Here is a 72,089-nt window from a genome sequence, read left to right as displayed (position 1 = left end):
GGGAGCTTTACTCTATATCTAACCCGTGCTGTACCTGCCCTGGGAGTGTTTGATGGGACAGTGGGTGCCTGGAATGAGAAAATGTTGCACCTCCCAGCAGTCACATGCTTTACATGGATGAACATAGAATTCAACCATTGTTATCCTGCCGTTTCTCCTGTTCAGTGAGCTGCTCCCCATGACCTTGGGACTTGTTCAAATTACTCCTGAGCACATAGTATAGTGAGGGAGGCCAGGGCAATGTGGATGGCCTGTTACGATCTTGGACAGGCTACTCTTCAGGTCAGATGTTACGCTCAGGTCTCTGCTTGTTCCTGGCACTCTTTGACAGAAGTTATTATAGAATCAACAACAATACCTTGTATTTATATAGCACCTTTAACATAGTGAAACATCCCAAGGTGCTTCACGGGAGTATTATGAGATACAAATTTGACAACGAGTCGCATAAGTAGAAATTAGCCCAGGTGTCCAAAATCTTAGTCAGAGGTAGGTTTTAAGGAGCGTCTTGAAGGAGGAAAGAAAGGTAGAGAGGCGGAGAGCTTTAGGCAAGGAGTTCCAGAGCTTGGGGCCTAGCCAATAGAAGGCACGGCACCAATGGTTCAGCAATTATAATCAGGAATGCTCAAGAAGGCAGAATTTGAAGAAGCGCAGACATCTTGGGGTAGGGGTTGTGGGGCTGGAATGGACAACACAGAAGGAGGCCAACTGGCCCATTGTGACTTTGCCAGAGGGAGGAATGTTGGCCAATGAACAGAGGAACATTAGGAGCAGGAGAAGGCCATTCAGCCCCTCGAGCCCAGTCATCAAAATCCACGGCGCGGCCTTGGACAACATGGGCCATTTTCCATACCTCGGGAGCCTACTGTCAGCAAGGGCAGACATCAACGACGAGGTCCAACACTGCTTCCAGTGCACCAGTGCAGCCCTCGGCCGCCTGAGGAAGAGAGTGTTCGAAGTCCACGACCTCAAATATGGCACCAAGCTTATGGTCCTGTATGACTCAGACATGGACCATATACAGCAGACACCTCAAAGCGCTGGAGAAGTACCACCAACGATGTCTCCGCAAAATCCTGCAAATCCACTGTGAAGATCGATGCATCAACGTCAGTCTTCTCGCTCAGGCCAACATCCCCAGCATCGAAGCACTGACCATACTCGACCAGCTCCGTTGGGCGGGCCACATTGTCCGCATGCCCAACACGAGACTCCTAAAGCAAGTGCTCTACTCGGAACCCCTGCATGGCGGACGAACCCTAGGTGGGCAGAGGAAATACTTCAAGGACACTCTCAAAGCCTCCTTGATAAGATGTAACATCCCCAGCCGCACCTGGGAATCCCTGGCCCAAGACTACCCAAAGTGGAGGAAGAGCATCCAGGAAGGTGCTGAGCACCTCGAGTCTCGTCACCGAGAGCATGCAGAAACCAAGCACGGACAGCGGAAGTAGATTGCGGCAAACCAGACTCCCCACCCACCCTTTCCTTCAATCACTGTCTGCCCCACCTGTGACAGAGACTGTAATTCCCGTATTGGACTGTTCAGTCACCTGTTAACTCACTTTTAGAGTGGAAGCAAGTCTTCCTCGATTTCGAGGGACTGCCCATGATGTTCCGCCATTCAATTCGTTTATGGCTGATCTGTATTTTAACTCCATCTACCCGTCATTGTTCTAAATCCCTTGATGTCCTGGGGGATGATCTAATTGAAGTGTTTAAAATGATAATGGGATTCAATACGGTTAAAAGAAAAAAGAAAATTTTGCAGTTGAAATTATTTGTCTTTATATAGAACCTTGCATGATCTCAAGACGTCTGAAAAGTCAATTACAGCCAGTGAAATACTTTTTGAAGTCAGGTTACTGTTGTCATGTAGAAAATGCAGCAGTCAATTTGAGCACAGCAAGCTTCCACAAGCAGCAATGCGATAAAGACCAGATAATGGAGAGAAATGGTGCTTGAGGGGTAACTATTGGCCAGGTACAGAGAAACATATTTCCTCTTGTAGAAGAATAGAAAACAAGGGGGCACAATCTTAAAATTAGAGCTAGTGCATTCAGGGGTGAAATTAGGAAACACATTTTCACACTAAGGTTATTGGAAATCTGGACCTTGCTCCCCACAGCAGGTGTGTTCCAATGAAATTTTTACCGATGGGTTTTTGTTGGGTAAGGGTATCAATGGATACGGAGCAAAGGTGGGTAAATGGGGTCGAGGTGCCGATCAGCCACAATCTAATTGAATGGCGGAGCAGGCTCAAGGGGCTGTTTGGCCTCCTTCTGTTCCTTATGTTCCTATGTGTCCTGGCCAACACTCCTCCATCATCCAAAACCATATTAACCAGTCACTCATCTCATTGCTGGTTGTGGGATCTTGTTACACAACAACAACAACTTGTATTTATATACCTCCCTTAACGTAGTAAAACGTCCCAAAGCGCTTCACAGGAGTGTTATAAGACAAAAATTTAACACCAAGCCACTTGAGAAGAAATTACGGCAGATGATCAAAAGCTTGGAGAAAGAAAGAAAGGAAAAGAAAAGAAAGGAAAAGGGAAGGGAAAGGGAAGGGAAGGGAAGGGAAAGGAAAAGGAAAGAAAAGGGAAAGGAGAAAGACTTGCATTTATATAGCGCCTTTCACCACCACCCGACACCTCAAAGCGCTTCGCAGCCAATGAAGTGCTTTTAGAGTGTAGTCACTGTTGTAATGTAGGTAGGTTTTAAGGAATGTCTTAAAGGAGGAAAGAGAGGGTAAGGCAGGATGTTCCATGTCATGTATCTTACATTACTGTATATAACTGTATCTTACCATGCTATACATGACTGTAACTGGATATGACCTGTAACAATAAGCATACCTTACCACCAGAGGTGCACTTGCAGGAGACACTCCATACCTGTCCCACTGAGGTATACAAAGGGAGGTCTCAGGCAAGTGCAGCACTGGAGAGCTGGAATTAAAGGTGCAGGTCCTGAGTGACCTTGAATTCAGCATGTGTCTCGTGTAAGTCAGTACATTAGATTGAGGACTTTACAGTGGCGACGAGTTATGGGGTCACAGAATCCACAGAATGGCTACCAACAGCTCAGATGAGAAATACAATGCTACAGACAATTGGGATGACTTTATAGAAAGGCTCTAGCAAAGCTTTGTGACCAAAGACTGGCTGGGAGACGATAAGGCAGACAAGAGAAGAGCCCATCTCTTGACCAGCTGTGGCTCAAAAACATATGCTTTAATGAAAGACCTGCTGGCACCCGAGAAACCAGCAAGCAAGTCATTTGAGGAGTTGAGCACACTGGTGAGAACCACCTGAAGCCAGCGAGCAGCCTACACATGGCCAGACACAGGTTCTACAACTACAGACGCTGTGTGGGCCAAAGCATACCCGACTTCGTGGCGGAACTTTGGAGGCTGGCTAGTTCATGTGAGTTCACCGATGAACTAAGGAGAGAAGTACTGAGAGACTTTTATATTGAAGGAATAGGACACGTGAGCATATTCCGAAAGCTTATAGAGACTAAGAACTTGACGCTAGAGGCAGCAGCACTGGTCGCACAGACGTTCTTGGCAGGCGAAGAAGAAACGAGGCTGAGCTATACTTCGGGTACGACAACCAATGAGGCATCGGAGCAAGGGGTTCACATTGTGAAACAAACCACTACCCTCACACACAGGCAAAAGCAGGAGAGCAGGCCTTCAACAGCAGACAGTGGCGCCAGAAGCCATCAAAATCAAGGGCCACATGAACAGCCGATCACACCTCATCAACCCACAATGCGAGCAATCAACAACAGATTGAGAGAAGCTCAAGGGAGATCAGCCAGACGCAGCTCATCCTTCGGAAACAATGGAAACAGTCTGTGTTGGAGTTGTGGGGGAAGGCACTCAACCAGGGTGTGTCGATTTCAGCATGCTGTTTGCAGAAACTGCAACTATACAGGGCATCTGGTTCGCATGTGCAGAAAAACAGCAGCTCGGCTGGTATACGAATCGGAAGGGTCGGAAAGCGGACCAGAAGACGGTTGGAACAGTGCATGGGACGCCGAGGTACAGCGGGTTAACACGATCAATGTCCACTGTTCTTACACCTAGACACCTCCAATTATGATGAGGGTTCTACTCAACGGGATACCTGTCAACATGGAACTGGAAACGGGGGCCAGTCAATCCCTCATGAGCATTCAACAATTTGAACAGCTGTGACCGCACAAAAGCAACAGACCAAAACTCACAAAGATCGACAGCAAACTAAGGACCTATACTAAAGAAATCGTTCCAATTCTTGGCAGCGCCATGCTCTCAGTCGCACACAAAGGGATGGTGCACCGACTTTCCCTGTGGATTGTCCCCGGAGATCTCCCAGCCCTGTTGGGGAGAAGCTGGCTAGCAGAACTTAATTGGAAATGGGATGATGTTCATGCCATGTCGTCAGAGGAACGGACCTCCTGCTCAACAGCTCTAAGCTGTTTTGAACATCTCTTTCAGCCAGGTGTGGGCACCTTCAAAGGGGCTAAAGTTAGAATCTACATCACACAGAATGCCAGACTGGTCCATCACAAGGCTAGAGCTGTGCTTTATGTGATGAGGGAAACGATTGAAAACGAACTGGACCGGCTTCTGCGGGAAGGTATAATTTCTCCCGTGGAATTCAGCGACTGGGCAAGCCCCATCTTCCCCGTCATGAAGCCTGATGGATCCGTGCGAATCTGTGGGGATTACAAGTCTACCATCAACAGAGTCTCCCTACAGGACCAATACCCGCAGCCCAGAGTGGAGGGCCTATTTGCCACATTGGCTGGAGGAAAACGTTTCTCGAAACTTGATCTCACATCTGCGTATATGACGCAAGAACTGACCAAAGAGTCTAAGCTACTCACCACCATCAACACACATCGAGGCCTTTTTGTGTACAATCGATGCCCATTCGGCATCAGGTCGGCAGCTGCTATATTCCAGCGCAACATGGAAAGTCTGTTCAAGTCCATCCCGGGGACGGTTGTGTTTCAAGATGACATACTCATCACGGGCAGGGACACTGACTCTCATCTTCGCAATCTTGAGGAAGTACTAAGTCGATTGGATCGGGTAGGCCTAAGAGTTAAGAAATCCAAGTGTCTGTTTCTCACGCCTGAAGTTGAATTTTTGGGCAGAAGGATTGCCGCTGATGGAATCCGCCCACCCGAATCCAAAACGAAGCGATTCGTCTGGCACCCAGGCCCCGGAATGTCTCGGAACTGCGTGCCTTTCTCGGGCTACTCAATTACTTTGGGAACTTTATGCAGAACTTGAGCACGCTGCTGGAACCTCTCCACGTGCTACTCAGAAAGGGGTGCGATTGGTTTTGGGGGGACGCCCAAGAACGCACCTTCAATAAGGCACGCAACCTTCTATGTTCCAAGAGTGTTTTAGGCTTTTTTGACCCTGGTAAAAAGTTAGTCCTTACCTGTGATGCGTCAGCGTACGGGGTCGGGTGCATTTTACAGCACGTCAATGATGCGGGTAAATTGCAGCCCGTTGCTTATGCCTCCAGGTCACTTTCACGGGCAGAGCGCGGGCACGGTATGGTTGAGAAGGAGGCGCTCGCATGCATGTACGGTGTCAAAAAGATGTACCAACTTTTCGGGGCCAGGTTTGCATTAGAAACTGACCACAAACCCCTCACGTCCCTACTATCCGAGTGCAAGGCAATCAACGCCAACGCCTCGGCACGCATTCAGCGGTGGGCACTCATGCTGGCGGCTTACGGCTACACGATGACGCACAGACCAGGCACAGACAACTGTGCCGATGTGCTTAGCAGGCTACCCCTGGCGACCACAGAAGGGTCCGACGAACAGGACTGTGAGATGGTCATGGCAATCAATGCCTTTGAATCCATAGGTTCGCCCATGAAGGCTCGCCAAATCAGAGCCTGGACGACCAGCGACCCCACGTTATCTCTAGTTAAAAGTGACAGGCTCGCGATGCCTGCCCCGAGAAGGTCAAACCCTTCCATAGGCGCATGCATGAACTCTCACTACAGGCAGACTGCCTGATGTGGGGCAACCGAGTAGTTATGCCCTTACGAGGCAGGGAGGCGTTTGTCCGGGAGCTCCATCACGAGCACCCGGGGATCATCCTTGTGAAGGCCATAGCCAGATCTCATGTCTGATGGCCTGGCATTGACGCGGACTTAGAGCTCTGTGTCCATCGGTGCACCATTTTTGCCCAACTCAATAATGCCCCAAAGGAGGCCCTCCTAAACCCCTGGCCCTGGCCCACCAAACCGTGGTCGCGGGTGCATGTAGACTATGCGGGCCCATTCATGGGCAAAATGTTCCTCGTAGTCGTTGATGCATTTTCAAAATGGATCGAGTGCAGCATTTTAAACTCGAGCACCACCTCCGCCACTGTGGAGAGCCTTAGAACCATGTTTGCAACGCACAGCATTCCTGACATATTGGTCAGTGATAATGGTCCGTGCTTCACCAGCGCAGAATTTCACGATTTTCTAGTTGACCAAGGCATAAATCATGTTAAGACAGCACCTTTCAAGCCGGCCTCCAATGGCCAGGCAGAGCGAGCAGTGCAGATCATTAAACAAGGCATGCTCAGAATCCAAGGTCCCACGCTGCAGAGCCGCCTGTCGCGACTGTTGCTGGCATACAGATCTTGTCCGCTTTCGTTGACTGGGGTTTTCCCCGCGCAACTATTGATGAAACGAACCTTAAAGACCAGGCTCTCATTAATCCTCTCAGACATGCATGAAATTGTTGAGGCTAAGCGTCAAAAGCTAACTGAGTACCATGACCGAAATTCGACGGGGAGGTGGAATGAGATAGGGGACAAAGTGTTTGTGCTAAACTATGGCCGGGGTCCCAAATGGCTTGCAGGGATAGTAACAGACAAAGAGGGAAACAGGCTACTGGTTGTACAAATGGACAAAGGCCAAACCTGCCGCAGGCATGTAGACCAAGTAAAAAGTAGATTCACTGATAACACTGAAGAACCAGAGGCAGACTACAATGTGGAACTCACACCACACCTGGTGGAACAACCTGAGGAAAGGGCAGTCTCAACAGACAGCCCAGGCGAGATACCAGCAATCACACCGAACGAAAAACAGGCACCAAGGCAAACAACTGAACCACAACTAAAACGCTCCACGCGAGAGCGCAGACCACCTGAGAGACTGAATCTATGAAGGCAATAAGACCTTGGGGGAGTGTGATGTCTTGTGTGTCTCATTACTGTACATAACTATCTTACCATGCTATACATGACTGTAACTGGATATGACCTGTAACAATAAGCATACCTTACCACCAGGGGTGCACTTGCAGGAGACACTCCATACCTGTCCCACTGTGGTATATAAAGGGAGGTCTCAGGCAAGTGCAGCACTGGAGAGCTGGAATTAAAGGTGCAGGTCCTGGGTGACCTTGACTTCAGCATGTGTCTCGTGTAAGTCAGTACATTAGAGTGAAGACTTAACATTCCAGAGCTTGGGGCCCAGGCAACAGAAGGCACGGCCACCAATGATTGAGCGATTATAATCGGATGCTCAAGAGGTAAGAATTAGAGGAGCGCAGACATCTCGGGGAGTTGTGGGGCTGGAGGAGATTACAGAGATAGGGAGGGACGAGACCGTGGAGGGATTTGTAAACAAAGATGAGAATTTTGAAATCGAGGCATTACAAAATGGCTGCCAAGTTCACCGACAGGGCAGTCATGGCACTTTGAAGTCACGCGTTGTGCGTGAAGCACTTTGAGAAATTGCGACGAGGAAGAGCAAGACATGATATAAAGACAAGTCCACCACCAGGAACAGGTCAGGAACGAGATAACAATATATATTTGTGATTAAAGCGCTCCATGAATGATGCTTATCAGTCAATTTGAAACAACCTATCATATTACAGCAAGTAAAATGGTGAATTTACTAACGGAGATAGATGATAGTGAGAGAGACATGTGACCATTTGTTATATTGGAGGCTACAGGTAATGAGGTCAGTTTAAAGACCTTTACAGGTACTGTACTGTCCCAAGGGAATAATGCCTATTTGTTTCTCAGTCACTCATCTCACCTTAACAAGAAATCAGAGAAAATAGCTTTGATGACGGGGGGGGCGGGGAAGATCTAGAAGCAGTGGCAGACGGGAAGAGACCCTTTGGTCCATCAGCCTGTCTCACACAATTGCGCTGCCTTGCGTCTCACGATATATACACTCCTCACCCCACCCAAAACCACATGATCGACCGAGAGAGGCGAAAAACCAGAAAAAAACCAGGCCCATTTGGGAGAAAAGAAAATTTGGGAAATTCCTCTCCAACCCGCTTAGACGATTGAATCTAATCCAGGAGATCACTCTGTCCCTGATAGTTCTATGCGTTTCCCACCTCCTGTACGAACTGATCTCCGCCCCAGCCAGAACGTGAGGAGGTCGTGTATTCAGCTGCCTGGGTCCTATGCTCTGGAATACCACCCCTAAACCTCTCCACCTCTCTACCTCCCCTTCATCCTTTAAGTCGCTCTAAGCTCTTGGCTATCTGTCCTAATATCTCCTTACGTGGCTCAGTGTCAAATTCTGTTTGATAATCACTCCGATGATGCACCTTGTGGCCATTTTCCACATTAAAGGCGATATATAAATGCGAGCTGTTGTTGTTGAGAGGGGGGTGAGATGGGTATACAAGGCATAATTTCAAAGTTTGCAGATGATACCAAACTGGGAAATGTAGTCAATAATGAAGAGGATAGTAACAGACTTCAGAAGGACATAGACTGACTGGTGAAATGGGCAGACACGTGGCAGATGAAGTTTAACGCAGAGATGTGTGTAGTGATACATGTTGATAGAATGAGGAGAGGCAATATAAATGAAATGGCACAATTTTAAACGGAGTGCAGGAACAGAGAGACCTGTCCACAAGTCTTTGAAGTTGGCAGAACGAGTTACGGCGGCTATTAACAAAGCATATGGGGATCATTGGCTTGCTACATAGAGGAATAGAATACAAAAGCAAGGAAGTTATGTTAAACAATTATAAATCACTGGTTAGAACCCAGTTCGAGTATTGAGTTCAATTCTGGGCACCACACTTTAGGAAGGATGTCAAGGACTTGGAGAGGGTGCAGAGCGGATTTACTAGAATGGTCCCAGGGATGAGGGGCTTCAGTTACATGGAGAGACCGGAGAAGTTGGGGTTGGTTCTCCTTAGAGCAGAGATGGTTGAAGAGGAGATTTGATAGAGGTGTTCAAAACCATGAGGGGTTTTGATGGAGTAAATAAGGAGAAACTGTTTCCAGTGGCAGGAGGGTCGGTAACCAGAGGACACAGATTGAAGGTAATTGGCAAAAGAACCAGAGGCAATATGAAGAAACATTTTTTTACGCAGCGAGTTGTTGTGATCTGGAATGCGCTGCCTGAAAGGGTGGTGGAAGCAGATTCAATAGTAACTTTTGAAAGGGAATTGGATCAATACTCGAAGGGATAAATATTGAAAAATAAACAGGGCTATGGGGAACGAGTAGCGGAGTGGAATTAATTAGATAGCTCTACCTGCGGGTTATGGGTTCAAGTCCCTCTCCTGGGACTTGAGCACATAATCTAGGCTGACAATGTAGTGCAGTACTGAGGGGGTGCTGCACTTTTGGGGGGCAGTGCTGAGGGAGTGCTGCACTTTCGGAGGGGCAGTACTGAGGGAGCGCCGCACTGTCGGAGGGGAGTGCTGAGCGAGCACTGCATTGTCAGAGAGGATGTACTGAGGTAGCACTGCACTGTCAGAGGGGCAGTACTGAGGGAGTGCTGCACTGTCGGAGGGACAGTGCTGAGGGAGTGTTGCACTGTCGGAGGGGCAGTACTGAGGGAGTGCTGCACTGTCGGAGGTGCCATCTTTCAGATGAGATATTAAACTGAGGCCGTGTCTGCTCTCTCAGGTAGACATAAAAGATTCCACTATTTTGAAGAAGAGCAGAGGAGTTATCCCCGGTGTCTTGGGGTCAATATTTATTCCTCAATCAACATAACAAAAAAGCAGACAGAAACATAGAAAATAGGTGCAGGAGTAGGCCATTCAGCACTTCTAGCCTGCACCGCCATTCAATGAGTTCATGGCTGAACATGCAACTTCAGTACCCCCTTCCTGCTTTCTCGCCATACCCCTTGATCCCCCGAGTAGTAAGGACTTCATCTAACTCCCTTTTGAATATATTTAGTGAATTGGCCTCAACTACTTTCTGTGGTAGAGAATTCCACAGGTTCACCACTCTCTGGGTGAAGAAGTTTCTCCTCATTTCAGTCCTAAATGGCTTACCCCTTATCCTTAGACTGTGACCCCTGGTTCTGGACTTCCCCAACATTGGGAACATTCTTCCTGCATCTAAGCTGTCTAAACCCGTCAGAATTTTAAACGTTTCTATGAGGTCCCCTCTCATTCTTCTGAACTCCAGTGAATACAAGCACAGTTGATCCAGCCTTTCTTGATAGGTCAGTCCCACCATCCCGGGAATCAGTCTGGTGAATCTTCGCTGCACTCCCTCAATAGCAAGAATGTCCTTCCTCAAGTTAGGAGACCAAAACTGTACACAATACTCCAGGTGTGGCCTCACCAAGGCCCTGTACAACTGTAGCAACACCTCCCTGCCCCTGTACTCAAATCCCCTCGCTATGAAGGCTAACATGCCATTTGCTTTCTTAACCGCCTGCTGTACCTGCATGCCAACCTTCAATGACTGATGTACCATGACACCCAGGTCTCGTTGCACCTCCCCTTTTCCTAATCTGTCACCATCCAGATAATAGTCTGTCTCTCTGTTTTTACCACCAAAGTGGATAACCTCACATTTATCCACATTATACTTCATCTGCCATGCATTTGCCCACTCACCTAACCTATCCAAGTCACTCTGCAACCTCATAGCATCCTCCTCACAGCTCACACTGCCACTCAACTTAATGTCATCCGCAAATTTGGAGATACTACATTTAATCCCCTCGTCTAAATCATTAATGTACAATGTAAACAGCTGGGGCCCCAGCACAGAACCTTGCGGTACCCCACTAGTCACTGCCTGCCATTCTGAAAAGTATCCATTTACTCCTACTCTTTGCTTCCTGTCTGACAACCAGTTCTCAATCCACATCAGCACACTACTCCCAATCCCATGTGCTTTAACTTTGCACATTAATCTCTTGTGTGGGACCTTGTCGAAAGCCTTCTGAAAGTCCAAATATACCACATCAACTGGTTCTCCCTTGTCCACTTTACTGGAAACATCCTCAAAAAATTCCAGAAGGTTTGTCAAGCATGATTTCCCTTTCACAAATCCATGCTGACTTGGACCTATCATGTCACCATTTTCCAAATGCACTGCTATGACATCCTTAATAATTGATTCCATTATTTTACCCACTACTGAGGTCAGGCTGACCGGTCTATAATTCCCTGTTTTCTCTCTCCCTCCTTTTTTTAAAAGTGGGGTTACATTGGCTACCCTCCACTCGATAGGAACTGATCCAGAGTCAATGGAATGTTGGAAAATGACTGTCAATGCATCCGCTATTTCCAAGGCCACCTCCTTAAGTACTCTGGGATGCAGTCCATCAGGTCCTGGGGATTTATCGGCCTTCAATCCCATCAATTTCCCCAACACAATTTCCCAACTAATAAAGATTTCCCTCAGTTCCTCCTCCTTGCTAGACCCTCTGACCGCTTTTATATCCGGAAGGTTGTTGGTGTCCTCCTTAGTGAATACCGAACCAAAATACTTGTTCAATTGGTCTGCCATTTCTTTGTTCCCCGTTATGACTTCCCCTGATTCTGACTGCAGGGGACCTACGTTTGTCTTTACTAACCTTTTTCTCTTTACATACCTATAGAAACTTTTGCAATCCGCCTTAATGTTCCCTGCAAGCTTCTTCTCGTACTCCATTTTCCCTGCCCTAATCAAACCCTTTGTCCTCCTCTGCTGAGTTCTAAATTTCTCCCAGTCCCCGGGTTCGCTGCTATTTCTGGCCAATTTGTATGCCACTTCCTTGGCTTTAATACTATCCCTGATTTCCCTTGATAGCCACGGTTGAGCCACCTTCCCTTTTTTATTTTTACGCCAGTCAGGAATGTACAATTGTTGTAGTTCATCCATGCGGTCTCTAAATGTCTGCCATTGCCCATCCACAGTCAACCCCTTAAGTATCATTCGCCAATCTATCCTAGCCAATTCACGCCTCATACCTTCAAAGTTACCCTTCTTTAAGTTCTGGACCATGGTCTCTGAATTAACTGTTTCATTCTCCATCCTAATGCAGAATTCCACCATATTATGGTCACTCTTCCCCAAGGGGCCTCGCACAACGAGATTGCTAATTAATCCTCTCTCATTACACAACACCCAGTCTAAGATGGCCTCCCCCCTAGTTGGTTCCTCGACATATTGGTCTAGAAAACCATCCCTTATGCACTCCAGGAAATCCTCCTCCACCGTATTGCTTCCAGTTTGGCTCGCCCAATCTATGTGCATATTAAAGTCACCCATTATAACTGCTGCACCTTTATTGCATGCACCCCTAATTTCCTGCTTGATACCCTCCCCAACATCACTACTACTGTTTGGAGGTCTGTACACAACTCCCACTAACGTTTTTTGCCCTTTGGTGTTCTGCAGCTCTACCCATATAGATTCCACATCATCCAAGCTAATGTCCTTCCTAACTATTGCATTTAACCAGCAATGCTACCCCACCTCCTTTTCCTTTTATTCTATCCTTCCTGAATGTTGAATACCCCTGGATGTTGAGTTCCCAGCCCTGATCATCCTGGATGATCTGGGCATTATCATTGCTGTTTGTGGGAGCTTGCTGTGCACAAATTGGCTGCCGTATTTCCCACATTACGACAGTGACTACACTCCAAAAGTACTTCATTGGCAGTAAAGCGCTTTGAAACGTCCGGTGGTCAAGAAAGGCGCTATATAAATGCAAGCCTTTCTTTCTTAAAGAGCCAGCACAGGCACAATGGGCCAAATGGCCTCCTTCTGCGCTTTACCATTCTATAAGTCTGTTTATGTACAAATCACGTTCAGCTCCACCTGCAAATGCGAAGCAAAGTAGTCGCGCAGAATGACTCACACAGAGGAAATAAAACGTTATCTTCTAGCATCAATTGTGCTTATTGTAAAACCATTACAGGCCATATTCAGGAAATATTATTTGCGCTTGCGATCTGCCGCTATTTATAACACTTGCATAGGAAACAATCGGCCTGAATGTGTTCGTACGTAGGGTTTCAGCTTGGCTGAACGACACGTTCAGACCAGATAACTGCCACTCTCTCATCTTCCGCATTACCGCACTCTAAACCACAGCGGCTTCAGACCTATCATCGGGCTTTCTGTGCATGATGGGAACAGTTAAGAGGGTTTTTTGTGGCTAATTTTGTGTGCCTTCTTACATCAAAGAGGGCAGCTCTGAGGGTGCAGGCAATGTCATTATTTTGGGGGGAGCGGGAGCGCAGTTGACATCTTAACTATTTCCTGTTGAAGGTCATTCACTTCCGGATTCTGCACTTCGAAATCACAGCCAGTCAGGGATTTGTTTGTGAAAATGCAGCTGGTTATAGAGCAAAGGGGAACTGGCTCTTGATTTTGATTCTATTACGGTCTTTGCAGTCTGACAGAGGAGGAGGTCACAGCGGGGACTGACAATGTCGGAGCTGTGGCCTCTGGCACCTTCATAATTATTTTGAATGTTAATGCGTTTAGGGTGCTACTGAAGGAAGAGAGGGCTTGCATTTATATAGCACCTTTTATGACCTCAGGACATCCCAAAAAAATTTTTGGAGTGTAGTCACTGTTGTGATGTAGGGAAACTCGACAGCCAATTTGTGTACAGCAAGCTCCCACAAATAGCAATATGATAAATGACCAGATAGTCGGTTATTGAGGGATTAATATTGGCCCAGGACATCGGGGAGAACTCCCCTGCTCTTCTTTGAAATAGTGACTGTGAGATCCTTTACATCAACCTGAGGGAGCCGATGGAGCCTCGGTTTAACGTCCTATCTGAAAGACGGCACCTCCGACAGTGCAGCACTCCCTCTGTACTGCCCGTCCGACAGTGCAGCACTCTCTCAGTACTGCCCCTCCGACAGTGCGGCGCTCCCTCAGAACTGCCCCCCCCGACAGTGCAGCGCTCTCTCAGTACTGCCCCTCCGACAGTGCAGCCCTCCCTCAGTACTGCCCCTCCGACAGTGCAGCGCTCCCTCAGTACTGCCCCTCCGACAGTGCAGCGCTCGCTCTGTACTACCCCTCCGACAGTGCAGCATTCCCTTAGCATTGCACTGGGAGTGTCAACCTAGAATTGTTGTGCTCAGGTTTAATGGTTTAATGTCTCATCCGAAAAATGACCCATCGGGCAGTGCAACATTCCTTCAGATACAGGGTTGCTACCCACGGAGCCACAGCTGACACTGTTAGTCCTCAGGATTATCTATTTCCCACATTACAACAGTGACTACATGCCAAAAGTACTTCATTGGCTGTAAAGTGCTTTGGGATGTCCTGATGTGATAAAAGGTGATATAAGTCCTTTTAAGTCTCTCTTTTATATTCTGTTAATTAGAAATTGTCATACATTTTATTAACCTTTGCTGGAACGTGGATGTAACAATGCAAGAGTCACTTGGTGTAACGCTCTCTCTCGATGCCCAGTCAGTTCTTCATTTAATACAAAAATGATAACTTCTCAAACCAGCCCAACCCAGTGAGAAAAGCACCAACATGTTTTTTAAAATGCTTCTATATTCCTCGCCTCAGTTTGGAAGAAAGAAAAGAAAAAAAATGGGACACCAAATTTATATCTGGCAGAGCAGAAATCAAAGTGATTTATCAGAATGTCCGATTTATACTTAGCCTTTCCAAATAATGTCAACAAAATGTCAAGTGGCACTGCAGAACTCACAGAAGCAAAACACCTCAACTGTGTCAGAGTCACGGCAAGGCTGTGAGAGGGCAATGTGAGGAGATGCAAGCCGGCATCAGGATGGGTTTGGACCTGTGGAAGGGGAGCTTTGCAAAAGTTCCACAAGGTAACTGGCCCTTAAACTACAACAACAACCACAACTTGTATTTATATAGCGCCTTTAACATAGTAAAACGCCCCAAGGTGCTTCATAGGAGTGTTATAAGACAAAACAAATAAATTTGACACTGAGCCACATAAGAAGAAATTACCGCAGGTGACCAAAAGCTTGGTCAAAGAGGTAGATTTTAAGGAGCGTCTTAAAGGAGGAAAGAGAGGTAAAGAGGTTTAGGCAGCAAGTTCCAGAGCTTGGGACCCAAGCAGCTGAAGGCATGGCCACTGATGGTGGAGCGATTATAATCAGGAGATGCTCAAGAAGGCAGAGTATGAGGAGCACAGATATATCAAGGGGGTTGTGGGGCTGGAGGAGATTACAGAGATAGGGAGGGGTGAGGCCGTGGAGGGATTTGTAAACAAGGATGAGAATTTTGAAATCGAGGCATTGCTTAACCAGGAGCCAATGTAGCTCAGCGAGCACAGGGGGTGAAGGCACTGAACACTTCGAGTCTCTTCACCGGGAGCACGCGGAAGACAAGTACAAACAGCGGAAGGAGAGCGCACGACAAATCAAGCACCCCACCCACCCGTTCCTTCAACCATCTGCCCCACCTGTGACAGAGATTGTAGGTCCCATGTAGGACTTATTAGTCACCTTAGAACTCATGTTAGTGTGGAAGCAAGTCATCCTCGACTCCGAGGGACTGCCTAAGAAGATAAGGATGGGTGAGCGGGTCTTGATGTGACAGGTTAACGGGTCCGATCATCCTCTCTGAATTGACGGCAAACTGAAAACTGAACTCTTCCTCACTAACGCAACCCCGCACGCACTCACCGTTTAAAAAATAACATTATTTCAACATCCCCCCCCCCCCCCCGCCCACTTGTTTAAGTTCCTCCCCCCTTTAGTCTCCTCTCCCCCTGCAGCCATCGATCCCTTGCTGTGAGGGCCCTGAGCACAGCCATTCCAGTAACCGTTACACCCTTGTGAGCCAAGACAATGATTGGTGGAAGGCTAATCATCTGCCACAGCAAGGCCCAGCCATAGGGACAGAGGAGCAGGTGGAAGCCATTCAGCCCCTCGAGTTCTTCTCCCATTCTGCACCTCACCTCCATTTGCCCGCCTTACTTCCATATCCCTTGATAGGGGGTAGCACTTTTTCGACCGGCAAGGACACGATGGACCGATTGGCCTCCTTCTGTGTCATAATTCTTTCTAGAGAGTCTATGGTTCTAATCTAAGCCAGCAAAAATCCATCGACCTCAGTCTTAAAAGCTCCAATTGACCCCTTTGTCCACAGCCTTTTGGGGGAGAGAGTTCCAAATTTCCACCACACTTTGTGTGAAACCGTGCTCCCTGATTTTCTTCCTGAATGGCCTGGCTCTAATTTTAAGTTTATGTTCCTATGTTTTTGATTGCCCTATCAGAGGAAATATTTTCTCTCTATCAACCCTACAGAACTCTTATAACAATTTAAACATCTCAATCAGATCCCCCCTCAATCTTCGACACTCAAAGCCGAGTCTACGCAATGTGATTGAGCGAGGAATGTTAGCCACGACTTGCTGCAAGGAAAACTTGCTGCACTTCTTATTATATTACTGGGCATTATCTACCACTTCAACAGGCAGCTAGGGCCTCGGTTTGACATCACTACTGAAAGGTGGCATCTCTGACAGTGCACCACTCCCTCAGTACTGCCCCTCCAACAGTGCACCACTCCCTCGGTACTGCCCCTCCAACAGTGCACCGCTCCCTCGGTACTGACCCTCCGACAGTGCAACACTCCCTCAGTGCTGACCCTTCGACGGTGCAGCACTCCCTCAGTACCGCCCCTCCAAAAGTGCACCAGTCCCTCAGTACTGGCCCTCCCACAGTGCAGCACTCCCTCAGTACTGGCCCTCCCACAGTGCAGCACTCCCTCAGTACTGGCCCTCCCACAGTGCAGCACTCCCTCAGTACTGCCTGTCCCACAGTGCAGCCCTCCCTCAGTACTGCCCTCCCACAGTGCAGCACTCCTCCAGAACTGCCCCTCCGACAGTGCGGCGCTCCCTCAGTACTGTCCCTCCCACAGTGCAACACTCATTCAGTACTGTCCCTATGACAGTGTGGCTCTCCTTCTGTTACTGCGCTGGGCATGTCAGACTGGATTGGGTGCTCATTACCCACTCAGTCAAACTGACGCTGTGGTCAATGCTTGAGAAAGATCAAACGGTTACTGGTCTCTCAGTTGCTAGTTTCTTGCCAAGTCCGAATCCAAATAGGGACAAGAGGTGTTGACCTGTCATACTTGGTGTTGTGATGTTTGTTCTGCTGCATATGAAAATGAAGTGAAAACTTTACTAACTGCCCAGCACCTTGAGACAGAAGTAGGACATTTATTTTAAGATAAATCATTCAAAAATAAAGTTCAAATCCAAACAGGTGGGAACCTTTGGTGGCACATTGGGTGCAGGCAATATCTTTTCAATCTGGGAGTGGGTTCCGAAACCTGCCCCAGAGGGGTGGAATTTCCCTCCATTAGTTGTTCAAAGTCCGTTATGAAAAGAGTTTGATGTGGTCCTTGTTGTGTATGTATAATGTATGTACTGTAACATTAGACCACTGAATGTATCTTCACAATGTATACACTATACCTGTAACATAGAAACATAGAAAATAGGTGCAGGAGTAGGCCATTCGGCCCCTCGAGCCTGCACCACCATTCAATAAGATCACGGCTGATCATTCCCTCAGTACCCCTTTCCTGCTTTCTCTCCATACCCCTTGATCCCTTTAGCCGTAAGGACCATATCTAACTCCCTCTTGAATATATCCAATGAACTGGCATCAACAACTCTCTGTGGCAGAGAATTCCACAGGGCAACAACTCTCTGAGTGAAGAAGTTTTTCCTCATCTCAGTCTTAAATGGCCTACCCCTTATCCTAAGACTGTGCCCCCTGGTTCTGGACTTCCCTATCATCGGGAACATTCTTCCCGCATCTAATCTGTCCAGTCCCGTCAGAATCTTATAGGTTTCTATGAGATCCCCTCTCATCCTTCTAAACTCTCGTGTATAAAGGCCCAGTTGATCCAGTCTCTCCTCATATGTCGGTCCCGCCATCCCGGGAATCAGTCTGGTGAACCTTCGCTGCACTCCCTCAAAAGCAAGAACGTCCTTCCTCAGATGAGGAGATCAAAACTGAACACAATATTCCAGGTGAGGCCTCACCAAGGCCCTGTACAACTGCAGTAAGACCTCCCTGCTCCTATACTTAAATCCCCTAGCTATGAAGGCCAACATACCATTTGCCTTCTTCACCGCCTGCTGTACTTGCATGCCAACTTTCAATGACTGATGAACCATGACACCCAGCTCTCGTTGCACCCCCCCCCCCTTTTCTAATCTGCTGCCATTCAGATAATATTCTGCTTTCGTGTTTTTGCCCCCAAAGTGGATAACCTCACATTTATCTTCATGATACTGCATCTGCCATGCATTTTCCCACTCACCTAACCTGTCCAAGTCATCCTGCAGCCTTTTAGCGTCCTCCTCACAGCTCACACCACCACCCAGTTTAGTGTCATCTGCAAACTTGGAGATATGACACTCAATTCCTTCATTTAAATCATTAATGTATATTGTAAAGAGCTGGGGTCCCAGCACTGAGCCCTGCGGCACCCCAATAGTCGCTGCCTGCCATTCTGAAAAGGACCCGTTTATCCCGACTCTCTGCTTCCTGTCTGCCAACCAGTTCTCTATCCACGTCAGTACATTATCCCCAATACCATGTGCTTTGATTTTGCACACCAATCTCTTGTGTGGGACTTTGAAAGTCCAAATACACCACATCCACTGGTTCTCCCTTGTCCACTCTACAAGTAACATCCTCAAAATATTCCAGAAGATTTGTCGAGCATGATTTCCCTTTCATAAATCCATGCTGACTTGGACCGATCCTGTCACTGTTTTCCAAATGAGCTGCTATTTCATCTTTAATAATTGATTCCAACATTTTCCCCACTACTGATGTCAGGCTAACCGGTCTATGATTGCCCGTTTTCTCTCTCCCACTTTTTTAAACAGTGGTGTTACATTAGCTATCCTCCAGTCCATAGGAACTGATCCAGAGTCGATAGACTGTTGGAAAATGATCACCAATTCATCCACTATTTCTATGGCCACTTCCTTAAATTCTCTGAGATGCAGACTATCAGGCCCCGGAGATTTATCGGGCTGCAATCCCATCAATTTCCCTAACACAACTTCCCGCTTTATAAGGATATCCTTCAGTTCCTCCTTCTCACTAGACCCTCGGTCCTCTAGTATTTCGAGAAGGTTATTTGTGTCTTCCTTCGTGAAAACAGAACCAATGTATTTGTTTAACTGGTCCGCCATTTCTTTGTTCCCCATTATAAATTCACCTTTCCCCATTATAAATTCACCTGTACCATCAGAGGGTGATACTGGTGGAGACCTAAGGGTCACTTGCACCCTGCAGGTAACCAAGTATAAAAGGGAGCTCACCTTACTGTATCCTCACTCAGGAGCTACAATAAATGGACTAAGGTCACCACAGTTCAAGTACAATACTTTACCTCGTGGAGTCATTACTAGAGTGCTTACTCATATAACAACTGTTGACGAGATTACGAATTTCCACGCGCAAAATGGCTAACCTTAGCAACTTTCAATAATTCGCTGATGGAGAAGATTGGGATGCCTTTGTGGAAAGGCTCAAACACTTTTTCATTGCAAATGACCTGGCAGGAGACGACCTGACCTCGCTGGCTGATAAGCGCAGAGCCATCCTGCTCAGCAGTTGTGGGCCCACTGTCAGTGGTCTCATCATGGACCTGCTAGCCCCAGCAAAGACGACAACCAAAACAGGAGCTCGTAACAATAATACAGGAACAGCTCAAACCTAAAGAGAGTATCATCACAGCCAGACACTGGTTCTACACCCACCGGCGTCCCAAAGGCCAAGAAATCACAAAATATGCTGCAGACCTGAGACGAATGGCTGCACCATGTGATTTTGGTGACCACCTCACTGAAGCACTTTTTGGCGACCACCTCACTGAAGCACTAAGGACACCTTTGTTACTGGAATCGGCCACGAGGGCCTCCTCCACAAGCTGCTCTCTGCAGAAGGCAATTAAAGTGAGCCAGGCATTCATGATTAGGGCCTGTGATTCCAAGAAGATGATGACTCACCCCCAGGACTCTAACCCGACGAGTACAGTGAACCGAATGGCGCCTTTCAGAGGTAAGGCTGCTACCCGAGTCCGCCACATGGGGCCAACCGGCCAGCCCCATGCTGGCACTGTGGAGGAAATCACAGGGCCCACCGGTGCCGATACAGAGACTATACTTGCAAAGGCTGTAACACTAAAGATCATCTCCAGTGAATGCGTAGAAGAAATTTTACTCACCGAGTCGCTGAAGAGTTTGTTGATCACCCGGGCTCCAGCGCTGATGAAGACAAAGAGAGAGTCTATGAGGCAGCTCAGCCTTACCTGCTTCACCGAGAATTCCCCTTTGAAAATAGAAGTAGAAATCAATGGTGTTCCAGTCTCGATGGAGGTCGACACAGGGATGAGCCAATCGCTGATGAATCAGATGGCCTTCAAGAAACTCTGGGACAATCCCGCCAAATGACCTAAAATTCTCCCAATCCAGGTGAAGCTACTCACTTACACAAATGACACCATCCCAGTCGTTGGCAGTGTGGATGTCCCATGTTGGTGCGATGCACAAGCTACCTTTGAGAATCGTTGCTGGTGATGGTCCAACGCTGCTGGGAAAAGATGGATGAAACAAATCCAAATCTGTTGGAGCTGGGAAAGCCTCCAGGCCCCGGCGATTGACGTCCTACGTAGCCCCAAATTTGGATCCATCACAGCACCTGAAGATCCTACCATCCGACTCGACTGCGCGGCGACGACACAGACCGCACAACTCAACAGTGAGATGATCCAACCCAAACGACCAGACCTCACCTTCCGGGCTCCAGTGGCAGGACTCTGAAGGAAGAAGATCGGCGCAGAAGGTAAATTCTCAGCTTCCGTGGCAGAACCTGGGTAGAAAAGGATCAAAGCAGCCTACCTCGTGGAGAGAAAGAAGATGGTGCCCGCACCACAAGGTGACGCACCTGAAATCAAGATGGTCGCGACCAGACCACGAGGGGCAGCGTTGAGGGAACAACACGTGATGTCGAGCAGCGAACCAGATTGGGGTAAAGATTGCAAGGCCCTCTTAAAGGAAACCGGCAACCCAGCACAATTAAATGGACAGTTCCACTCTTTGTACAGTGATGCCGGTGATACTAATGAAAAAGATGTAGTTAACAAATGCAAGTATCTAAATGTGACCTTGTACAGTGATGCCGATAGCACACAGGAAAGAGATGTAATTGACAAATGCGAAGATGTAATTGACAAATGCGAATTTGTAAAGACAACTAACAATGTCGAGTCGGCTGATTGCGGTCGGAGTCAATGTATCATGAATGCAAATGATGAAATGTGTGATGCCAGGTTCTACATGTATGCCGACAAAGCTAAGGGCAACCTCCCGTGGGAAGCACACAGGTCCAGCAGGCTACCCAATCATGTAGCCTGCGCCTCCGGGACCAATGTGATGCCCGAGGGAGTGTGGCCACATACAGAGGGAGCATACCCACTGCAGGGCCAGCGATCAAGGACGGCACAGGCACCACCACTGGCACCCTGCCCCAGATCGGCCCTACCCTTCTGGCCACCAGGGCCAGCACCAGGAGCAAGAGGCCAGCACCCTCCAGCCCTCCCGACTGGACCTGGGATGACCAGACTCCCACCACCGCTGAAGGGCAGCAGGGCAACCCTGCAGCCCTCAAAGGAGGACAGGGAGGCCACACATTCCTGTGGCTGTGCCCACCACTAGGTAACTGCAAAGGCCCTGAGACACAGCCAGTTGAGCAATCCGAGCCCACCCAGCTGGCAGGGGGCATAGTCCGGTTGCTCCGGAACAAGCGACCCATCTGCACCCACACCCCAGGAGCAATACTGTAACACCACGTATGTACCTTACCTGTAAAATGTATTTGTTCCACTATTGCTGAACCCAAAAACAGTGATATAACTAATCCTATTATTTATCTCTGTACATGTACGCCAATGCAGATGTTGAGCCACACACATGGTCTATGTATGGGGGGTGGAAATGGATGTATGTAGCCATGGACACACATGGATCACACCCAGAACCCAATCAACCCTCATTACAACCTCCAGTCCACTGCTGACCATTTCCCAATGTCATGGCAATAAGGACTTGGGGGTCTACAGGGAGAGAGCCATTCCCAAGCACAGACAAAGTGCAAGGGCTTTGGGCACTCAAGTCGAAGGCCAGAGCACACAATGCAAAAGCCAGTGGCACAAGACCTAGGGGGGGGGAGTGATGTTTTGTATGCATAATGTATGTACTGTAACATTAGACCACTGAATGTATCTTCACACTGTATACATTATACCTGTACCACCAGAGGCTGCTACTGGTGGAGACCTAAGGGTCACCTGCATACTGCAGGTAACCAAGTATAAAAGGGAGCTCACCTCACTGTATCCTCACTCAGGTGCTACAATAAATGGACTAAGGTCACAACAGTTCAAGTACAATATATTACCTCGTGGAGTCATTACTAGAGTACTTACGTGGGGCTCATTACCCATTGAGTCAAACTGACGCCATGGTCAATGCTTGAGAAAGATCAAATGGTTACTGGTCTCTCAGTTGCTAGTTTCTTGCCAAGTCCGAATCCAAATGGGACAAGAGGCGTTGATCTGTCATACTTGGCGTTGTGATGTTTGTTCTGCTGCATATGAAAATGAAGTGAAAACTTTACTAACTGCCCAGCATAAGAACATAAGAACATAAGAATATAAGAATTAGGAACAGGAGTAAGCCATCTAGCCCCTCGAGCCTGCTCCGCCATTCAACAAGATCATGGCTGATCTGGCCGTGGACTCAGCTCCACTTATCTGCCCGTTCCCCATAACCCTTAATTCCCTTATTGGTTAAAAATCTATCTGTGATTTGAATACATTCAATGAGCTAGCCTCAACTGCTTCCTTGGGCAGAGAATTCCACAGATTCACAACCCTCTGGGAGAAGAAATTCCTTCTCAACTCGGTTTTAAATTGGCTCCCCTGTATTTTGAGGTTGTGCCCCCTAGTTCTAGTCTCCCCGACCAGTGGAAACAATCTCTCTGCCTCTATCTTGTCTATCCCTTTCATTATTTTAAATGTTTCTATAAGATCCCCCCTCATCCTTCTGAACTCCAACGAGTAAAGACCCAGTCTACTCAATCTATCATCTCCGGAATCAGCCTAGTGAATCGTCTCTGTATCCCCTCCAAAGCTAGTATATCCTTCCTTAAGTAAGGTGACCAAAACTGCACGCAGTGCTCCAGATGCGGCCTCACCAATATCCTATACAGTTGCAGAAGGATCTCCCTGCTTTCGTACTCCATCCCTCTCGCAATGAAGGCCAACATTCCATTTGCCTTCCTTGAGACAGAAATGGGACATTTATTTTAAGATAAATCATTCAGAAATAAAGTTCAAATCCAAACGGGTGGATACCTTCGGTGGCAATATCTTTTCAATTCGGGAGTGGGTTCCGAAACCTGCCCCACAGGGGTGGGATCTCCCTCCATTAGTTGTTCAAAGTCTGTTATGAAAAGAGTTTGATGTGGTCCCAACACAATAGTTGCGGAAGTTGGTTATTTTTTTTTATTTGTTTATGGGATGTGGACATAGCTGGCAAGGCCGGCATTTATTGCCTATCCTCAATTGCCCTTGAGAAGGTAGTGAATCGCTGCAGTCCGTGTGGTGAAGGTGTTCCCACAGTGCTGTTAGGGAGGGAGTTCCAGGATTTTAATGCAATGACGATGAAGGAACGGCCGATATATTTCCAAGTCAGGATGATGTGTGACTTGTAGGGGAACATGGAGGTGATGGTGTTCCCATGCGTCTGCTGCCCTTGTCCTTCGAAATGGTGGAGGTGGCAGGTTTGGGAGGTTAGGCACCAATCAGCACGCGATGAGCGATTAGCAAAGACAGCGTAAGGACAACAACTTGTGAAATGTAACTGTCGCATTCATGCACTGTGGGGGTCTTCAACTGAGGCAAACTGTTCAGGAGGTGTAAGAGTGAGCTTCACTCCTATCTTACTCTTCCCCGAACAGGAGGTGTTTGGCCGAAGTTAGCCGTTCAAAGTGGAACGCATAAAGGAAAATTGTTCCATTTTTAACAACAACTTGCATTTATATAGGGCCTTTGACATAGTAAAATATCCCACAGCATAACACAGAAGCATAAATGAGACAAGAATTTGACACTGAGCTGCGTAAGGAGATATTGGTACAAATGATCAAAAGCTGGGTCAAGGCAGTAGATTTTAAGAAGCGTCTTAAAGAGAGAGGTGGAGAGGTTTAGGGAGGGAGTTCCAGAGCTTAGGGCTAGAAAACAGGAGACACGGCTGCCAATGGTTGAGCGATTATAATCAGGGATGCTCATGAGGCCAGAATTGGAGGAGCGCAGAGATTTCAGAGGGTTGTAGGGCTGGAGGAGATTAGAGATAGGGAGGGGGGGGCGGCGAGGTCATGGAGGTGAGTTGAACACAGGAATGAGAATTTTAAAATCAAGGCGTTGCTGGTCCAGGGGCCAACATAGGTCAGCGAGCACAGGGGGTTAAGGGTGACTAGGACTTGGTGCGAGTTAGGACACGGGCCCCTTGCTTGATGAGCTCAATTTTTCCCCCCAAAGAGGAACAAAGATCTTACTGCGCTCCAAGTTTGTCGGTTAGTGCAGGGCCTGACTGTCAGGCTGGTACTTGCTGTGTAGGCTCGTGTGCGTAGGTGCTGAGAGTGGGGTGAGATCATTCGCTGAGCCCAGAGCAGAGTCAAAGTTCAGGCCAATAGGAACAGTCACACAGAGTAGCAGCTTTAACCTGACTTCCACACATTTCGGGAAATGTCAAGCGCACAACATTCCGAGCTTGATGAAATCCAACTTCTGCTCCTGACTGAACCTTCCTTTGCCAGGCTAAGACTGAGGAGGCTGAAAGACCCTTCTCTCTGCAAGCTCAACGGGGATCTATGTGAAACGGGGCTGGGCCCTCTCTGGCCCTGCAATGACCCACACCATGAACGTCAGGACATAAGAATTAGGAGCAGGAGTAGGCCATTAGGCCCCTTGAGCCTACTCTACCATTCAATAAGCTAGTGGCTGATCTTTGACCTCAACACTTCTCTGCCCAATCTCCATATCCCTTGATTCCCCTAGAGTCCAAAAGTCTATGTATCTCAGCCTTGAATATACTCAACGACCAAACCTTCACGGTCCTCTGGGGTAGAGAATTCCAAAGATCCATCACCCTCTGAGTGAAGAGATTTCTCCTCATCTCAATCCTAAATACCCTTTATCCTGAGACTAAGAAACTGCCCCTAGTTTGCTCCAAACCATCGTTGACACCTTCACTGCCGCATACAAGAGTCTGGGCCTCATATTAAACATCAGTCAGACAAAGGTCCTCTACCAACCAGCCTCCGCCACACAACACTGCTCCCCGGTTATCAATATCCATGATGAGCTCTGTGACAATGTGGACAACTTCCCATACCTTGGGAGCCTAATATCAGCAAGGGCAGACATCGATGACAAAGTCCAACACCACTTTCAGTGTGCCAGTGCAGCCTTTGGCCGCCTGAGGAAAAGAATGTGTTCAAAGACCAGGATCTCAAACTCGGTGCCAAGCTCATGGCCTACAGAGTAGTAGTGATACTCATCGTCCTATATGCTTCTGACACATGGACTATGTACCTCAAAGCACTGGAGAAGTACCACCAATGCTGCCTCCGCAAAATCCAGCAAATACATTGGCAGGATAGGTGCATCAACGTCAGCGTTCTCTCTCAGGCCAACATCCCCAGGATTGAGGCACTGACCATGCTCGACCAGCTTTGATGGTCGCATGACCGATGCTAGAGTCCCGAAACAAGCACTCTACTGCGAACTACGTCAAGGCAGGCGAGCTCCAGGAGGGCAGAGAAAACACTTCAAGGACGCCCTCAAATCCTCCTTGAAAAAATGCAACATCCCCACCGACACCTGGGAATCCCTGGCCCAAGACCGCTCAAAGTGGAGGAGGAGCATCCGAGAAGGCACCAAACACATTGAGTTTCTTCGCACGCGGAAGCCAAGTACAAATAGCAAAAGGAGCGCACGACAAATCAAGCACCCCACCCACCCGTCCCTTCGACTACCATCTGCCCTGCCTGTGACAGAGACTGTAGATCCCTCATTGGACTCAATATTCACCTTAGAACTCATTTTATTGTGGAAGGAAGTCATCCTTGACTCCGAGGGACTGCCTAAGAAGAAGAATTGATGCCATGGGGTAAATCTTCTGCTGCTTTCACTATTTCCACGAGCCGGAACGCATTTCAGGAAATGGCGCACACCCAGTCTCCTTGTTGGGACGCCAAATCACGGGCTCAAAGTTTGCAATTTCCTGACATGCACCCATTACAGGCACCGTGCACAGCGGGGTGAGGTTATGTCCCTTTATTATCACACTTGCTCAGGGTCACAGGACAACTGCTGTGAGAAATGGGAAAACGTCACATCAGTGTGGTGGGAGGCTCTCGGAGCTGCAGGTTCTGGTGCATTGTCCAGGGACAGTTTAGAGGGAGCTTTACTCTGTATCTAACCCGTGCTGTACCTGCCCTGGGAGAGTTTGATGGGACAGTTTAGAGGGATCTATATCTGTACCTGGCATTCAATGAAGAAATGCTTCAGATTCTGGTACACCCCTCACATTGATAATCACCGGAGTGAGGTTGAAAGAAACATCCTTAACCAGATACAAAAGTGAACGTCGGTTGCAAAAAAAGTTTTTTTAATCATATTTTTTTATTATTACTTTTAGCAATGTTCATGAGGAATAATGATGATAACATACACATTTATACAGATAATTATATAAACATGTTGTACATATTTAAACAATAACTTAATCTACCGACAAAAAAATAAAACAAGGGAAAGAATGTAAATACTGCGGGAAAACAGAATCTGTTTATGGTGATAGATACAAAATAATTTAAAAATCTTCACTGCTGAAAAGACTACACTGCAGTGAGTGACAATATATTGCACTTTCGTCCTCTTATTCTGATCTGTTTTTTTTGCTTTTTTTTCTTAAAAAATATTGTTGTCAGTAACTCCCCTGCCTCATCAATCCCAGGTGAAAATTAGGCTCCATTTCAAATTAATATTCACTGTACCATATTTTAAAAAAACGCACATCGGGTTTCAATTCCTTCGACGAAAAAGGAAAAAAAAATGAAATTTGAAAAAAAAATTGTATCTCACACGTGACATTAATTTCCCCCCTTCTCTCCCGCCCCCTCCAATTTTATATATAACCTATACAAAGTGCAGCTATATATGCCGAGCGCCAATAGCGGACCATCTTATAAATGTTTGAAGCAGATTTTTAATATGGCTGTTCAGTCCTTGAGAAAAAAATTACGTGAAATATTTTTATCAATCGGATTTATTATTTACGAAGATTGAAATGAGAAATGACCTGACCACCACCGGTTGGAAGATACAATGTTGCTTTCGTTCCACTTTAAAAGAATGCCATCTCCAAAAAAATCACAGACTGCTAAAAGGATTGATTTATTTGTCTTTTTAAATGCCGCTTATTACGTTGTATTCCAGTACATGTTCGGGAGCGGAGTGGCATTGAAGAGCCAACTTGCATTTATATATCATGCCATTTCCCATTCTCAAGGCAACACTCTACAACCGTGAGTCACTGTGTGAGTGCAGTCACTGTTGCTATGTAGGAAAGCACTGGAATATTGGACTGCACAAGTTCTCCGTACATTTTTATTTCCAATCGCTATTTTGATGGGATATCCAGAGCAGAAAGTATTTGCGGGTATAGGGGGAGAAAGATGCTCCTGTGAGCTGGTCCGATTGGCCTTCCTCCCCCTGTCTAGCAGTTCCCCCTTCCTCCCCAGAAGACATTCTACAATCAGTCAGATCTTAACAGCATGGCTACAAATATTCATAGAATGGAAACAGCACAGAAGGCCAGTCAGCCCATCGAGTCTGTGCCGGCTCTACAAGAGCACTTCAGCTAGTCCCACTCGCCCGTCCTTTTCCCGTAACCCTGCAAATTCTTTTCCCTGTGGGTACTTATCCAACTCCCTTTTGAAAGCCACGATTGAGTCTGCCACCACCACCCTTTCAGGCAGTGCATTCCAGATCCTTCACTCTCCCAGCACTTCTGAATTCACACAAAACAAGCGCAGAAGTTGGAGCAGCGGGAAACCATCTAACGGGACAGGATTCCCTTGCCTTCCTCCTATGTCCAGTCCAACACCGTACAATGATGATTTCCTCACTCTTATTTGGAGATTAATCTATGGGGAGGGTGTTGGAGTGGGAAGAGGAGGAGGAAGGGAACTGTTTGCACAAATAAATTTTGAGTGAGATATAATTTGACGCTTAAAATAATGGTGAGCCCTGTTCAACTCCATCATTTCTGTTTTGAGTTCCCAGGTTACAGCGTAGCAAGAATCCAGCTTAATTTAAATGTCACATTGGCTTTGAAAGTCAGTGGGAGATAAATCAAACCCATATGACCATTGTAAACCAAAGCTGTCTCCCAAAGCAACCTTTACAAACTCTCTCACCATGGCCGCGCTGTAAAATCCACATAATATTTCCAAACACCTTCTTCTTTAAGACGCTCCTTAACAACCTGCTTCTTTGACCAAGCTTTTGGTCACCTGTCCGGATATCTCCCTCTGTGGCCCGGTGTCAATTTCTGTCTTTGATTACGCTCCTGTGAAGCCCCTCGGGGGTGTTTTACTACCTTAAAGGCGCTATATAAATGCAAGTTGTTGTTGTTTAATTTGGTGACTTATTCTTAGGCATAAGCAATGACCTGTTTGGTGTTACGGTTAAAAGGATAACCATGTTCCAGAACACGGGTAACTAGTGTTGTAACTGGTTCACATACCAACTCCTAACATGTTCTCTGATATTGGACCATTTGTTATTACTGAATGAATCGTGTTAAAGACACAGTGTCCCTTTTAAATTTAAAGTGGAATTAAAATCAGATGAAGATGGCAAAATATTCTGAAGGATTCAGATGTGTGATTATCTACTAGCCCGTGAAGTATTAATAATAATGTACAACACTCAATTATCTACACTGAAACCTCTTTTTCACTCGTACAGTTGGTGTGTTTCTGATACTGAGAATTTGAGTCAGAAGGTAGAGACTGATTCATTAATAGGTGCAGGCTCTGATCGCCTCACTCCACCCACCCCCCTCCTCCACCCTTCAAATCTTCTGCCCCCCCTTGCCTGAAGGTGCTGATTGTTGCTGTGATACTGTCCAAAGGGTGCCAGGCGTCCTCCCACCTCCCCAATCCTTCCCCAGTACCTCTTCACCCGAGCCCACCACGAAATAGAAGCTGGCTATTCTATCACGGGAGGCATCACAATTGGGCACGCTTCTATCCTATCCCCCCAGTACCTCCTCCAATAGACAGTCTTTACCCAAGCCTCTCACCCCCGCCCGCCCCTCGCCATGCCACTAACACGGAAACAGCACAAAACCTTCCCCATAAAGTATAAAATAAAATGTCTGCACAATATCAAATAATTAAAACAATACAAACAGAAAGAAAGATACCTCAGAGTTAAGTGGCTTTGCTTATTTTTTTGAGTGTTTTTTTTTTGTTTTTTTTTAAATGAAGAAAAAGAAAGGAATCCAGCAGAAGCTATTGAGTTTTAGCAATCAATTTATCCCGAGTTCTCTGATTTACACTATTCACATTGGTAGTAAGGACAACGGTCCTCCTTATGTTCCCGACGCAATCCTCCCTCTTTGTGCCTTTCAAATCAGTCCGGACAAGGCGATGTCAATCCCTTGCAGTCTCCTCTGATGTATCCATGATGTGGGCGGGGTGAAATGCTTCTTTAATCCGATTGAATCCCTCCCACCCCAAAGGTCTTGCAATGCCAACAGGACAAACATTGGGGCAATTCGTATCCCCCCACCCCCTCGTACACCCCGCCATGTTCCCAAACAACACACTGTCCTTGATTTTATTCTTTTATTTTCGCTTTTAAAAAAAAGATAAAAGGCCAAAAACCTTGTGTACTGTCCTATTTTTTTCCCGTCCGCTCTCCTGTCTCTGGTCTCTTCTTCCTCCGAGGGAGTCTCCCGTTCCATTCTAGCCCATGGCAGTCACCATGCTGGAGTGGTGGGGGTGCCCGAAAGAGAGGCTGGACGACGGGTGGATAGGGGTGGGGGTGGGCAGCATGTGACCCGCGTGGCTGAAGGGGGGCAGGTGGCCCATGTGCTGCATGTGGCTGGCCAGGCTGAAGGACGAAGCCTTGTCTTGCATGCACTTGGACAGCTCCTCGAAACCGTCCGACATCCGCTTGCTCTTCTTCGATTTGCTGGACATCTTCCTGTTCCGGGTCTGAATCCCTTCTTTCTTCATGGTCAGGGGCCTGTTGACCTAAATGGGACGAAACACACAAAAAGCAACCTCACACCAATGAACTTCATCAATTGCTGCAATCGAATAATTGAAGGGGTGGTTGTATATTAAGGAAATCGAGGGATATGGAGACAGTGCAGGAAAGTACAACAGAAGAACAGAAGAAATAAGAGTATGCATCAAGTTTCCCCTTAAATGCATCAATGCTCTCTGCATGAACCACTCCATGTGGCAGCGAGTTCCACATTCTCACCCCACTCTGTAATGAAATTCCTCCTAAATCCTTTATTTGCTCTGTTAGTGTATTTCTCACATTCATTCCCCCTTGTGCTAGAGTGGGGCTTGAACCCAGGGATCTTAACTCGCACCAAGTCCCGTTCACCCATCACATAAGAACATAAGAAAAAGGAGCAGGAGTTGGCCGTTTGGCCCCTTGAGCCTGCTCCGCCTTTCAATAAGATCATGGCTGATTTGATCTTGACCTAAACTCCACTTCCCTGCCCGCTCCCCATAACCTTTGACTCCCTTATCGTCCAGAAATCTATTTCCATATTAAATATATTCAATGTCCCAACCACCATGGCTCCCTGGGGTAGAGAATTCCACTAATTCACGGCCCTCTGAGAGAAGAAATTCCTTCTCATTTCCATTTTAAATTAGAGCCAGGCCATTTATGGGTGATGTCAGGAAGCACTTCTTCATACAAAGGGTGGTGGAAATCTGGAACTCTCTGCACCAAAAAGCTATTGAAGCTGGGGGTCAAATTGAAAATGACAAAACTGAAATTGATAGATTTTGTTGGGTAAGGATATTAAGGGTTACAAAACCAAGGCAGGTAGATGGAGTTAAGATACAGATCAGCCGTGATCTCATTGAATGGCGGAACAGGCTCGAGGGGCTGAATGGCCTCCTCCTGTTCCTGTGATCATAAAAACTGCAACTGGATTTTCAGAGCAGGGCTGTCGAAGTAGCCCAATCTCACTCTTATTTTTTTTACCTCCCACGTCTCCAATTCTCTCCCCAAAGCGTTGACCCACACTGGGGCATGGTTACACTGGCACCAGCTGCCCTCTGGTACTGTTACCCAGTGGCTATTCGTCAACTACAGATCTGGACAATTGAGCATCAATGGTTATGCTGCTATTGAAAAGAATGACACAGAATTACATCAAATTTACAGCCTGAAAACAGGTCATTCGGCCCAATACCGGCGTTTATGCTCCACACAAGCTTCCTCCCACCTTGAGATAAGAACATAAAAATTAGGAGCAGGATTAGGCCATACATTTGGGGAGAGAATCAGGAGGGGTGGGAGAAAAAAACAATAAGAGCGAGACAGAGTCACTTTGATAGCCCTGCTCTGAAAATCTGTTTGCGGTTCAAAGGAGCATAGGAACAGGCTGATCTTCTACTTCAACTCCACTTTCCCGCCCAATCCCCATATCCCTTGATTCCCCTCGAGTCTAAAAATCTATCGATCTCAGCCTTGAATATACTCAACGACTCAGCACCAAAGATTCACAACCCTCAGTGAAGAGATTCCTCCTCATTTCAGTCTGAAATGGCCGACCCCTTATCCTGAGACTATGCCCATGGTTCTAGACTTGCCAGCCAGGGTAAACAACCTCTCAGTATCCACCCTGTCAATCCCCCTCAGTTTCAATGAGATCACCTCTCATTCTTCTAAACTCCAGATAGTATAGGCTCAATTTACCCAATTTCTACTCATAGGACAACCCTCTCATCCCAGGGATCAATCTTCATCTCATCCTCTCAGCATATTTTTCTAATCCTTTCTCATGTACATATCTAGATTCCCCTTAACTGCTCGGCTGCATCTGCACAATGCAATCCCGTGCTCACCCTGTGTTCAAATGGTGACTGGACATTAATCAACAGCGGGAACTCTGGCTGATTACTTTCACCTTCCCAGGGCACTGATGCCAATCGAGCTGCCCTGACCCTGACTCTGACCACTGCCCCTGAAGGTCACTGCCCCAACAGGTAAGGAATATGACAGTGGGCGGACTCCAAATGCATTGATAGCACATCCCTCTGGCCCTTATTAATGCTCTTGTGTAGCACCTTGCGACATTTTACTACGTTAAAGGCGCCATATAAATGCAAGTTGTTGTTATTTTAGCGAAAACACATTGACAGTAAATCGAAAACGCCTGCAGTAAGACGCTGGACTGCGGGATGCGCTAGGTGACCACCCGTTAATCTCTGGTCACTTCTGGACAGACTGTGGGTCAGCTGTGGCTCAGTGGGTAGCACACTCGCTCTCTCGGAGTCAGAACATTGTGGGTACAAGTCTTACTCCAGGGACTTAACTACAAAAAAAATCTAGGCTGACACTCCCAGTGCAGTGCTGAGGGAGTGCTGTGCTGTCGGAGGTGTCGTCTTTCGGATGAGGCGTTAAACCGAGGCCCCGTTTGCTCTCTCAAGTGGACATAAAAGGTCCCATGGCACTATTTCAAAGAAGAGCAAGGGAGTTATCCCTGGTGTCCTGGGGCCAATATTTATCCCTCAATCAACATAACAAAAAAAAAGATTATCTGGCATTATCACATTGCTGTTTGTGGGAGCTTGCTGTGCGCAAATTGGCTGCCGCGTTTCCCATATTACACCAGTGACTACACTCCAAAAGTACTTCATTGGCTGTAAAGCGTTTGTGAGACATCCGGTGGTCGTGAAAGGTGCTATATAAATGCAAGTCTTTCTTTCTTTCTTAACCACTCAGCCAGGTTTAAAACCGCAGCCGACTTGGGATGCGTGCTCCTCCTAGTAATAAGCACAGACACTCTGAATACAACAAACAAAGTCAAACTACTGGAACCAAGGGCTAGAAACATGGATAATGACGAGGATGATCTCCCACGAGTTGAGAGAGGTGAGTATATCGGCTATACTGTCATTGCCTATAGGAACAAGGAAGCCATTCAGCCCCTCAAGCCTGTTCCGCCATTCAATGAGATCCTGGCTGATCTGTGTCTTAATTCCACCCACCTACCTTGGTTCCGTATACCCTTACCCAACAAAAATCTATCCATCTCAGTGTTGAAATTTTCAATTGACCCCCAGCCTCAGCAACTTTTTGGGGAGAGAGTACTAATTTTAAGATTATGCCCCCTTGTTCTGCACTCGCTCCTAAAATTTGCAATCTGCCTCACAAACATCTCTCCTTAGCACTTGGCTCAAAGCAGTGGCTCTTGAGATCAATTGAGCCCCAACCCTTCCCCCCGGCCTTTTCATTCCCCAAAGATCCAAATATCACAACCATGATGTCAGACAAGATGGTGCCATATTGTGCCCTATTCCTACAGACAGGGGCAGCGGGCGACAACACTCAGTAGATCACTCCAAAGGATCACTGGTGAAATTTTCAATGTCACTTAACCGCCAGCTGCCCTCGATTGACATTAAGACAGTTCACTGCATCCGCGTCACAGAATCACACAGCACAGATGGAGGCTATTCGGCCCATTGTGCCTTTGTCGGCTCTTTGTAAGAGCTGTCCAGTCAGTCCCGCTCTGCGAATCTTTCCTTTGGAAAAGACAGTCCTGCACCAATTGCATTGCAGTGAAAGAAAGAAGAACTTGCATTTATATAGTGCCTTTCACGCCCATCGGACGTCTCAAAGTGCTTTACAGCCAATGGGGTACCTTTGGGGTGTAGTCATTGTTGTAGTGTGGGAAACGTGGCCGCCAATTTGCGAACAGCAAGCTCCCACGTACGGCAATTGATAGTGACCAGATAATCTGCTTTTGTTAAGTTGATTGAGGGATAAATATTGACCAGGACACCGGAGATGACTCCCATGCTCTTCTTCGAAATAGTGCCCTGGGATCTTTTATGTTCACTTGCGAGAGCAGACGGAGCCTCGGTTTAACATCTCATCTGAAAGACGGCACCTCCAACAGTGCAACACTCCCTTAGTACTGCCCTTCCGATTTACTGTGATTGAAAGGCTGCATTAGAGGGAGCAGCGTGCGGCGACTTGGCCTGGAAATCGGCGCGGTCCCAGCCTGCAAGACCATCAGCAGGCAGGGGCCATCAGAGGGAGCAGCGTGTGGCCGGCCCGGAAATCGGCGCGGTCCCAGCCTGCAAGACCATCAGCAGGCCAATGCCATCAGAGGGAGCAGCATGCGGCAGCATACCATTGCAGGAGGACGACGGCTGCGAAGTCAGGTCGCTGATTGCAGTGTGGGCAGGCACAGCAGGAGGGGTGAAGGAGCGGCAAGAGTTTGCAGAAGGAAGTGACCAGGGCCCAGGAAAGGCGAGGCCCCAGGGGCAGCACGGGCCAGCCCACACTGCTATACGTGTGTGCACTAGGTCCGTGCAGCAGAGCTGGTCGCCAGTCGTCTTGGTTAATCCTTGCCACTGGACTAAGACCTAGCTCTGTCAAGCCCGTGTGGTGGCTGGTGTGCAACGGCCACCATATGTTAAAAAAAATCCACGCACAGGCATCTTCCAACCTTCAACATGTAGTTCGGGATCTGGAATATTAGGTCTTTCATTGAAACACCTGTGAACTCATTCTTTTTTGGCGTGGAAGCAAGTCATCCTCGCTTCGAGGGACTGCCTATGATGACTGCCCCTCCGACAGTGCAGCGCTCCCTCAGTACTGCCCCTCCAACAGTGCAGCGCTCCCTCAGTACTGCCCCTCCGACAGTGTGGCACACCCTTAGTACTGCCTCTCCGATAGTGCAGCACTCCCTCGGTACTGCCCCTCCGACAGTGCAGTGCTCCCTCAGTACTGCCCCTCCGACAGTGCAGCGCTCCCTCAGCACTGCACTGAAACGACAGCCTAGATTTATGTGCTCAATGCCTGGAATAGGACCTGAACCCACAACCTTCTGACTCAGAGGTGAGTGTGATACCGACTGAGCCACAGCTGGCACTGGGTGGGAGACAAACTTCCCAAGGTGGTCTCGCAAAGCTCTCGGAAATAAGAATCACGCGCAGAGCAGCGACGCATCATGTGCACCAACCAGCAGACCGTATTGCATCAGGACAGAAAGTGCAGTGCAATCAGCTCATTCAGGGCACTATCAGGGTTAAACTGTGCCTGTGCGCAGCTCACTAACAGAAGACACTTATCAGCACTGGTAGTGCTCCAATGTTCTCACGTTGAGTACGAGGCAACATTTCTACATCCATTAACGACAACTAAAAACCCAGTATATTAACAACAGCAACTAGCATCCCAAAATAGTAAAACCTCGCAAGGAACTTCACAGGAGAGTAACCAGACAAAAACTGACACCGAGCCAAAGGAGGAGACATATACCTGGTCAAGGAAATAGGTTTTAAGGTTCAAGCACAGAATGCTTGAAAATGATTCCCATTTACATTGGGATAAGATGAGTTGTATATACAGTACCCGTAGTGTTGGTAGGTTGCAGGTTTTACCCTCTATGTTATCCTGTCATATTATAGAGGAAGATGGAGCGGAAACATTGTTACTGTCCTATAGACAGAGAGTATGAGCAGTGCACAAACTCGCCTTCTGTTGCTATTATACCAGCTGCTCAGGCCTAAATTCACCAACGGGTCTGGTGCAAATCTGGCACCAAGCTACACCAAGCTAGCACTCTTGTCTCTGAATCAGGGTTCAAGTCCCACTCCAGAGACTTGAGCACAGGAAATCTAGGCTGACACTTCCAGTGCAGTGCTGAGGGAGTGCTGCACTGTCGGAGATGCCATTTTTTGGATGAGATGTTAAACCAAGGCCCGGTCCGTCCTCTCAGGTGGACGTAAAAGATCCCATGGCACTATTTCAAAGAAGAGCAGGGGGGTTATCCCCAGTGCACTGGCCAATATTTTCATCCCTCAATCAACATAACAAAAACAGGTTATCTGGTCATTGCTGTTTGTGGGATCTTGCAGTGCGCAAAATGGCTGTCGCGTTTCCTACATTACAACAGTGTCTACACTTGGAAAAAGTACTTCATTGACTGTAAAGCGCTTTGAGACGCCAGTGGTCGTGAAAGGCGTTATATAAATGTAAGTCTTTCTTTCTTGCCAGGGTGTATCAATTCCCCGGATAAAAATCTGTGGCCCCTGCGCCCCCCCCGCCCCTACCCCGTACTCCCGACCAAATGCTTGCTAGGGGTCGGAGCATATTGTGCCAGCTGCAACATTAACAGCTAGATTTAACCCCAAGATGTCCAGCTGCCCCTTAGGGTTAGTCAGTGGGCACCTGTAATGAGGCAACTGTGTGCAGCTGCCAGGAAGCCAGCCTCGTACACTGGGCATTCCGGGGTCATATCTGGAACGCATGGAAGGCAAGACAGCTGCAAGTACAAAGCAGCAGCAGTTTTGTCACTTTCAAGGGCTGGGTGTCCATCTCCCTTCCTTAGTTTTTGTCTCCTTATTTAAGGAGGATATACTTGCATTGGAGGCAGTTCAGAGAAGGTTAATTCCTGAGATGAAGGGGTTGTCTTATGAAGAAAAATTGAGCAGGTTGGGCCTATATTCATTGGAGTTTAGAGGAATGAGGGGGTGATCTTATTGAAACATTTAAGATTCTGAGGGGGCTGGACAGGGTAGATGCTGAGAGGATGTTTCCCCTCATGGGGGAATCTAGAACAAGGGGGCATAGTTTCAGAATAAGGGTTCGCCCATTTAAGACAAAGATGAGGAGGAATTTCTTCTCTCAGAGGGTCGTGAATCTTTGGAATTCTCTACCCCACAGAGCTGTGGAGGCTGGGTCATTGAACATATTTAAGGTGGAGATAGACAGATGTTTGAACTGCAGAGGAGTCAGGGTTATGGGGAGCGGGCAGGGAAGTGGAGTTGAGGCCAAGATCAGATCAGTCATGATCTTATTGAATGGTAGAGCAGGCTCAAGGGGCCAAATGGCCGACTTTTGTTCCTATTTCTTATGTTCTTATGTTAGACTATTAACAGAGGTACCAGACAGTCCCTAGCATCGCCTCAACAGAGGCATCAGTGCAGGGCTGGATGGGGAGCAGGTTGCCTAAGAAAGGATGAGCAGGAGGGCACAGAAAACAAACAAACAAATAGGGCAAACATGAATTTTAAATGTGGACGAGATAGGGTTTATATTTATTCCCTCTTAAAAGTTGAATGAGAATAAATGACTTTGAACAATCAGGAGAAAAAAACACGAGGAGAGAAAATTGTCTTATCGCCCAAGTTTACAAATTGGGAAAAGTAATTGTTTTGGCAAACTATTTTAAACATGGAATGCTTAAAACTATTTACATGCTTATCCTATCCCAACTGTCAGATAACCAGCCCAGTTTCTTTTATCTAGCGCGGGGTTATCTTAAAACACTGAGAGAGCAATCAACAATAAAAGAAATTCAACTTGACATTTGTAACGGGGGAAGGGAGAGAAAAATCAGCTGTTAAATCTCCTGGACATTGATCACTGACTTGGCTCCCAGATTGTGATACCCAAATCTTGTTAAGTTTAACCAAAAAGTTGATAATTCTAGCAAGAATTGGAGAGGGGGGGGGGGGGGGGAAGCTGGGAAATGTAATCTCTTATTTATATAATAATTTATTATATTTTATTAATATAATTATATTTTTGGAGTCTCGACTCCTGCCGGCCAATTCCAGGTCAGTTTGTTAATTTTGGGTCACTTCCATCGATTTGATTGGGTGAGTTTAATATTAAAGGTGACCCCTTTCCCCGCCCCCCTTCTCCCCCACCCCACCCACCAGATCTGCATGTCTGGGGAAGGGGGTGTGAGTGTCAAGACGTCAATTAAACCATAACTCCCATCGGGTTAAGAAAAAAAGAGTAAGGTGGGTGGGGGGGCACTAAAGGTCGGAATTAGCTCGAGTTACTAAACACATGATTTATTGGAGATCCTCCAGCATTAAACAAACGCTCTTAAAACCAGTCTCCTGTCTTAATTTAAGAAGCATTTTGAAAAAGTAAGAAAAAGGTCAAGACAATTACAAACACAGTGAGCTGAAATACAATTCAAGGAACGATACAACATTTATCAAGGCTAAACTGTCCTCTCCTCATCAAAAAAATAACAATTTCAAAAGAGCGCAGCCCGAGAACTCATCCTTGGTTTATTCCTTCATTCTCCCACAATCCAGTAAGAGTCCGACGGTGCTTTTAATTTTATAATAAGCTGAAGGGAATATGGGGCCATGGGGTAAAGAAGGGACAGAGAAGTTGCTGGGAAGTTAAAAACTAGCTTAGCATACAACAAAGAAATCATACTCTACCAGCCAACATTTATTGGACTCTATCAGTAAATCTACTGCGCTTGTAAATAAACTGCTTGAAGGAAGAATAAAGGTATTTCAACCTCTCAGCATAGACTATTTTTGGCACTGCCCGAGTGAAAAGGAAACACCGGTCGTTTTAACCAACAGGGAATAGGATACTTACATTGTGCAGTTTGAAGTACAGGCCACAGGCATTACAGACTGGGTCCCCGTTGGCATTCCTCCGCCATAAGGTGGTGGTTGTGGTCTGACAGTTAGCACAAGATGTTCCTGCTCTTCGGGCTGCCGACTGCGTAGAAATAAAAATGTGGATATGTCATGGGAACCTGGCCTTGGGGTTTGCACAATAGGACAAAAGAGAAGGAAAAACGGGGGCCCCGCGTTTAATACACACACGCACACAGCTTTAATCGAGAAAATAAATAGCAGGGCTCTGGGGAAAGGCAGGGGAGTGGGACTGATTGGGTTGCTCTTGAAAAGAGCCGGCACAGACTCGATAGGCTGAATGGCCTCATTCTGTTGCGCGCTGTTCTCTGAGTCTCAATGAGTTGTACTTACAGTCAGCACCATCACCGTGAACAGAGCACCTTGTGTGAGTGAGTACAGGCTGGGACCGGCACACGGGGACTGCTTCATCACGTTTAATCTTGCCGATTTTCCTTAAAGGAGGAGGGAGAGGAGGGGGGGCAGATCCTAATAAGGAAAGGCGATTTCCCTACAGAACAAATCCCCTCTGTAGACTGTTTTTAATAATCTTTACATCTCACTCGTAAAACTAACCCTGGTATTGTTTTCTCTCGCTTCGCTGTCTGTTCGGTTGGATCCCTGAAATCGTTTTTTTTTTAATTAAACAACGGTGAAAAAAAAATATTCAGCCGGTGTTTGTGGGAAATTTGCTACTCCAAAATCTTGATTTTATTTATTCAGAAATTTCCAGAGGTGGACTATCGTTTTCATGGAATTAAAATTCAGCAATAGAATTATTCCACATTAGCACAGAATTTCATCCTCTCTGGCTACCCTCGCCTCAACAAATTGCCCTCTAAATATATTTTAAAATACACATCCTCGTGGAATAGAATCGGAGCTTGCATGATGGGGGCCAATAATGTTATATTTTTAGATGAAATTCCTTTTGGTGTTCTGTGTATCTTGCCCGTATTACAACAGTGACTACACTCCAAAAGTACTTCATTGGCCTTAAGGGGCTTTGAGACGTCCGTGGTCGTGAAAGGCGCTATATGAATGCAAGTTTTTCTTTTTCTGAGTAGACTAGCGAAAACCCCGCGGAGGTCGAGGGGTCGCTACAATTCAAACAACTGTTTAAAAAGAAATACAAGTGTGCTTCGATTTTTTTAATATTTATTTCAACTCCCTCCACTTCCAGGGAAAAGTACAAAAAAAATTGGTGAACCCGATTGACGCCCGCACGCAATCTAGCCTCCTTGTGTAAATAAAATGCTTTTAAGACTTGAATTCATTTTTCTGCCTTTCCTCCCGCTCAGTGATCAGCGCGGCTGGATTTTCAACACGCCTGTTCGATTCAAACTTGAAGATCTCTCTCTCTCTCACACACACACACACTGGTCACGGAACACAACAGGCTAGTTCTCCTTATCTTTAGCAAACAGACATCCGGCTCGGAACCCGCTGTCAGTATTTATAAAGGCTATTTTAAACCACCCTAACGAAAGTGCAAAAATATTAGCGATTACCACAAAGAATACTGTTTTCTTAAAAATAAATATATATACACACACATTGGGAACACTGTAGGATAAACCCAGACGCTGTCTCATTATGGGTCTGGCATTGGAAAGAAAATAAATATGCAAGAAAAATATTATTAAATTAAAAGAGTCTATTTTTTCGCCCTCCTGGGTTTAATGTTCGCTGCTCATTAGCAAGTCCCTTCGGAGCCCCGACCAAAAAAATACTAGAGATTCCTCCAACCCACTTTTCTATTATTCCCCAGGGACCTAACATTTACCCCCTACTTTCAATGTTAAAATGAATTAGCGCCAAAAAAATTTTTTAAATAATTTAAAAAACACTTTCACAAACTGCCTCGTGGGCAAAGGGCGAATTATCTCTAAATATTTTTGTTTAGAAGTAGATTGGTTGAGGTGTGCGCATGGAATACAGCGCAGGCAGGTGTCCTTTTTGAAAGATGTCCTTACATCCTTCAATATAAATGATATTTACAATATATTATCGGCTATATTTTGCACATATTGTTTTATGCTGTGTTGCTTGCAGCATTGTATTCAGTGTGGGAAATCTGCCCGGTGAAATATGTTAAAATCATTAGCAATCTGCTTTGGTAATTGTCATGGCCTCTAAAGCAGATTTCCAAATATAGTTACACCCAAACACATACATACACACACACACACACACACACATATACGTATACACACACACACACACATACTTGCACACAGATATACACACACACTCATACATACACACACGCCCAAACACTCATACACAAACTCAAACACGCAAACACATACATACACTCAAACACAGACACCCACTCACACCTATACACATACTCACATGCACTGACACACATACATACACACACGCACACCCAAACACACACACTCACAGCAACACACACACTCACACCGAAACACACACTCACGCATACATACACACTCTCACATACATACATACACACACATATATACACTCAAACATACTTACATATACACATACACACATATACATACAAATACATATACACATACATACACGCATACAGACACACACGTACACACGTAAATACACACACGCACACACCATAATCTCAGGCCCATCCATGCACTTTGTCTAGGGATCCAGCTGAATTGCTAACAGTGTCACGATTATCGTCAAGGCATCACACACTGCAGATACCTACCAATCTCCTTTTGGGTTTAATGAGGGGTCTGTTCTGCCCATTCATCTTATGGTACAGGCCGCAGGCATTGCACAGGTAGTGTCCTGTCCCGTCTCTCCTCCATAGCGGAGTGGAGGTCGCTCCACAATTCACGCACTCCCGACCCTCTGAAATCAGATAGAAATGAGAGAGTGAAATTATTCAGGGGCCAAGGAAATTGTATATATATATATATATATGTCTGTGTGTGTGTATATAAAACCAGACCAACTAAAACAGTCAGCTAATAATACCCAGTGTGTTGATTAGCGCAAGTTATTTTGATTATGTCTTCCGGGATTTGCTCCCGATTATATTGTCCGATGTAAAGACGAATGGGCAGTAAAGCCGGTTTTCTGTGTAATTAGAAGATTCACAGTGTGGATATTAAACACTGTATAATATAAAGTGAGAAAGGGACCAATACGTTCGCGTCCCTAATTTAGCTGCACCCGAATCTGATTTCTTCACCACCCCCTCCCGCCCCCGGGATAAAACTCTCCCCCATTTCTTTTCCCAATCTATTTCCCGAATTGGGTCCGCCCGCCCCCCACTTTCTTCTCATAAATTCCAACCCTACACATCCGGTGTGGGGAGCGTGGACTATCGAGTAAAGGCTGCAATAAAACATTATTGTGAAAAAAACAAACGGATTTCTAAGCGATTCCTAAGAGGCAGGGGTGAGCAGGTTGAACAAGGAGAACCAGATTTAATAGATTTCCAATCGAGGCCCATGTACCAGGCTTATTAGAATGAGAATGGACTGTTAAATATGTATTTGTTACAGGGAGAGAACACGTCTTAGAGCGAATAAAACCAGGCCAACCGTGAATCGATTTTGTTAAGTTCAATGGCTAAAGTATTTAAAATAGTCATCTCGCCAAATAAGCAATTCAATTCCTCCTTTTTTCCCCATCCCAGTCTCTATCTGGAATCATTATGTCTTCCAACAGTTTAAGGACTAAATTTTTTTGCGGCTTGATTTCCAAAACAACTTTCTAAAAGACGCGGCGTCTCTTGCCTGATTGCCAGTTCTAAACAAAACACAATCCCGTGAACTTCAGGAGAAACAACACAAACATTTCGCCAGATCTCTTTACCCAAAGGGAACTCGATACAGTATTTAAGCCAGGCGTTATTCACAGGCTAAAGCCTAGAAATATTCGGCGTTATTTACATAAGGGGGTGGTAACAATAATAGCGATAGCCGACAAGCGGTTCTAGAAACAAAACTACTGTAAATTTTAACCTAAAAAATTAAATAATACAACACATGGAATAATCAGCGTTCAACAGTGTCCGGCCACCCCATCAAATTTCCCCTAAACAAGCGTTAGTTAACACGCAATATTAGTGGTTACAACTAATATTGCGTGTTAACTAACGCTTGTTTAGACTCACAAAATCAAATGTTAAAATGATTTACATTTCAGAAGAAATTCACTTCCGCCCCTCCACCAAAAATGAAAGCAATTTACGGCCTCCCAAATCAAACCAGGCAGTAAAAGTTTTTTAGATTGTTCAGCTCAAGATGCGATGAATGGGACACTTTACAGATGCTTTGCAGTCAGAAATATCCCGCTAATGCTGGTACTTCCCCATACTTAATAAAAACGAAATCTTGACTTGGTGCATTGGAAAATAAAACAACGGTAAATTATATATTTTGCATAACCCAGAAAGACCATCAAAGAAAGCACACCAGTTCCTGTCACCAGTAAATTTGTTGTGCGGGTCATTAAAAATCTGATTTGTGCAAGGTGAAAGGCCGCTTATCGATAATAGAAGACAATTCTAATCCATAAATTACAATCCCCACACTGTGAAAACCAATTCTGACAAAAGAGCGGCCGCAGTAAAGGTAAACTTTGCAAACTTTGTTTTAAGTTGGTGAATTAAGTCATCAAAAAGTTTTTGAACTATTGGACATCTCTATGATTAATGTTACATACTGTCATGCCAAACACATGAAAAAAAGCAACGATCCCTCTGCCCTTCCCCTCCCCCATCTCCCACCCATCACTGTTCTGTATTTCCAGGTATTTATATAATTAAGGTCACTTCACACAGTTGGCTAACAATTATCAGTGAATATATATATATATTTTTTAAATAGACGAGTTGGGAATGTGATGGCTCGCGTGCACGTTGTCTTGTCAAATAGGGAATAGAGGGATGGATGTGGCCCTGTGTGTGAGGTTGGCATTGTGCTTTAGCAGGGAGTGTTGTACAGGGTGCGGAGGGTGCAACAATCGCCAGTTGTTTCTGCCCGAATGATGTGGTTTAGTCGTGAACATTCACTGAGTGAGAACGAAAGAGGCAGAGATACAGGTTCAGTACAGACGGATGGATAGGGTGGTGATACTGGGAGGCAGGGAGGAGTGCACCGATTAGAAACAGGGTTTGACCGAGAGATATGGGGGGATTGGATGGGCGAGTCCGAACTCTCCAGCGCTATTCCTAAATTCCCCCTTTTAAAACTTTTGATCGAATGTGTGCGCTTTCTATCTCACAGACCGAGGCCTGTCATAATAGGGCAAACACGACGATTAATTAATACTTCGATTAATTTTTGAAGTTATTTACTCGGGAACAAAGTTAAACTATCCCAATATTTAAAACAATGCGCACGTTACATTTATCTAATAATTAATATGATCAGTTTTACCCTTTTCTCTGTAAATTCCCTTCCATTGAACTGCTTTATATAAATACATCTTTTTTAACAAAAATATCAGATACAATTTTATTTAAAATGTATACCTAGATGGGTTTTTTTAAGTAGAACTATTGTATTTTGGATTTGCTCGCGGTAACCAGCTTATAAAAGTACTTTTCTAAATATTTCTATCTTAAGAAAACAAATTAATATTTTATTCAATAATAAAAGATAAAACGATCTATTAATACTGGGACAGGGAAGGTTATTTTTTTGTAAATATATATATAGAATATAAATCATTGGAAAATTAAACCGTGATTGTGGGTGAAAAATGTTTAAACGAAAAGTTTATATTGTAAGATATAAATTTTTTTTTAATTATTTTGTTTTTAATTTAAAAATCTAATTGCTTACCGGCACATGACCGTGTTTTGCTCCTGGATTTGGGTGTAAAGTTAGAGGTGCCGGTCAGGAGCCCGCTGGGGTGGAAGAGGCTGCCGCTGTACTCGTGGGCACCGTGCACATAGGAAGGGTAGGTGGCTATAGGGTGGTGGGTGGAAGATGCTGCACTTGTTCCAAGCGATGGCATAGTGGTCCTAGAACACTCCAGTTTCATACCCTCAGCAAAAGACACATGATACTTAATGGACTCTTTATCATCTTGCCGACCTGCTGCCGCCGCTGCTGCCGCCGCCGCCGCCGCTGCCGCCGAGCCAGACGGCGAGACCGAGCTCTGGGCTCCCAGGTCCGGAGACACGTCCTTGGGCGGGGTGGGTGGGAAGCTGAAGAGGTGATGGGGGCTGGAGTGAGCCGCCGCCAGCGACGATGCCGAGCCGCCGCCCGGGTAGACGGCCAACCCGCCCGCCCCGCCCGGGTGCAGGGGTCCCTTGGTGAACGGGTTGACGCTCCACGCCGCCGCGTTGTGATGATGGTGATGAGCCGCCGCCGCCGCCGAGAGCGCCTTGCCGCTGTCCAGCCACGAGATGGTGGGGCTGTGGAGGAGATGGGGCCGGCACACTTGCCCCCCGGTCAGGCGAGCTGCAAACAATTTGTGAGACATCCTTTTTTAAAAAATTATAAACTCAGAACCAGAACAAAAAACACACAGATCCTTCCCTTTTCAACGCATGAAACTCCCCCCCCCCCAAAAAAAAAAGTTACCCAACTTCTAAACTAATAGCCAAGAGTTCAGAGAACCCTCAAAGAAACTGATAAGGGGCCTCTCCCCACTCTAACCTCACACACACTCTGATATCCTGAATTATTAGCAATCTCTCAAAAAAAAGGCTACGATTTCTCTACAAGTTTTGATTTCATATCCGGGAAGTAGTCGATGTTTTTTGTCTAGCTCCCTCTCCCTCTCTCTCTTCTGATGCACAAGTTGGGCAGGTTTTTTTCAGTCTGTCTCACTTTGCTTCCCTTTTTTAAAAAAAGTCGATGACGAGTTCAGGGGCAAGAGTGAAACTGAACGAGGAAGTGCCAGCGCCTGGTTGGTTTGTTGTGTTTTTAACATAGAAGTTACAAATGCTACTTTAAAAAAAAAATTAAATGCGCATCTTTTTGGGGAGGGGGGTGGAGAGAGAGAGAGAGAGAGGGTTGGTAGAGGGAACTCACCATGAGCTTGTCGGTAAGAGACGGTGGCACGGGCGTGCGGAGAGTTGGTGTAGTAAGGCGACACCGGGTTGCCTTGACCGTCCAGGTGATTGAAAAACACGTCGACCTCGTCGGGAGGCAGGAGTTGAGCGGGTTCCATGTAGTTGTGAGGCATGCTCGGGTGATGGGACTCCGGGTGCTGGCCGTTCAACACGGCGTGATGAGCCATCCAGCGGGGCTGGTCTGTCGCCACTTCCATGATCACTCTTCCAATTTATCACTTTTTTTTCTTTTTTTTTGGTAATATAGTCAGTTATTCAAAATCGAAACAAAAAATGAAAGTCTATAAGCCTTGTTTTGGCGAGTGAATGGGGTGCGCCTCAGGACTCCACGAATTAACACTGACCGTCCCACGTCTCACACCTGTAATGCCAGCAAAAGGTCATTTATTTACAAACTGAATGAATCTATAGATTTAAACAAAAACTAACATTCGAACACAGAGAGACAGAACAGCCTGCGATGTTCCGCCGTTATATAAACAATCAATGCAACAACAAAATACTCACAAAAAAACTTCAGCAAACAATTCCCAAGTTGTACCAGAGAGAAAAAAAACAAATCACCTATTATATTCTAGTGTTTAAACAAACTTCCATTTGTACTGCAGTCAGTGTGGGACATGCACGACACAAGCGAGAGAGAGAGAGAGAGAGAGAGAGAAAATGCATTCAGTAGTGGAGAGGCTGCCACAGTTGGTCAAATGCAAAGCATCAGTGGGTTTTGTGTGACTGAAACCATCCCATGTCTACACTGGCGCCAGGCAGCCCACTCTGCTCAGTAGACATGAACTGGGCGACGCTCTCGCTAATAACTGCAGCCAGCCAATGGGAGAGGGAGAGCTGACGGCCCGCCAGCTCCGAGCCTCATTGGCTCCTTTCAAAAAGAGAGAGACACACACACATTTACAATCTATATATTTACAACTCCTTAATTTACCAAACCTTCCACTAACCCCACCCCCCTCCCTTATAAAAAATTTAAAAAACTTACTGCAAACTCAACCGACTAGCAGATAATATCATTCTTTTTAAAAAGATTTTAAAGATGAATTTAAATTATCTTAATACAAGGAGCGAAACGGCGGAGACAATAGGGTTTGTTTGTAAATTAATATATTTATTCCCTAAACAGGGCGAGTATTGTAAATGTGATTTTTAATGATTTGTAGATTTTTGAATATCGTTTCTGATGGGTTTTTTCCCACCGCATTTTTTAAATTTTAATTGTGTTTTACAGGTTGGATTGAGTTGACTTGTCAACGAGTCACAGTCTTTCGCGAGACGGAGCTGGTTCCCGGGCCACCGAATGCCCCAGGGCTCGGTGCCTCTCTCTCTCTCGCCCTGCTCGTTTTGGGAGCTTTGTATGGAGTTTGGAAGGGAAGGCGGGGGGGGGGGTGGGGGGGGAGAATAAGGCGGTCTGTAATTGGGTAATGGGAAGACGGGCGTTTGATGCCAGTTCCACTCAGTCACATACCCAGCCATTCTGACGCCGAGGGCCTGACGTCACCTATCTTACAAACATTTAACCAGGAAATTAGGTTCTCCACCCCCCCCCCCCCCCCCGCCCTCTCCCATCCCCTTCAAAAAAAAGTATTTTGAAGTTAAGACTCAAAGAGGGAGAGAGAATGGGAATCATAAAATGAGGCGGCAGCAATTGCCAACATTAGAATCGAATCAATCCCTTCTCGTTTTTTTTAACCAAACCTGCAAAAGGAATCAATCTTTAATAAGTGAGGGGGTTGTGCAGAGAGCCATGGCTCAGATCTCAAACCAATTTGTGTGTGGGTTTTTTTTCAGGCACGGGTTTCTCTAGAACGTAGCCAGGACACCCGTTTTTAAATCGTGTGGTGAGCACATCCCGAAGGCTCCAGAAACCACACAGTGAGAATGCACCTCCCGAAAATACCCTCCCTGCTGAATTATGCCAATTCTTGTTTTAAAATAATATATAAAATAGGATGGAGTTCAGGTTGAAGCGAGACGGATGTTTCGAATACCCAGTTCTAAGATACGGAAAGGAATGGTGGGTCGTTTAATTTGTTGTTATTATCGCAGCCTTCGGTTCCACCGTCTCAATTTAAACTGACGAATTGGACGCAAGTTAATTTGTGGAGGGGGTAGTTATTGTTCACAGAGGGACGGGCCAGGCTGACAGGAGTGGGTGCCGGTATGTTGATGGGGGGCAGCGGTGGAGACAGAAAGCGGCTGCCCCTTAAAAGCAAGTAAAATCGTTCCGCTCACATCTGGTTGTGTTACACCTTGTTGGAGCCGCGAATCCCAAACATTTCTAAACAATTGTCCCAATCTTGTTTTAAGCTGTGTGGGCGATCGTAGGCAGCTTGTTTTCTGTTAATGGTGTGAAACAGCCAATTTTTTTACTATGTGTCAAACATCGCCTCAGATAGCGAATCCCAAACCACCTCCGCATCTCAACAGAGACAGGATCATTAAAACAAAAAATAAACATTAGAATTTAAAATAATTAGTAGCCAGACTGTCCTCTGCATTATTTAAATATCGAACCGAGAAGAAATGCATTTAATATCACAAGTCACTTTTAACTTTTTTCTAACCACGTTTCCGTAACACACGCAATTCAGGGTGAGAGAAGTGAGTTAGTGTGTCCACAAGTCTGTACCTTGATATCCCACCGCGGGGTTCAGTTTCACCCCATCTCGGTTGGACAAAAAAAGCGTTTTAAAATCATGGAGGGGTTTTGATAGAGTAAATACGGCGACACTGTTTTACTGTGGCAGGAGGGTCGGTAACCAGAGGACACAGATTTAAGGTGATTGGCAAAAGAGCCAGAGGGGAAGATGAGTTTTTTTTTGTTTAAGGTAACGAGTTGTTGTGATCTGGAATGCATTACCTGAAAGGGCGGTGGGAGCAGATTCAATAGTAACTTTCAAAAGGTAATTGGATAAATTGTTACAGGGAGGAATTTGCAGGGCTGTGGGGAAAGAACGGGGGTGGGGGGGGGACTAATTAGATAGCTATTTGAGAGAGCCGGCACAGGCTGGATGGACCGAATAGCCTCTTCCTGTGCAGTGTGATATAATTCTATCCCCCACCTCCCCATCTCCCTAGTCTTTAACTAAGAGTGTGTGGGCCAGGAAAAGTCGAAACTCTTATAATCCAGACCGGCAGTTCTAAATCTTAAAAGGTTGTGGGGGCACATTTCCAAAATGTTCCTTCTGTTCCTTCTCCGCCACAAAGTATAATTCTGCACTGCGTGTGTGCAGGTAACAGGTCAGACGGGGTAACACTTTACAATTAAACTGACCGATAAACCAATTCTGAAAATCTCAGCGGGTCAAGCAGCATCTGTGGAGACAAAAACAGAGCTAACTTTTCACGACCTGAAACATTAACTCTGTTTCTTTCCACAGATACTGCCTGGCCCGCTGAGATTTCCAGCATTCTCTGTATTTATTTCAGGTTCCAGCATCCGCAGTATTTTGCTTTTGCAGTAAATCAATTCATCTGACTGCACACACAGAGCATCGCTCCCCCTCTTCAGTATAGTTTAAATGCATCTGTGTAAAAAAAACCAATATTTCTTCACTAATAGATTTGCGAATCTCCCGACTGCGGGACGCGGGCTGTGCGATTGTGCGGCGGAGGCCGGTCAGTCGATCTACATTTGTTGAAAACACTGAATGTGTCACAGGCCACCACTCTCCTCACCGTGATCCCTGCTCTTCAGGTCAAGGTAGCTTCGTGTCAGTAAACAGCAACAACATAAACATCTCCTAAATCTGAGCTCAGAATCCCCCCACCATCCCCAGTAATACCTCACAAATGCCACTCACCCTACTGGTGTATTTATGTGTTTACCCGGTCCCGCTCCCTTACCGCGCGCTAACCCCGTCGCGACTGCTGCCAATTTACCATTAAATTAATTTCTAACTCGTTTTAAGACCGATTCGGTTCTTCTGTCTGTGGCGCAGGAGGGTGGATGGATTTCTGAATTAATTTCAAATCGTGTATATTACTGCAAGTGCGCATTGAAAGGGGGGAGAGCTGATCCAGTGGTGCCAACTGAAGGGATATATTTACAAGAAGCAGTTATGCTGTGTTACAGAACTGGGAAAAATGCAAAAGTTGGGGGGGGGGGGGGAGAGGATGGTAGAATTTTATATCTAATGACCTCGCGCTGACCTTCGAGATTTGTGTAAACCTATGAGCTGTTTCTACCCCCCCCACCCCCCGCCCTCCACAACACCTTCCCTCCTCTTCCCTTAAGCGAGTCCCAAATCGGTGCTTCAGTATCTAAACATCAGATCCGCCAGGGATTCGGCTCAACCGATTCCCATTCAGAAGCGCCGATCTTCCGTCTGGTTAATCTGTAACCGGCTTTCCTGACACCCGAGACCCCCCCCCCCCACACACACACACACACACACACACTTCACCCCCTCTCCTCCTGAGAGAAATTTGCCACACAACGGCATTTAATCCGCCGAGCCCAAACCCCGTCGTTTACAGGGGTTTAAATAGCCACAGACCCCCTCCCCTTCCTCCGCCCCGCGAAATTCATGTCAATTGTAGGTCAATTTCATGTAAGAATAAAAGACGTGTCGCGGGCAATGTGCAACCAAGTTTAACTTCGGGGAATCTATAGCCAGTAAACCCGGATTAGATTCGCTATTTCGTTTCTGCCGAAGAGGGCTAAAAGGAAATGCGAGTGGAAGAAATTCTGCGCCGAGGCTGATAAGGGGCTGGCTAGTTACATATAGAATATAGACTGATTAATCTTTTTGAATTAGCAATATTTTCAGGTTACACTTTTTTTTTAAAGCTTGAAAAGGAACTCGGTGCTAATGATTGAAATTCCATGTTTCATTCCCTAAATCTACTTTAAAACTAACTTTAGAAATCTGTTTTATTAATTAATAAGGGACAATTGTGTATTATTAATCCTGATCCCGGTGATTTAAATGGTGGTATGTGTACTGTACATTTAAATCAGATGAAGTTTGTGACTTTTGCCAACAACAAGGTCTAACGATTATTGTAATGCCTTTACCGGCCTTGTGTTTTATATTTTTTCAGATTATATATGTACAGGACACGCGCCTTGTGGCTCAGAAGCACTCAAACCGCCGAAGAGGTGCCGATGCTGTTATTTTATCAGGGAATATTTAGGGGGGAAACTATTTAATTGGGAAGAGAATAACTCAGGCTGTGAGCCATTTCGCGTTCAAATTACGGGCGCAGATGCAAAGTGTGCGATACACAATCCACGATCACAATCATTTCAACCTTTGGACAAACACATCTATCCGGACCCCAAACTAATCGGTTCTCAGCACGAAAATGGGATTACAATCTCGCCCACCCTTCGTTCAAAAGCGTTTCAAATTGTGAAGGCTCTTGTTTATATTTTTTTTAATTCTAAAAGAAGTGACTGACCTTTCTTGGGAAGCAACGAGAGGCGTGCTGGTGCAGGCGATGCTTGTCCGAGGTGACTGCGGCTGTGCTGCTCCGAGCTTGGTGTACACAGTGTTGCTCCCGGGAGGGGAGGAGGGAAGAGGGGGGGTAGCGGGGGGAGGGGGGGGGTGCTTGCCTGTTTAATGGTCCCCGGCTCCAGCGCTGCTCAGTCTGGCCAATGAGCTGATGATTCAGGTAACCAAAATTAAGACACGTACGACTCCGCTCAGAAACCAGCTCTTCCGGGTTAGGCTGCAACCCAAAACACACATACACACACACACACAAACCTTCAGGTGCACGCGTGCAGTACATCACTCCTGCAACAGATTCAATAAAGCGCAACATTTATACAATGCAAGCAATACATTGCAACATTTATACAATGTATGTAATACAGTGCCTCACTTCATGTAGTGGAGTGCATACTGTACAACATAGCTGCAATGCATCCAGTGCGGATAATCACTAATGAATGCATACATTACAGTACAAACCTGTGCAATACATACAGTGCAATTAATGTCACGCTTGCAGCACAACACTAATCAAAAGCATGCAACACTCCGTGCGATATGTAGATTGCAAGGCGCAGGTAATGCGCAATGTGCAACATTCCTATAATGCACACAACAGTGCAGCAGACATGCGGTGCATACGGTACATAATTCGTTCAAACAGAATAGAAGAAAGTGTTGGACTGCTTTTAAACTGGTACATTAGTTCTTCGCGGAAAACATTGACTGAGAAGGCCATTTAAACGCGTTTCAGAAACTTCGCAAGTATAAGCTTTCAGAATGTATTCGGTCTGTGTATGTGTTTAATGTACACAATCTCGCACACAGACATACACACTCACAGGCATGCTCACATATACTTACACACACACATATATTCACACACTCACATATACTCACACACACTCACATATGCTCTCACACACACTCTATACAAACACACATATACTCACACACACATATATACTCACACACATTCACATATACTCACACTCATACATTTACACACACTACATTCTACATTATTTGTGTATCAGAATAATTTGGAGAAATACAGTTCTGCAGGTATACCTATTTAAAATAAGTAGAAAAAGACACGCGAGATACATACATACATGAACTATTTTTATGAAAGAATATTAATTATTATGAATATATTAAGAGGTTGTGGAGAGCCCTCGGGATAAGTATATCTGCTCTTCTGTGCTCACTTTCCCGTGTCCTTCCATTTGTGAAGGAGTGGTTTTGGAGAGTGCAGCCATTATTCGAGCTCTTTCACTGAGATTAGAATGTGAGTTACGGTGCGCCGGCTGATAAGTCCTTTATGACCTTGTCATGCCCATTAATTAAATAAAACCTCTGCAAAATGGCTCATTTGGATGTCGGGGATGGGAGAGGAGAGTCACGTTCACTCCTGCTAGGGAACAGACTGACTGATTCTTGCCTGTAATTTTATATCAGTCACGAAAGATAGGTAGAGAGAGAGAAAATGGATCTATTCAAAAGTTTCAACCACAATAATTTCCCCTCGTGACGTTTCAAAAAATAATCGCAATTTATATATATATTTTAAACAGTAGTGTCCAGTCCCACATATTCCATTTCCTTAAAATATGGCACTTTGAGAATTGAAGTGACCTCAAAGTGCCATATCACAGATATTCCGCTGAAATATATTATATCTTAGACCGCCTTTTCTTAGATACATTGAACAGGCGCCTTACCCACCCCGTTGATCTGCCTCCTTATTTTCCGAGTGAATCGCTCTCTGTACTTTTGAGAATTGAAACACGGGAAAGGTGGGATTTCACTTTATGTTTTCGTTCAGCGCCCTCGTTGCAAAAACACAAACCGGTTAAAGGACGGGTGGGAATAAGATAATAAGATGCAAGAGCGCCGAGGTGTTGCGAGCACTGAGCGGGCGGGAGAAGATTGTGGAGCCATGGGGAGGACAGTAAATATAAATTGTTCAACGGTGTTAAAGCCGAGTGCTCTGAGCATTTTATTACTGGCGTTAATTAAAGGATTTCTTCCAACATCAACATCAGAGTTATTCCAATTCCCCAGCATGGTAAGCTCTGAAAGATGGTTCACCTTCATCTGGTGTGAGTTTATTTCTAGACCAACACGCAACATTTTTCCTGCATTACCTGTGAGGCGAGAATGGTGCAGAAATCTTACTAGCGAGGGAGAGGTGGGGAAAGTGAGTTCGGCTATAATCCTGCCTCAATTTCCTTTCCTTGTCGAATACCCCCGATTAAATGTTCAATTTACATCTCAGAGAGAGTGGAGGGGTTGGGGGGAATTATAAATATTAAATATCACCAGAATTATCCCTATGTTTGCAGTTTTTGACAATTTCCAACCATTATTCCGCCAGAGATGTTTCTGTGCGAGGGGGCAGTTCAGAACGCCGATTCTCTCTTGTGTTTTATATATATATATATATATAAAGCTGTTTAAATCTTTCGCCTTGTTTTCATTCAAGAGGATCAGGTCTGGTTGCCGTTACAAAGATTCTGACACCGGGCAGAGAGGAGCGAATTTCCTTATTCAAAATCAGCTGAATCTGGGGTGTATGTGTGTGCCTTTGTTTTAGGCTTGGGACTCGCTACTAAGCTTATATTTTAGATAAGGGAGAGAGAGAGAAAAAAAATCCCGGAGTCAGATTGCAACAAAAGATATCTCATTTTCAACAGCTCGAGAGAAAAAAATATGTTTGTTTAAAATGCAAAGCTGCGCAAATCTCAGGCACGGGACTGGGCGGCGAGAGGCGAGGCGGGCAGCAGGTGCAAAAGGCCCATTGCCTTCAGCCAACCACACTAGAAAATAACATTCGATATATACTGTTGTTGTTTCTCTCTCTATATATAAAACAACTCTTTACCCATCCGGTCACCGTCACCACCCCCTCGCACCAGCCGGATACACAGAGACACTTAACCTGGTTTAAAAAAAAATCTAAACTAAGATTTCGGGGAGGCGCCCTGCGGTTGTGAGTTTAGACTTTAAATTCTGATCCAATTGACCGATTTAAGATTTACCCTCTCTCTATCTTTTGTTCCCCCCAAGTAGATCTGGCAATGGAATATTTAGTAAATGTAACTGTGTGGCGTTAAACAGCCCCGAACTGAGGCGCGGGAATTATACCGGCCCTCGCCGCCCCATATCCACCACCCCCAACCCCAGATTTTAACCATTCAACCCGTCCATTACAGCACAGACCGCGCACATTTCATACATCACCACGAACAAAGTTAAACCACTCTGACAGATTAAGATACGTTTACTTCCTCCGCTGTTTTTTGCACAAAGTGTATTTTAAATTCTTGGATAGCGTCTCATTAGCACAATGCAGGGGGTGAAACAATGATCTATGTCTAAATTTGCATCTATCTATCTATCTATCTGTCGGTCTTTCAATCTATCTATCTATCTATCTATCTATCTATCTATCTATCTATCTATCTATCTATCTAACTTATTTATATATCTATCTATCTATCTATCTGTCTATCTATCTGTCTGTCTGTCTGTATCTATCTATCTATCTGTCTATCTATCTATTTATCTCTTTCAATCTATCTATCTTTCTATCTATCTATCTGTCTGTCTTTCCATCTATCTATCTATCTGTCTATTTAATCTAGTTAGCCATCTAGATATCACTCTCTCGATATATATATTTTTCTATCTATCTATCTCTATCTTTCTATCGATCTATATATCTCTCCATCTATCTATATATCTATCTACCTTTCTATCTATCTATATATATATATATAATTCTATCTATCTTTCTTTCCATCTATCTGTCTATCAAAACTCAGAAAATAAACAACATACAGAAATACATATCTATATGTATCTATGTATTCTATTTCTATTTATTTCCTAAGAGTTTTCCAATATATATGTGTATATATTTTCCACATAATTGTGTTTGTGTGTGCATGTATACGCTGTTTATTTTCTGGAAGCTTTGCTTCACATATAAGACATTGTGTATATTTGTGTGTATGTATACTGTTAATGTTTTCGGAGTGCTTTATATATGTCGAGGCAATTGTGTGTGTGTACAGGGTATATATACTGCTTATTTTCTAGGGGTTTTGTCATTTTAAACCAGATTAAGTGCGTTCCGCGGGGGTTCTGTAACTGCTCTGATTTCCAACCCCAGCCTCTCCCTCTCACAAATTATCAGCCTGGATTAAAATTACCCCCCCCACCCCCCGCCCGCTCCAGCTCCTATTGGCAGCGAGCGATCACCTGGACAGTCAAGTAGACTCTCAGTTGCCCGGACTGAGTGCCCAGTCCAGCACAGCTACCTACCCACCACTCTCTCTCTCTCGGTCTGCCTCCCACTCTCCAGCTCTCTCTGTCTCTCTGTCACCCACTCTCCCTCTCTCTCTCTCATTCTGTCTCTCCCTCTTTCTCCCTCTCTGTCTCCCACTCTCGAACTCTCTGTCTCTCTGTCACCCACTCTCCCACTCTCTGTCTCTGCCTGTCTGTCTCCCACTCCCTCTCTCTGTCTCCCATTCTCGCTCTGTCTCCCTCTCTCTTTCTCTTTGTCTCCCATTCTCTCTCTCCCCCTCTCTGTCACCCACTCTCTGTCTCTGCCTGTCTGTCACCCACTCTCTCCCTCTCGCTGTCTCCCTCTCTCTCTCTCTCTCTCTCCCTCTCTCTCCTACTCTCTCTCTCTCAACACCAGCCCTGAAAGCCCGAATGTGTTTGACTAGGAGTTGGGCACCGCCTGAATACACACAGACTGCGAGTGTTGCCAAGGGACCAGTATAAACCCTGGCAATAATTCCAGACTCGTGTATGTGGGCTTTTTCCTCTCTCTGTACCTAATTCAAAGATGTTAGTTTTTTCTATAAACAGACACAGTAAGCCAGCGAATTAAACACAACTCGCCCCTGCAGTCATTTACATTATTACAATCTGTACAAGCTCTGCGCATTGTGTGGCCGCTTGCACCTTTTGTTGCTCTTCTGTCACTCTCCGCGCCACTTGACTTCATATTTCGGATGAATCTGTAAACGCGGGGGAACAAAAGCGGCGGGTCCGCCCCGTCTGAGCCCACAGCAGCCGTCCAACTTATCGCCCAAACTTCCACCTCACCTCTCTTTCAATAAAACATAAACTGCACACAGCCCTGCACATAAACCCTGTACACACAGCATGGCGCACATAATCCTGGGCACACACGTCTTCTACACACAGCTGTGCAAACAGACCGGTACACGCATCCCTGTACACACTAACCCTGCACACACAAGCCCTCGACACATAAACCCAATACACATAAACCCTGTACACACAGCCCTGGACACACAAACGCGTACACACTTCTCTTCACACCGCCATATACACAGCCCCGTGTGCACTGTATTTGTCGATTTCGTTTCGTCTCTATATAAACTTTACACACACGTGTGTGTGTCTAATATATGGTTCCGATTATTTAGAGTTATCAATGTAGATATGTGCATTGCATATACATTATTCTAAATCATATACTAAATGCACGGTGCATTATTCTATACGGTATATATAAACTAATGTATCGCTTCTATAAAAAAACATTTCTATCAATTAGGTTTACATATGTTTTATATACAATATATGTATCTATAAATGCACCGCATTTCGAAGTACACCACATGTATCATGCAGAAATGCATCGCCATCTATTCGCCATATATGATAGAAAATGTATCATATATTGTGTGTATAAATACACTCTATATAAATTATATATAATTGTGACACACATATTATAAATATCTCGTGTTCTGTTAATTTAAGCAGGCACGGCCAACATCTCGTTTAGTTTAACTAAATATTCAGAATTGTCATTTCCATACCTTTTGAAGGACAGAAGCGGCTCCAACGACTTGTATTTAAAACCAAAGGAATAAAATGAGGTTATATTGAGAGAGGGGGGGGGGGGAGTTGGGGGGCTGCCTGGTTTAATTCGGACACACACACAGAACGGTTCTACCCGTTCGATTATTCTAAGGCTATCTGAGTTCAGTTTAAATGGATATTCCTCGGATTCCCTCCGAAGTATTTCTATCGAAATTAAAAATCTCAACCAGACAGGAAGGCGGGCGTCGAAAATACACTGAGGTGTGTGTGTGTTTTGGGGGGGGGGGGGGGGGGGGAGACCCACGGTGCTAAATGGGATTTTGAAAAAAATATATATTAACGGTATTAACATCAGAATAGACCAGAATCGGAAAATAAATATTAATCATAGATCAGGGTCCAATTGGTAATAAAACCCCTCTTTGTAATGCAATAATTCTTGCCTGTCTTTAGAGCCGTACGCTGGAGAAGGTTCCTTGATGCTTGTGTGATAAGAGCTATCAGTAAGTCCCAGTCACAGACTCCGAGCCCGGAGAACAGCACTTTAATTAATCTTAAATCTGAGGCAAGGTAGAATCAGATAGTCTCGCCTGATTAAATGGAACGGTGGCAATTTTACAAGAACAGAGAGAAAATAACATGAACTATCAGGGATTGAGAGCCCAACAAATCTGAGATTGAAGACTCGCATTTCTAATTATTATAATTTACAAACTCGACAAAAGTATAATTTAACTGAATAAAATGCTTTGGAACTGACATGCACAGATCGGATTCCGGGTTTTTTATATTGAGTTTAAGAGTAATATTAATACAAGGAGAGCAAAATCAATATTTTCGAGTACAATTAATAATTTTGGATGAAAATAACAATTTTGAATAAAATTAATATTTTTGTTATTTATAACCGAACATTTTAAATGTGTTTTTTTTTAAATAATTTACTTTGAAAGCTTTTTTAGGACTTTCAGTGAGAGGATGTTAATAACTAGCTTCAAAACTGAGATGGTTGGAGCCGGAATATTCTCATTTAAAACCTTTGCCTTTTCTTAAAACATTGACTCAAATATCGTCCCGTGCCAGTATGATTTAACGGAATATATTTCTAAACAGCAAATTTGTGCATTGTTAAATGGAGCAATCGGTCTGATTTCGATCAATAATCAGAGTGCCCCCATCTCCCCCGAATCTGCTCAGCCATCTCTCCATTCTATCATTCTATCTCCCACTTGATTCCGTTTAATATTAGCCTGTAATTCCTGCGACATCTCCATCGCTCTCCCCGGCTAATCAGAGAGGTGGGGAGAGAAATGAGGTGTTTAAAAATAATCTAAATACAAGACATATTCTCAGCAGCAATCATATCCCATTTATACAGCAGGATAATCGCCGTTTCACTTTTAATAAGACACAGAACTGCACATTTATCAAGACTGCTATATAAATATTTTAATACATTTTCTCGCCAGCTCCCGTCTTATTAATACAGAGCAATTCTTCATCCCCCTAAAAACTAATTTTTTTTTCTCTTTTCCCATTTTTTTTCCTTGGGAGAGAATAGGCGATAATGAATAGTCGAATCCTTATCTCGCCCGCTCACCGAGCGCGGATGAGAGGAGCTGATCAGGCGACGGCGCAGTCAAACTGAATTGGCTCCAATCTGATGGGAAAATAAATGTCTCCTTATCTCGTTCTCCCAGATTATCAACCTTTCAATTTGCCGGCGTTGTGTCGCCCCCCCCCCACCCCGCCACCCCATCGCCACCTATGATTCAAAGCATCTAATATATCAACCCAACTGGCGAAAGTGCTCAACACAAGCGACAGGTAAATCCCACCAGTTCTATCCCCCACTCGCCCCCCCAAATCTCACCCCGCTTTTAAAATAACTTACAACAGAAATTAAATTCAGAGAATGATAAGTGGTGGATTTGCGCTTTGATTCCCATCTTGTTAAAATCCAACAATCCCCGCCCCTGCACACAAACATACAAAAACACGCCGAATATTTATTTTAAAATAACGAGATTGATTCATTCACATTTTCTCTCTCCAGGAATAAAGATGTGAAATTAGCTGAAATCTACACATTGAGCTCCCAGAGGAGTCCTGGCTCCTTTACTCTGGGACTGAAAAGATTATTGTTTATTTCTCGCTCCCCTGATGTGTTTTCAGCATTTTAAAACGTGGTTTTGCAGAGGGACATCTCTCGGTGCCAAATGGCACTTTTTTGGGGTCGCCGTTGCCTTGACCTTAGGGTTGGGTGGGTGAGGGGGAACACTCGAATCGAGGCTTCACCGACTTCAATTTCCATTCAATACTGATCTTGAAAAAATATTTGAAATATATCTGTTTTTGGGAGTTCTCGCTAACCTCGCGAGCAACAGTAGCTGACAGCACATTTCAAGAACTAGTTCTAAGGCTTTCTCTAACATGTCTGCTAATTGAATTAAACTGTGACATCCTCCTCACTCACTCTGCTTCCTTCTCTCTATCTCTCTCTCTCTCTCTCCATCTATCTCACTCTCGTTTTGTCTCTCTCATTCGCTCTATTTCTCTACAATTCATTCCACGGGCAAATAAGAGTGTCTGTTCGATCATTTAAATGAATAGAGAGATAGATATATTGATCAGATTGATCGATATATATATATTTAGATATGGAAAGGTAGAGAGGCTCTAATCTACTCACGGTCCGATCCGTCTCTATGACCAGCCAGCCAAGTTAATGATTTGAACCGGAACCAGGTGAGATTCGAGTACAGAAAAAATCCCTTAAGAAAAATTCAGATACCTGTGAGGGGAGGTGGCGGCTGAATAACGGCCGTGGTGGCATTCAGAGGGAGACTTGTACAATTTACATTAAACACAGTCCATTCATTTGAACAATATTCTTTGCTGTCCCGACCAATGCTTCAGGCAGGAAAAGGACAGATTTAATTCAGGCACTGTTTTATTCGAGTTTGACCCTCTCTTAAGCGGACTCGGAACAGAACGGGCACATTTCTTACACGATTTTCTCCCTTTATATAATAATCCCGCGGGAAGAAAAGTTAAAGTCGAGCCTTTAAAGTTCAGATATTTTACACCTGGGATTCGTATTTTGACTTTTTAAAAAAATGTTCGAGTGATTAAAATCCACACTTGCAATTCACAAACGTTGAAGGCGTGAACCCGGCTGGAGATAACAGGGAAAAAGCCCCTCCATTCAGCAACACACACTCACTCAGACATTCAATAAGTACTGCTTCTGGTTCAGATGGTATCCCTGGTAACTCCGATAGGGTGTTCACAATTCCCCACATTCTATGTTAAAGTCCATTATCCTGAAGGATTAATTCGTCTCTTTTTAAAGGTCAATACAATGTCATATAAACGGGAATACATAATATCCTTTTAACCACTCTGATAGCAATCGCTGCTTGTTCTGTTGTGAATAAGCTCAGCTTTTAAAAATATATGCCCCCCCCCCCCCCACCCGCCTTGTACAGGAGGAGTCCAGAACAAGTGTGAGGGGGCTAGAGAGCCGGGAATAACTCATTTCGTCCCCATTTTAAAAGCCATGATAAACTCTCCACATCTACAACGGCCGCTGCCTATGTCAACTTGTCACGCTGTAATGACAGCCTCTGGCCAGTGAAGGCGCTGCAACGATGCCACCGCCGGCAGGAGGGCGTCATTACAGCAACAAGTGGACGCGGCCAGAACCCACTCTGAATGCGGACATCGGAATTTATAATGAAAGAAAGGTTCACATGAACTGGAGGCAAAATTTTGAATATATGAAAAAAATATAAATGTATTTTTACATATGTATGTGTGTGGGTTTTACATTTAATGGTTTGGCAAAATTGTGAGAAGGGGACACACAGAATGCATTTATTTATATAAAAGCATTTATTTATATCTCGGGTGATGTGTAATCATGTAAATTCGGAGAAAATGGAAACTCATCGTATTTTTTTCTTGTTCAAATGATTGGGTTTCATTCACCCAGTTGTTTCTGGGCCATGGCTGGGACTTGTGCCATTTGCGGACATCGGGCGGCATCTAGCGGCGGCGCCGTCGGTGCTTTTATTTTCCAGCTCACTGGAATTTCTTTTTTTCGGCTCTTGATGGTAATGAGTTCATTTCAGGGCCTGTTGTGTGTTCAAACGGTGCGTAGAGAAATCGTTTAGTTTATCTCATTGCTGCTCAGTGATGGAGAGAGTCTCTGAGTCAGGAGGTGGCGCCAACTCGATTCAAGTGCTGGCAGATAACAGACACATTGTGTCACAGGACAAAGGAACAATCTATTTATTTTTTAAATATATATATATATAATTCAGGCTGCATTTATGCCGAAACCTGTGTCTAGCGCCCACCCAGGGACCTGCTCAGAGTTGGCCCGGATTTGGCCTGGGAGGTTCTCCCTCTCTCAGTACAAAAAGGACAAGTGAGATATAAAATCTGACCTTTGTGACACTGTACAGCCTGTAATTATAAAAGGTATGAGTTGAAGTGGAGGGGATATCGTACAGAGAACCTTGTTACATTTCCCTGCAGCAATCGCTACACACAGCGGCGCTGGGCTGGGGTAACAAACTTCAGGTTATACACAGCAGCTGGCAGCACCTCCCGGACACCGCCCCCCGGACCCGAGACTGACCATTCCCCAATCAGGGACTTGACCCGGAGGTTCCAGTAACTAATCGCAACCGGTTTCTTTCGGGGATAGATAGATAGATAGATAGATAGATAGATATTAGAGATAAATATTAGAGATAGCTAGAGATAGATAGAGATCGGATAGAGAGAGATAAACAGAGATAGATAAATATAGAAATAGATAAAGAGAGATAGAAATATAAAGTGATAGAGAGCAAGATAGAGCGAGAGATAGAGATTAAGAGGATAGAGCGAGAGGTAGATAGAGCGAGAGGTAGATAGAGCGAGTGATAAGAGATACAGATTCCAGGGTCCAACACAGTAAATATCTTTTGCGTTTTTTGTTATTTATTTTGTAGTTTTCGGTTGTCAGGCGCTGGAACTCGAAATGAGAATGGGCCCCTTTCCGGAACCGCTCAGCAAGCTGTGGGAGCCAGGAACCGGTTAAGAGGCGAGGAGATCGGCCCCTGATCTCGCCAACAGCTCTGGGAGAGTGCAGCTCCCGGGAGATTTTCTTCCTGCACCAGAGAGAACCTGGTCATATACAGGGCATTGCCCAAACCATTGAGGGGAACTCCGGATAAAACCGGGCGAGAGTAGTTGGGAACTTTCAAATGATCTGGAATGATATCTGGAGAAACAATCTACGAAGCTCAGAGACAAGTCCAGGTTTCTGCACTTGTATTTCACGATGTGTTGGAAAAATCTGCTTATTTTCAATGGGGAGGAAGGTTATTCCTTGACCAGGGCAAATTTTGGGAGACAACTCTCCGCTGATACCGCCAGGAAGGATGTGATTGCTCTGGAGAGGGTACAGAGGTGATTTATCAAGATGTTCCCTGGACTGGAGAATTTTAGCTATGAGGAAAGATTGGAGAGGCTGGGTTTTCTTTGGAAAAGAGGAGGCTGAGGAGAGACTTAATTGAGGTGTATAAAATATGAGGGGCCTGGATAGAGTGGATAGGACGGACCTATTTCCCTTAGCAGAGGGGTCAATAACCAGTGGGCATAGATTTAAAGTAATTAATAGACGGATTAGAGGGAAGTTGAGGAGAACCTTTTTCACCCCGAGGGTGGTGGTGCTCTGGAACTCACTGCCTGAAAGGGTGGTAGAGGCAGAACCCCTTACCTCATTTAAAAAGTACTTGGATATGCACTTGAAGTCTAATCCTTCTACTCATCACCCCTGTGCTTGCTGACCTACATTGGCTCCTGGTTAAGCAATGCCTCAATTTCAAAATTCTCATCCTTATTTTCAAATCCCTCCATGGCCTCGCCCCTCCCTATCTGTGTAATCTCCTCCAGCCCCACAATCCCCTAAGATGTCTGCGCTCCTCTAATTCTGCCCTTTTGAGCATCCCTGATTATAATCACTCAACCATTGGTGGCAGTGCCTTCTGTTGCCTAGGCCCCAAGCTCTGGATCTCCCTGCCTAAACCTCTCCACCTCTCACTCCTCCTCAAGACGCTCCTTAAAACCTACCTCTTTGACCAAGCTTTTGGTCACCTGTCCTAATTCCTCCCTTTGTGGCTCGGTATCAATTTGTTTTGTCTTATAATACCCCTGTGAAGCGTCTTGGGGCGTTTTACTACGTTAAAGGTGCTATATAAATGCAAGTTCTGGTTGAAATGCAGTAACCTATAGGGTTACGGACCAAGCGCTGGAAAGTGGGATTAGGCTGGGTCGCTCTTTGTGGCCGACACAGACACGACGGGACGAATGGCCTCCTGCTGTGCTGTAAATGTCTACTTTGACCCGAACAGGGAAACTGCTCCCAGAGCTCAGAAGGGAACGTTCCTTCCCCGGATGGGCTGGAATATGTGCAATGGGACAGTGGGGTATTGGAAAGGTAGAGCCACCGAACTAGGGTTCAGATTAAAGAATAATATAGAATAATGGCATTGAAATGTCCAGCAGTTTGTGGATAAACACGTGCAACCTCCTCCGGAATATTTAATGAAGGATTCACATTAAAAGAATACATTTAAACAATTGCAAAGCGTTTTGCAACGGGAGCACCTTCGTGGAGGATTTCAGCGTGTTCTTTCTGTCGGGAGCTAGGGCCCCTTACCCAACTTTATATATACAATATAAATCTCATTCTACATGCAATCGTTGTCATCGGCAGGTTTAATGCGAATACTTGTCTTTATTCGTGCATTGACCACCGGGCTTCCTCCATCCTGCACAATGCACCGATTCTCGCTGATTTTCCAGGATATCACTTTATTATCTCTTTGCCAGACGAATCTCAAGGAATTATTGCTCTTGGGAAGCTCTGCAAAAGGAAAAGGAAATTCAAATACTATAAAGGACGCCAGAGGGCGCATTTTCCCCTACCGCCCCCACCCAGAGTCAGAACCAGAGACCAAACACACAGCAGATTAATATTCCCCGTGATATTAACCATGGGACATGGGATACTCCAGTAAAATATTGCGAATTTCAGATGTGTGTTCAGGTATCAGTTGCGGCTCAGTGGGTAGCGCTCTCGCTTCTGGGTTAGAAGGTTGTGGGTTCGAGTCCCACTCCAGGGATTTGAGGAAAAAAATCCAGGGTGACACTCCCAGTGTAGTGCTGAGGGAGCGCTGCACTATCGGAGGGGGAGTACTGAGGGAGCACTTCACTGTCGAAGGGACAGTACTGAGGGAGGGCTACACTGCTGGAGGGGCTGTAGTGAGGAAGCACTGCACTGTCGGAGGGATAGTACGAGGGAGCACTGCACTGTTGGAGGGGCAGTACTGAGGGCGCACTGCATTGTGGGAGGGGCCCTCTTTCGGATGAGATGTTAAACCAAGTCTCCAACTATCGTTTTTGGTAGAAGTAAAAGACCTATTTCAAAGAAGAGCAGGGCAGTTCTCCCCAATGTCCTGGCAAATATTTATCCCTCAACCATCACTGAAACAACATATGTGACATTACTCCTAAATAGACAAGGGAATAACAGAACAAGACCTCCTCAGAGAAGGTTAAGAACTTATACCATACGGCTGTCCAAGTCTGCTCCGCTATTCAATAATGGCTGACCTTGTCAGACCTCAACTCCACTTTCCTGCCTGATCCCCATATCCCTTTATTCCCTCAGTATCCCAAGATCTATCGATCTCAGCTATGAATATACTCAACGACTGAGCATCCACAGCCCTCTGGGGCAGAGAATTCCAAAGATTCACAACCCTCTGAGTGAAGAAGTTTCTCCTTATCTTAGTTCTAAATAGCCGACACCTCATCTTGAGACCGTGACCCCTGGTTGTAGACTATCCAGCCAGAGGGAAACAGCATCTAAGGGGAAATTTAATAGAGGTGTTCAAAATGATGTGGGAATTTGATATTGTAAATAAGGAGAAATTATTTCCAGTGACAGGAGGGTCGGTAACTAGATGTAATGTATATGCCTGTGATTATGCTCACAGGTTTGTAGAGCTGTTGAGTTGTGAGTGACTTAGCCAGTCACATAATGTTCACAAGGCTCAATAAAACCCCAGCCAGTAGGGACTAGGTCATTCACGATGAGGTATGCAGTTGTGAGCCTGGTGGCTGGTCGTTGAAAGTTGGCATGCAGGTACAGCAGATGAAGAAAGCAAATGGCATGTTGGCCTTCATAGCGAGAGGATTTGAGTATAGGAGCAGGGAGGTCTTACTACAGTTATACAGGGCCTTGGTGAGGCCACGCCTTGAATATTATGTACAGTTTTGGTCTCCTAATGTGAGGAAGGACATTCTTGCTATTGAGGGAGCGCAGCGAAGGTTCACCAGACTGATGCCCGGGATGACAGGACTGACAGATGAAGAAAGACTGGATTGACTAGGCTTATATTCAATGGAATTTAGAAGAATGAGAGGGGATCTCATAGAAACATATAAAATTCTGAAGGGATTGGACAGGTTAGATGCAGGAAGAATGTTCCCGATGTTGGTGAAGTCCAGAACCAGGGGTCACAGTCTAAGGATAAGCGATAAGCCATTCAGGACCGAGATGAGGAGAAACTCAGAGAGTGGTGAGCATGTGGAATTCTCTACCACAGAAAGTTGTTGAGGCCAGTTCGTTAGATATATTCAAAAGAGAGTTAGATGTGGCCCTTACAGCTAAAGGGATCAAGGGGTATGGAGATAAAGCAGGAATTGTGTACTGAAGTTGCATGATCAGCCATGATCATATTGAATGGTGGTGCAGGTTCGAAGGACCGAATGGCCTACTCCTGCACCTATTTTCTATGTTTCTATGTTTCTATGTACTGGTAATATGTAGTGTGATTGTTAAACCTTTGTTAATAAACCAACTAGTTCTCAATAGCAATGTGTTGCTATGAATTTTTAAACAATGAATCCATGAAGCAAATACATTACAACAGAGGACACAGATTTAAGGAAATTGGCAAAAGAACCAGAGGGGAGATGAGGAGAAATATTTCTACGTAGCGAGTTGTTGTGATCTGGAATGCACTGCCTGAAAATAGATACAATAGTGATTTTCAAAAGGGGAATTCGATAAACACTGTAAGGGGAGAATTTGCAGGACTATGGGGAAAGAGCACCTTTGGTCACCATCACCTGACTGGCACGGCCGACTGCTGTTAGTCGCTGCTGTTTTTTTTGGGGATGTCAGCATCTCAATTCGCAGCCGAAACTGACTGGGGGGGAGGGTGGTGTCCAATCATGGAGGAGGTACCAAACAAATCCGCGCTTGTCCCATTTCTTTTGATCCAGGCTGTATAAGAGTAGGAAATTCCCCAGGAAGCCTGACTAAAGCAGCAGGAAGCAATGAGACGCAGCAAAGGGGAAAAGGTGAGAGACATGTAGTGTGTTTGGACTGAGCCAGGACATACCAGGGCTTCCTGCCAGATCCTTAGAAGGCCCAGTGTTTTTATTTCGAGCCTGCAGACTGACCTTCGAACGGACTGAAAACATCAAAAATCCAGCAGCAAGGCGACCTCACTTGTTAACAAAACCTTTTAATGTTTTTCTTAATTACGGGAGTCCTGCAAAGATGCTGATTCCTCGTGATTTACCGTGGCTCGGTGGGCCGCACTCTCACCTCTGAGTCACAAGGTCTTGGGTTCGAGTCCCAGTCCAGAAACTCCAGCTCGCAATCTAGGCCGACACTCCCAGGGCAGTACTGAGGGAGTGCTGCACTGTTGGAGGGGCAGTACTGCGGGAGCGCTGCACTGTCAGAGGTGTCGTCTTTCAGATGAGATGTTAAAGCGAGGCCCCCTCTCAGGTGGATGTAAAAGATCCCATGGCACTATTTTGCAGGGGAGTTATTCCTGGTGTCCTGGGCCCAATATTTATCCCTCAACCAACATCACTAAAACAGATTATCTGGTCATTATCACATTGCTGTTTGAGGGACCCTTTACATCCAATGAAATACTTTTTGAAATGTAGTCACTGTTGTAATGTAGGAAAACACGGCTGCCAATTTGCGCACAGCAAGCTCCCAAAGATACAAAGAATGGCAATCAATATAAACACAAATAGGGCTTAGTTGCCAGGGCTCGGGGGTGGGGGTGCGTGCACCTCGCCCACTCACTGTGGTTTGGACTCCCCACACCTCACCCTGCCCCACCCAAGGTTTAAATGGCCTGGCTAAACCACGGTGCTCACTCGATCTGGTTATGCTCAGTGATCAGGGATGGGGGAGCCCTGGCTGATTTATTTATCTCCCCGTCGCTGCCGCCCAGAGGCACTGAGGCCACTCGCTGTACTGCACCTCCTACCGCCTCCACCGCAATGCTCCCCATTGTCGAACATCCTCACTGCCTCAGCTCACACCTGCCCCCTTGGGCAAGGTAACAGGCCTGCAGACCCGTATGGCAGCACTTCTCGGGGGGGAAGGGGGGAGAGGAGGAAGAGGGGGAGAGGACAAACAGAGCAGGAAGGAAAGACAGCCGATTTATCGGACATTAAAACTCCGAGGGGGATGAAATCCTTCTTTGGACTCAGCACCAATCAGACGATAGACAATCGTCAGCGCGTTTAATGCCGCACCAGGATTTGTATTCGCGGTGCCGACTCACTATTGACTGCTTTATGCCATCACCGAAGAAATACTTCAGCCACTGAGATCGCCCCTATGCCCTCGCCTATACCTCACCAGCACCCACAACCCCCCGAGATATCTGCGCTCCTCTAATTCTGCCCACCTGAGCATCCCTGATTGTAATCGCTCAATCATTGGTGCCTTCAGCTACCTGGGCCCCAAGCTCTGGAACTCCCTCCCTAAACCTCTCCGCCTCTCTACCTCTCTTTCCTCCTTCAAGACGCTCCTTAAAACCTACCTCTTTCCTGTGCTAATTTCTACTTATGCGAATCGGTGTCAAATCTTTAGTTTGATAACGCTCCTGTGAAGAAACTTGGAATGTTTTAAACGTTAAAGGCGCTGTATAAATACACTTGTTGTTGTTGTTCCTGTGCAGAATTATAGAGCCAGTCACCCAGATGTGTAAAATCTCAAGCGCCCGTCCAAAGTTTTTCCCAACAGTTGAACGACAGGAAAGCAAACACATGGGGGGGAAAAACACTGTGGAATCACCTGGAATATGGGACATCACTGTCGCCTACTGCCAGAGCAATGAAAGGGTTTCCGCACAACAGGAAGCGGCCTGTTCTGCTGTCCCTTTCATCTATTTCAAATGTAATAGAGACCAAACATAAAAAAAGTAATGTAAATACAGGCAGGGAATCAGGAAAAGTGCCCTTTACGTTGCACGGTGAATCATCCTCCTTCAATGGAACCTGTTTAATGCCGCCACCGGTTGACTCCTTTGGTACCACTCGACCGCTGAAGAGAATGCGGTACTGTCGGAGGGTCAGTACTGAGGGAGCGCTGTACTCTCGAGGGGGCAGTACTGAGAGCTTGGGTGCGGAATTTAGGGAGGCTTCTCACTCCTTATGGTTATCCAATGGCTTCAGCAGGAAAAAGGACATCGAAGATTAGGCAGGATAAGAAAAGTCAGCGATGCCTTCTGTGGTCGAATAGCCAGACAACACTAGCTTGAGGTGAATAATCTCCACTCGGGTGAGGCAGATCAAGACTGCCAATGGCTGTGGAACTATCCTCCCCTGACTTCCCCCCGTCCAGCAAGAGGCAGCTCTTTGGCGGGGCATTCACAAAAGGAAACAGAGAGAGGGAGAGCACAATTCATGGTGAATTAAAATAAAGAAATAATTTGCATTTCTATTGCACCTTTCACCACCTCAGGACATCCAAAGTGCTTTACAACCAATTAAGCACATTTGAAGTGTTGTCACAGCTGTAATGTAGGAAACGCGACAGCCAATTTGTGCACAACAAGCTCCCACAAACAGCAAAGTGGAAATGACCAGATAATCTGTTTTAATGATGTCGATTGAGGGATAAATTTTGGCCCCAGTACACCGGAAATAACTCCCCTGCTCTTCTTACAAATTGTGTCATGTGATCTTTTATGTCCACCTGAGAGAGATCAGACGAGGCCTCGGTTTAGCATCTCATCCGTAAGACAGCACCTCCGACAGTACAATGCTCCCTCAGTACTGCCCCTCCGACAGTGCAGCGCTTCCTCAGTACTGCTCCTCTGACAGTGCAGCACTCCCTCAATACTGCCCCTCCGACAGTGCAGCGCTACCTCAGTACTGCCCCTCCGACTGTGCAGCACTCCCTCAGTACTGCCCCCCCGACAGTGCAGCACTCCCTCAGTACTGCCCCTCCGACAGTGTGGCACTCCCTCAGCACTGCACTGGGAGTGTCAGCCTGAATTTTGTGCTCAAGTTCCTGGAGTGGGTCTCGAACCTACAACCTTCCGACTCAGAGGCGAGAGAGTGAGTGCTGCTCACTGAGCCACAGCTGACAATTGCCGTTAAAAGTCGATTGAATTTCCCATTAATCCGCTCACTGCTCTTAAATGATTGAGGGCTCGGCTGGGAGAAGCCAACAGGATTATGCTGATGGGGTGAGATGCAGTCAGGTGGGAAGAGGCTCGTGTGGAGCATAAATACCGGCATGGGTGGCTGCATTGGCCTGTCTCTGTGCTGTAAATTCCCTGTAATTGGCTGAGGTTGTCAGTTCCCAACGCCTGGCCCTTGCAGTTCCTCGGGAACCTGAAACTGACGTAGATTATATTTTAATTTTATCTGGAATTCTGAAAATAGAGACATTTTAAAACACTCCCGCTGACAGTGTGGTCGCTCCCTTTCCTCTGCACGGGGCGGTTTTAGGTTGGGTTGCATCATAATCGCTGCTGCCCTGCTAATATCTCAGATCATTTCCTTCTGAACGAACCTCATGAATCTCTCTCTTCTGTTGATAATCCGCTCTCGGAATATATTAACCCTTTCTGTTCTTTTTAAAAATTCATTCTCAGTCGCTGGCATGCCCAGCATTTTTTGCCCATCCCTAATTGCTCCTGATTATAATCGCTCCACCATCGGTGGCCGTGCCTTCTGTTGCCTAGGCCCCAAGCTCTGGAACTCACTGCCTAAACCTCTCCGCCTCTATATCTCTCTGACCTCCTTCAAGACGCTCCTTAAAACCTACCTCTTTGACCAAGCTTTTGGTTACCTGCCCTAATTTCTACTTGTGCGGCGTGGTGTCAAATTTTTATCGCATAAAACTCCTGTGAAGCGCCTTGGGATGTTTCACTACGTTAAAGGTGCTATATAAATATACGTTGTTGTTGTTGAGAAGGTGGTGGTGAGCCACCTTCTTGAACCGCTGCAGTCCATGTGTTGAAGGTGCTCCCACAGTGCTGTTAGAGAAGGAGTTCCAGGATTTTGACCCAGCGACGATGAAGGAACGGCCGATATATTTCCAAGTCAGGATGGTGTGTGACTTGGAGGGGACTTGGAAATAATGGTGGTCACATACACCTGCTGCCCTTGTCCTTCAAGGTGGTGGAGGTCGCGGGTTTGGGAGCAGCTCAACTTATTTCACCCAGAAAGCATCACGAGGCCATTCTGCCCCATCGCCACAACCTATACTATCTCTTCTACCGGGGACTCATTTGCAATTGATTTTAACTGCTCAGAAATTCCTCCCTACCCAAACAACGGGGAACTCTCTGTCTTCAACTCCTACCATATATAATCACGGGCGTCAGCTCAACTTAGTTTGAGCGTTCCTGCTTCTGAGTCAGAAGATTATGGGTTCATCTCCCACTCATAATCTATGCTGACACTCCTAGTGAAGCACTGAAGGAGCACTGCATTGTCGGAGGGGCAGTACTGAGGGAGCACTGCATTGTCGGAGGGGCAGTACTGAGGGAGCGCTGCACTGACGGAGGGGCAGTACTGAGGGAACGTCGCACTGTCGGAGAGGCAATACTGAGGGAGCGCTGCACTGTCGGAGGTGCCATCTCTCGAATGAGACATTAAACCGAGGCCCCGTCTGCTCTCTCAGGTGGATGTTAAAGATCCCATGGCCACTATTGCAAAACAGAGCAGGGGAGTTCTCCCAGATGTCCTGGGCCAAATATTTATCCCCCAACCATGTCACATGAGATCAGGTGATCTGGTCATTCTTTATTGGTTGTTTGCAGGATTGGTTTCCTGTGCACTAATTGGGCAAAGCACAAGCCAATCAATTAGTGCACTGCTCTGCAAAGGATGCATCGATTGTGAACTTACTCAGCAGCCATATAATTCGCGCCTTAAAGGAGTAATCCATCCAAAGGCATTGATTGGCCATAACACCGAGATTGTTCATGTTACACCCTGACACCCTGACTGTACCTGAGAAGCTTATGGTGGGTCTTCTTCTTGAAATATTGGTCTATACACCGGGGACAACGTCCCAGTTCTTCTTAGAAATAGTGGCCATGGAATCTTTTACCTCGACCTAAGACTTTTAACGTCTCAACCAAAAGACGCCATCTCTCACAGTGCAGCACTCCCTCAGTACTGCACCTCCGACAGTGTGGCACTCCCTCAGTACTGCCCCTCCGACAGTATGGCACTCCCTCAGTACTGCCCCACTGACAGGGCAGCACTCCCTCAGTACTGCCCCTCTGACAGTGCGGCACTCCCTCAGTACTGCCCCTCTGACAG

The 72,089-nt window shown here is 45.8% G+C and overlaps 1 protein-coding gene across 2 annotated transcripts; it reads right to left on the bottom strand.

Moving 5' to 3' along the window:
- Positions 1–30,149: 30,149 nt before the first annotated feature.
- On the bottom strand, positions 30,150–46,714 carry LOC139276943 (GATA-binding factor 2-like). 2 transcript variants are annotated; one of them, XM_070894940.1, is made up of 6 exons: positions 46,660–46,714; positions 46,055–46,456; positions 44,855–45,478; positions 41,761–41,906; positions 39,016–39,141; positions 30,150–30,644 (listed from the first exon to the last, which is right to left on the bottom strand). In XM_070894940.1, the coding sequence occupies exons 2-6, from the start codon at positions 46,290–46,292 to the stop codon at positions 30,354–30,356; spliced, it is 1,425 nt and encodes a 474-aa protein (XP_070751041.1). In that variant the 5' UTR covers positions 46,293–46,456; positions 46,660–46,714; the 3' UTR covers positions 30,150–30,353. The 2 variants fall into 2 exon arrangements, with proteins under 2 accessions (XP_070751041.1, XP_070751042.1); XM_070894941.1 differs by lacking the exon at positions 46,660–46,714 and adding an exon at positions 46,603–46,650.
- Positions 46,715–72,089: the final 25,375 nt, after the last annotated feature.

This window comes from Pristiophorus japonicus, chromosome 12, assembly GCF_044704955.1.
Source record: "Pristiophorus japonicus isolate sPriJap1 chromosome 12, sPriJap1.hap1, whole genome shotgun sequence".
Taxonomy (NCBI): domain Eukaryota; kingdom Metazoa; phylum Chordata; class Chondrichthyes; family Pristiophoridae; genus Pristiophorus; species Pristiophorus japonicus.
The sequence above is the reverse complement of the archived record's forward strand: the minus strand, read 5'-3'. Positions and strand labels throughout refer to the sequence as shown.

Excerpts from the sequence above, each read along its gene's own strand:
- LOC139276943 (XM_070894940.1), bottom strand. The coding sequence starts at position 46,292 with ATGGAAGTGGCGACAGACCAGCCCCGCTGGATGGCTCATCACGCCGTG. Across the intron at positions 45,479-46,054 it reads CTCTTACCGACAAGCTCATG|CTCGCCTGACCGGGGGGCAA; the intron begins GTGAGTTCCCTC and ends AATTGTTTGCAG. Across the intron at positions 30,645-39,015 it reads TGTACTTCAAACTGCACAAT|GTCAACAGGCCCCTGACCAT; the intron begins GTAAGTATCCTA and ends CGTCCCATTTAG.